The 72089-nt window shown below is 37.7% G+C and overlaps 2 protein-coding genes and 1 long non-coding RNA gene across 7 annotated transcripts; 2 read left to right on the forward strand and 1 right to left on the reverse strand.

Moving 5' to 3' along the window:
- Positions 1 to 26029: 26029 nt before the first annotated feature.
- Positions 26030 to 36578, reverse strand: LOC107810851 (uncharacterized). Of its 5 annotated transcripts, none has more exons than XR_012694147.1 (7): positions 36366 to 36576; positions 34989 to 35054; positions 28702 to 28911; positions 28449 to 28541; positions 27829 to 28370; positions 26359 to 26408; positions 26030 to 26269 (listed from the first exon to the last, which is right to left on the reverse strand). It is a non-coding gene; the product is annotated as an uncharacterized LOC107810851 (long non-coding RNA). The 5 variants fall into 5 exon arrangements; XR_001653755.2 differs by having other exon boundaries at positions 34975 to 35054; XR_012694148.1 differs by lacking the exon at positions 34989 to 35054 and having other exon boundaries at positions 27829 to 28184; positions 28272 to 28370; positions 36366 to 36575.
- Positions 36579 to 46920: 10342 nt separating this feature from the next.
- On the forward strand, positions 46921 to 47463 carry LOC142163223 (uncharacterized). The gene has a single exon (XM_075220485.1). The coding sequence runs from the start codon at positions 46921 to 46923 to the stop codon at positions 47461 to 47463; it is 543 nt and encodes a 180-aa protein (XP_075076586.1).
- Positions 47464 to 68493: 21030 nt separating this feature from the next.
- On the forward strand, positions 68494 to 69042 carry LOC142163224 (uncharacterized). Its single transcript, XM_075220487.1, has one exon. The coding sequence runs from the start codon at positions 68494 to 68496 to the stop codon at positions 69040 to 69042; it is 549 nt and encodes a 182-aa protein (XP_075076588.1).
- Positions 69043 to 72089: the final 3047 nt, after the last annotated feature.

A 72089-nucleotide genomic window follows, 5' to 3' on the forward strand; every position in this document is an offset into this window, starting at 1 on the left:
TTACTCTCTTGTGTCTTTTCTTCCATTCTTTCTATCTCCCTTTGTTCTGTCTGTTTCTTCATCTCCAATACCCTGCATTCAATCAATGAATGCCCGAGTTTTTTACAATGCGTACAGTACTTGGGAACTCCTTCGTACTCCACCATCTGTGTAAAGCCACTCAATGGAGAGTCTTCATCTTCTGATCCTACCCAGACACTGGTTGGCAGTGGCTTCAGTAGATCAACCTCCACTCTAACCTTCGCCATACTAGGACGGGTCCTTCAAGCATTCGCTATGTCCATCTCTAATGGGATTCCAACTTCACTCATTACCTATTTGACATAGTGCCAAGTGTCTATGTGAAATGGAAGTTGAGGTAATAGAATCTAAACTAGTACAATTGGGATGTCTTCTTCTGGTTTAAAATCTGACGTCCATTTTTGGAGCCACATTTGACGGCCTTCAGTTACGATAACCCTTCTGAACCATATTGTATTGACATCCTCACCGTTAGTAAAATCCAGGAACACATTGTGATTATCATAAACTCCAATCTTAAATGATCCCTTTAGGGCAAATTTCTCCGTACTTGATCTAATTTTCTCAATTTGTGGTCTGATTTTGATAAATCTTCCTACAATGGTTCTTCTACATTCCTCAGCCATAACTCCATAATAGTCCTTTACTTTGAAAATTACAGAAGGCATTCCGTTATAGGTTGTCTTTCTTGCAGTTACAGCTTCGCATCCACGGCGAGAGGATGATGCAGATGAGGTAGAAGCTGTGGTCACTCTAGTGGCATATGAGATCTTCCTTGTGTTTCCTTCCATAGGTTGAGTCGGCGCTTCTGGGGATTTTGTTTGGGCTACCGAACGTGCCGGATTTGCGCCGTCCGGTGGCTCCATGGGCAGGGGTGTGGATTTTTGGGCTGTTGATAGTGGTATCTTTGGTTGGGATTTTATCGGGCGCGTGAGGCGCGTTTTCAATACACCGGATAGTATGATGTACACTTTTAACTGATTTCTTTGCAAGATCATAGTTCGATTTCATTTTTTCCATCCCTAACTCATGAGAATGTTATGCAATATTTTTTATAATTTCCAAAAGAACACCTTTGATAAAATTTCTATTTATATATAGTTGATATACTGCAATAGAAAATCTATTGCAATGCATAAATAATAATTTAATTAATTAAGATCCACTTTGGGGCATGATTTAGTGAAAACCACAAAAACCAAAACAGTACTATTTCCTTTTAGAATTCAAAAACCACAACCATGTGTTACATTAGGTACAATCTGAAATTCTCTATTACCAAAGTTGAATGGAATTTTTTATTTTAATAAAAATTTTAAGACATGAGTCAGTGTTTAAGATGAGAAATTGCCCTTTTAAAAGAAAAAAATCCTTCTTTTTGGTATTAATGTGTGATGTTTTTTTTGTGGTCTTTTTTTCTTCTGAGTTCTATGTCTCATGTGGATGATAGCAGTAAAAAAATTCTTAACATGTTGAAAACATCAATGAAACGGTGGGGGCCAACTAATTAAATTAATCAACTATTGAAGGTCATAAACTAAAAAATAAATAAAATAATGAAGCAATTAGGCAGATGATGTAATGACGTAGCCTTCAAGAACAGTTTTTTTCGGCAACTTGCTTTGAAAATTAATCTAGTCATGTGGTTTTTCTTCTTTTAAACGTCTAATTCGTACAATTATTGTTCTCTAATAAGGAACTCATGATCTTGAATTGCCAATAACATTACCCATCCTATATTTAATGAATGCAGTTACCCTTAAATATATTATTAAATATAATAAATGCAAAAGTATTTGCTGCCAATCTTCCTTTGATGCCCTACGGCTACAGTGATGCAATGGTCATGCGCTCTGATAAATTTGCGTTCCCAAGCTTTAAAAATCTCCCTAGCACCACCTCGATTTGTGTGCGCAATCCGGCGCGTAGCCGGAGCTTAAATGTGATAATCTATGAAAAATGATAATTTTTTATTCTAAAATGAGATAATTTAACTTCGGTCAACGTTTTGGGTAAAAGGACCCGGACCCGTGATTTAACGGTCCCGGAGGGTCCATAGGAAAATATGAGACTTGGGCGTATTCCCGGAATCGAATTCCGAGGTCCCAAGCCCGAGGAATGAATTTTCAAAGAAAATGATGGTATCGTGCCCATATTTTGGTTCCGGCACCCGGTACAGGTCTTATATATGATTTAAAACATTTCTGTGAAATTTGGTGAAAAACAAATGTCATATGACGTGATTCGGACTTAAATCGCGAAATTTCTGTTTAAAGAAGTTTTGAGAAAATTTCATTGATCTCGAGACTTAAATTTGATGTTCATGATATTATTTTGATGATTTGATTACACGAGTAGGTTCATATGATGTTTTTGAATTAGTATGTGCACTTAGTTTGGAGTTTCGAGGGCTCACATGAGTTTCGGGTAGGTTCGGGATATTTTAAACTTAAAACCAGAAGTTGCAGGTCTCTGAACCCGCCAGTGCGGTCCGTACAAAATCGTGTGCGACCGCGGAAGGGGGCCAGCGCGGTCCGCGGTCGATTCATGCGGTGCGCGGTGGAGACCTATGCGGTCCGCGGTCGAATTCGTGCGGTGTGCGGTGGAGACCTGTGCGGCCGCGGTCCATTTCGTGCGGTCCGCAGAGGGCACTGGACCGCAGTACCTCAGGAAGGCCTGTGCGGCCGCAGTCCATTTTGTGCGGTCCGCATAGGGGGTTTGAGAGGGGTATAAATAGACGGGATTCTCAGTTATTTTTCACTTTTCAAAACCCTAAAACATAAGAGGCGATTTTTCAAACAACCTTTCTTCTCCAAATCAATTGTAAGTCATTTTTAACTAGTCTTCTTCAATCATTAACATCTTTTAACATGATTTCAACTTCAAATCAATTAATTTCATGGGGAAATTGGGTGGGTTTGGGTAGAACCTAGGTTTTTCAAAAATTGGGAATTTGGACCTCGATTTGAGGTCCGATTTCAAAATAAATTACATATTTGAGCTCGTGGGGGAATGGGTAATCGGGTTTTGGTTCGAACCTTAGGTTTTGACCATGTGGGCCTGGGGGCAATTTTTGACTTTTTGGGTAAAACTTTAGAAAACTCATTTTTCATGCATTCAAATTGATTTATTTAACATTTATTGATGTAATTAAGTAACTTGTGACTAGATACGAGTAAATTGGCGGTGGAATCGAGGGGTAAAGCTATAATTGAAACTTGAGTTGTGTTTGAGGCATCGAGGTAAGTGTTTGGTCTAATCTTAGCTTGAGGGATTAGGAGTTGTGTCATATTTGCTATTTGCTTCTTGTCGAGTACGACATATAGGCATGGTGATGAGTATCTATACGTTGGTGTCAAGCATGACCGTGGGTCTTATATTGTGGTTTTCATGATTTTGTTGTATTATTCATGCCTTGGTGAAGATTCCTAATTGTTGTATAAAGCTTGTTGAAAGAATTGTGACCTATGAACATTGAGGAGCGTTGGCTCAAGTTTTATAGTGAAATTGTGAAAGTATAAGTGACAATTGAACTTTTAGAGCATTGGCACGAGTTGTGAAATGAGTTGTGAAAGTATAAGTGATAATCGAACCTCTAGAGCATTGGCTCGAGTTGTGAAATGAGTTGTGAAAGTATAAGTGATAATCGATCCTCTAGAGCATTGGCTCGAATTGCGAAATGAATTGTGAAGTAAAATTGAGAAAGGGTTATTAAATTGTTCCCTTGCCAGGATATTGTTGCTTTGTTAATTATCTCCCTTGCCGGAATGTTGAGATTATTGATGTTGTTCCCTTGCCGGGATTTAATTGTTTAATTGTGTTCCCTTGCAGGGATTTCTATTATTATTTTGTTTATTCCCTTTCCCCTATGTCTGCGATTGTTGTTTGGGTGAGGAAGAGTGTTAAAGTACGAAGGATGATGTCGTGTATTGTTTGTTATTGTGAGGAAAGAGTGTAAAAGCACGAAGGGTGATGTCGTGCCACACGACGTACCATTCTGTGACAATTCTATTGATTATATGTTGAGAAAAGAGAGTAAAAGCACGAAGGGTGATGTCGTGCACATTTTTATTATATGATTGTTTTGGTGAGGACGAGAGTAAAAGCACGAAGGGTGATGTCGTGCACGTTTTTATTATATAACTGCTTTGGTGAGGCTGAGAGTAAAAGCACGAAGGGTGATGCCGTGCAATTGTTGATTTCTGCTTCTTTGTTGATATTCTAGTTATGTCATACTTTCCTTACTTGATGCCTATCTATTCGAAACTTTTGTCGCCCCCACTGCATGTTTCCCCCTCCCACATTGACTGGTTATTTCTGTATTTCTTTTCCGTTGTATATATATATATGAACTGCACTGATTTATTTGGTATTCTGGTCCTAGCCTCGTCACTACTTCGCCGAGGTTAGGCTAGACACTTACCAGCACATGTGGTCGGTTGTGCTGATACTACACTCTGCAGTGTGTGCAGATCCAGGAGCAGCTTTCGGACAGTAGTTGGAGGGCTTCCCTCTGTCCACTCGGAGACCCAAGGTAGACCTGTAGGCGTCTGCAGGCCCTGGCGTCTCCCTCTATCTCTATTTCCTGTTTTATTTCCTTTGTTCAGAAATAGTGTATTGTATTTCTTCAGATCTTGTATGTAGTAACTCTTAGATTGTCTATGACACTGTGACACCAGATTTTAGGGTATTTGAAGTTTTTATAAGTTGTAATAGATGTAGCCTTAAGATATATAATTGTTGACTTTCGCTTATTTATTTAAAATTCCGCTTTTATCATATTATCGGCTTGTATTTGTTAAAAGAAGCAAAAATAAAAGTGTAGCAAGTAGTTAAGGTTTGGCTTGCCTAGCTCCCATTAGTAGGCGCCATCACGCTCCCAAGGGTGGGAAATCCGGGTCGTGGCAAATTGGTATCAGAGCTCTAGGTTACATAGGTCTCACAGTTCACAGACAAGCTTAGTAGAGTCTGAGGTATCGGTACAGAGACGTTTGTATTTATCCCCCAGAGGCTACAGAGTTAGGAAAAACTTTACATTTATTCTTTCCTATCGTGTGGTTTTGTTTCTCAATGCTAATTGGACTTCTACTCTGTTCTTTCGCAGATGGCGAAAACACGCGTTTCCTCATCCTCCGCTCAGCAGCCCGAGCCCCCAGCAGCCGCTCCCACGAGGGGAAGAGGGCGAGGCCGAGGCCGTGCTAGAGGCCGAGGTAGGGGCAGATCTCAGCCCCGAGCAGCAGCCCTAGTGACGAGGAGGTTCTGGCTCCAACAGTTTTGGTGGGCCTAGCTCAGGTCCTAGAGGGGTTTATTGCTACCCCAGTTCTTCAGGATGCTCTAATCTGATTAGTGGGCCTCATGGAGAGTGTCACCCGGCAGGCTTGCTTCTTGTAGCACCAGCCGTCTCTTAGGCTGGAGGAGGGTCCCAGACTCCTTCTACTCGTACTCCGGAGCAGGTAGCTCATCAGATTCAGACTCCAGCGATTCATCTAGTTGGAGCAGTACAGCCGGGTGTGGTAGCTCAGACCGGTGATGGAGCGGCTATGTCCGCCGATGCTTTGTGGAGACTGGATAGGTTCACCAAGCTCTTCACTTCTACTTTCAGCGGTGCATCTACTGAGGATCCCCATGATTATCTAGACAGCTGCCACGAGGTTCTCAGGAACATGGGCATTGTTGAGACCAATGGGGTCGATTTTGCTACATTTCGCTTGTCTGGATCTGCCAAGACTTAGTGGAGGGATTATTGCTTAGCGAGACCAGCTGGATCGCCAGCCTTGACTTGGGAGCAGTTTATAGTGTTATTCTTGGAGAAGTTTCTCCCCATTACTCAGAGAGAGGCCTATCGGAGGCAGTTTGAGCGCCTCCAGCAGGGTTCCCTGATTCTTACCCAGTATGAGACCAGGTTCATCGACTTAGCTTGCCATTCTCTCATCATACTCCCCACCGAGAGAGAGAGGGTAAAGAGGTTTATTGACGGTCTTATTCAGCCGATTCATCTTCAGATGGTTAGAGAGGTTGGGAGTAAGATTACTTTTCAGGAGGCGGCTAATGTGGCCCGTATAGTGGAGATGGTTTTGTCACATTGAGGCGGTCATGGGTCAGACAAGAGGCCCCGTCATTCAGGCCGATTCAGTGTTACCTCATCCTGAGGTCGAGATTCATATGGTAGAGGCCATCCTCCTAGGCCCTTTCAGTTAGTGCTCCAGGTTTCTCACGGTACTTCAGGTGGTCGTGGTCCCCAGATGTAGTATCTCGATCAGCAATCCTACAGTGCACCACCTGCTCCTATCTGTGCACTACCGCTTCAGAGTTTTCGGGGTGGTCATTCAGGTCGTCAGGGCCAGCAGTCTCAGCAGCCGAGGGCTTTTTACACGTGTGGTGATCTGGATCACATTGCTAGGTTTTGACCTCGAGCACCGAGTAGCTCTCAGAATTAGGGTTCTCATGCTATGGTACAAGCACCAGGTGTTCCACAGCCCGCCCAGCCAGCTAGAGGTGGGGGTAAAGGTGCTAGAGGTGGAGGTAAAGGTACTAGAGGCGGAGGTCAGGCCGCTAGAGGTGGAGGCCAGCCAGTTGCAGGCCGTCCCAGAGATGTAGTTTAGGGTGGTGGGGCCCAGCCCCGATGTTACGCCCTTCCAGCCAGGCCCAAGGCTGAGGCTTCAGATGCAGTCATTACAGGTACTATTCTGGTTTGCGATAGAGATGCTTCAGTGTTATTTGATCCAGGGTCTACCTACTCGTATGTGTCCTCTTATTTTGCATTGTATCTAGTCATGCCTAGTGATTCATTGAGTATTCTTGTTTATGTGTCTACACCGGTGGGTGATTCTATTGTGGTAGATTGAGTCCATCGTTCTTGTATTGTGGTGATTGGGGGTCTTGAGACTCGTGTGGATCTGTTGCTTCTAGACATAGTCGATTTCGATGTTATATTAGGGATGGATTGGTTATCACCTTACCACACTATCTTGGACTGTCATGCCAAGACTGTGACCTTAGCCTTACCGGATTTCTGCTGTTTAGAGTGGAGACGGACTCCTGGTTATTCTACCTGCAATGTTATCTCGTATGTGAAGGCTCGGCGTATGGTCGAGAAGGGGTGTTTGGCCTATTTGGCATATGTTCGTGATTCTAGTGCTGAGGTCCCTTCTATTGATTCTGTGCCTGTTGTTCGAGAGTTTCTTGATGTTTTCCCTTCAGACCTACCAGGTATGCCACCCGACAGGGATATTGACTTTTGCATTGATTTGGCTCCGAGCACACAACCCATTTCTATCCCACCGTATCATATGGCCCCGCCAGAGTTGAAAGAGTTGAAGGAACAGTTGCAAAACTTGCTTGAGAAGGGTTTCGTTAGACCCAGTGTTTCGCCTTGGGGTGCGCCGGTGATGTTTGTTAAGAAGAAGGACGGATCGATGAGAATGTGTATTGATTACTGGCAGTTGAACAAGGTTACAATCAAGAATAAGTATCCATTGCAGAGGATTGATGATTTGTTTGATCAGCTTCAGGGTGACAAGGTGTTCTCAAACATTGATTTGAGATCTGGCTATCATCAGTTGAGGATTAGGGCATCCGATGTCCCTAAGACAGCTTTCCGCACTTGGTACGGGATTATGAGTTCCTGGTCATGTCATTTGGATTGACTAATGCCCCAGCAGCTTTTATGGATTTGATGAACCGAGTGTTCAGGCCTTATTTGGATTCGTTCGTGATAGTCTTCATTGATGATATTTTGATATATTCCCGCAGCCGGGAGGAGCACGAGCAACATCTTAGAGTGGTTCTTCAGACCTTGAGGGATAGCCAGTTATATGCTAAGTTCTCGAAGTGTGAGTTCTGGCTGAGTTCAGTTGCATTTCTGGGTCATGTTGTATCAGCAGAGGGTATTCAGGTTGATCCGAGGAAGATTGAGGCAGTCAAGAACTGGCCTAGGCCAGCATCAGCTACAGAGATTCGGAGCTTCTTGGGATTGGCAGGCTACTATCGTCAGTTCGTGGAAGGGTTTTCATCTATCGTATCCCCGATGACCAGGTTGACCCAGAAGGGTGCCCAGTTCAGATGTTCGGATGAGAGTGAGGTGAGCTTTCAGAAGCTCAATATAGCTCTAACTACGGCACCGGTGTTGGTTTTGTACACATGTTCAGGGCTTTATACAGTTTATTGTGATGCATCTCGTGTTGGGCTTGGTGCAGTATTGATGCAGGATGGCAAGGTTATTGCTTATGCTTTGCGGCAGTTAAAGATTCATGAGAATAACTACCGATTCATGACTTGGAGTTGGCAGCCATTATTCATGCATTGAAGATTTGGAGGCATTATCTGTATGGCGTGGCATGTGAGGTGTTCACGGATCACAAGAGTCTTCAGTATTTGTTCAAGCAAAAGGAGTTGAATTTGAGACAGAGGAGGTGGTTAGAGTTGTTGAAAGACTATGATATCACTATCTTGTATCATCCGGGAAAGGCCAATGTGGTGGCCGATGCGTTGAGTAGGAAGTCAGCCAGTATGGGCAGTCTTGCTTATATTCCAGTCGGTGAAAGACCGCTTGCTTTGGACATTCAGGCTTTGGCCAATCAGTTTGTGAGGTTGGATATTTCTTAGCCTAGTCGTGTATTGGCCTGCACGATCGCTCGTTCTCCTTTATTGGAATGTATCTGTGATCGGCAGTATGATGATCCCCATTTGTGTGTCCTTAGAGACACGGTACAGCACGGAGGTGCCAAGCAGGTTACCTTAGATGATGATGGAGTTTTGAAATTGCATGGTCAAGTTTGTGTGCCTAATGTGGATGGGCTCCGAGAGTTGATTTTAGAGGAGGCCCATAGCTCGCGGTACTCTATTCATCCTGGCGCCTTGAAGATGTATCAGGATTTGCGGCAGCATTATTGGTGGCATAGAATGAAAAAGGATATTGTTGCATATGTAGCTCGGTGTTTGAATTGTCAGCAGGTTAAGTACGAGCATCAGAGGCCTGGTCGTTTATTTTAAAGGATTGAGCTTCCCGAGTGGAAGTGGGAGCAGATCACTATGGATTTCGTTGTTGGACTCCCGCAGACTCGGAGGAAGTTTGACGTAGTATGGGTCATTATTGATAGGCTGACCAAGTCAGCGCATTTCATTCCTGTGGCAGTCTCCTATTCATCCGAGAGGTTAGCTAAGATCTATATCCGAGAAATTGTTCGTCTTCATGGTGTACATGTATCTATCATTTTGGATCGAGGTACGAAGTTTATCTCGCATTTCTAGAGAGTAGTTCAACGAGAGTTGGGCACCCAGGTAGAGTTGAGTATAGCATTTCATCCTCAGACGGACGGGCAGTCCGAGCGGACTATTCAGATTTTGGAGTATATGCTCCGAGCTTGTGTCATTGACTTTGGAGGCTCGTGGGATCAGTTTTTGCCCTTAGTAGAGTTTGCCTACAACAACAGTTACCAGTCAAGTATCTAGATGGCTCCTTATGAGGCTTTATATAGTAGGCGATGTCGATCTCCGGTTGGATGGTTTGAGCCGGGAGAGGCTCGATTATTGGGTATGGATCTGGTTCAGGAGGCTTTGGACAAGGTCAAGATTATTCAGGATAGGCTTTATACCGCTCAGTCCAGGCAAAAGAGTTATGTCGACCGCAAGGTTCGAGATTTGGCTTTCATGGTAGGTGAGCGGGTATTTCTTCGAGTGTCGCCTATGAAGGGCGTGATGAGACTTGGGGAGAAGGGCAAGCTTAGCCCTAGGTTCATTGGTCCATTTGAGATTCTTGATCGAGTGAGAGAGGTGGCTTATAGACTTGCATTTCCGCGGAGCTTATCAGCCGTGCATCCAGTGTTTCATGTGTCCTTGCTTCGGAAGTATCACAGCGATCCATCCCATGTGTTAGATTTCAGCACTGTCCAGTTGGACAAGGACTTGTCTTATGAGGAAGAGCCGGTAGCTATTCTAGACCGGCAGGTTCGTCAGTGGAGGTCGAATAGTTTTCCCTCTGTTCGTGTTCAATGGAGAGGTCAGCCTCCTGAGGCATCGACCTGGGAGTCTGAGTCCGATATACGGAGCCGTTATCCCCATCTTTTCCCCGACTCAGGTACTTCCTTCTTCTGTCTGTTCGAGGACGAACGGTTGTTTTAGAGGTGGAGAATGTGATAACCCAAAAGGTCATCACTTGTGTTTCAATGAAATTCTACGTTCCGAGGCCTTAAAAACCTCCCTTAGAACCACCTCGATTTACGTGCGTAATCCGGGCGCATAACCGAAAAGCTTAAATGTGATAATCTGTGAAAAATGATAAGTTTTGATTCTAAAATGAGATAATTTGACATTGGTCAACATTTTGGGTAAACGGACCCAGACCCGTGATTTGATGGTCCCGGAGGGTCCGTAGGAAAATATGGGACTTGGGCATATGCCCGGAATCGAACTCCGAGGTCCCAAGCCCGAGGAATGAATTTTCAAAGGAAATTATTTTCTGGAATTGTTTAAAGAAAATTAAAATGAAATTTGCTTAAAACATGATGGTATTGGCCGTATTTTGGTTCCGGTACAGGTCTTATATATGATTTAAGACATTTCTGTGAAATTTGGTGAAAAACGAATGTCATATGACGTGATTCAGACTTAAATCGCGAAATTTATGTTTAAAGAAGTTTTGAGAAAATTTCATTGATCTCGGGACTTAATTTGATGTTCATGATGTTATTTTGATGATTTGATTACACGAGTAGGTCCATATGATGTTTTTGAGTTAGTATGCACACTTGGTTTGGAGTTTTGAGGGCTCGGGTGAGTTTCGGGTAGGTTCAGAATTTTTAGACTTAAAACCAGAAGTTGCAGGTTGAACCCGCCAGTGCGGTCCGCACAAAATCTTGTGCGACCGCAGAAGAGGGCCAGTGTGGTCCGCGGTCGATTTCGTGCGGTGCGCGGTGGAGACTTGTGCGGTCCGCAGTCGAATTCGTAGGTGCGCGGTAGAGACCTGTGCGGCCGCGGTCCATTTCGTGCGGTCCGCACAGGGCACTGGACCGCAGTACCTCAGAAAAGACTGTGCGGCCGCAGTCCATTTTGTGCGGTGCACACCGGGGGTTTGAGAGGGGTATAAATAGACGGGATTTTCAGTTATTTTTCACTTTTCAAAACCCTAAAACATAAGAGGCGATTTTTCAAACAACCTTTCTTCTCCAAATCAATTGTAAGTTATTTTTAACTAGTTTTCTTCAATCATTAACATCTTTTCAACTTCAAATCAATTATTTTCATGGGGAAAATTGGGTGTTTTGGGTAATGCTGTATTCTGGGCTGGGTCCGGGCCTAAATGGGCCAAACAGGCCGGGCTTAACGGTCCTGGGCTCTAGCGGTCCCGGACCTCACGGTCCCGGGCTTCGTGGGCTCAATGGGTGGAACCAGCCCGTGACGGACCTAAGCCCATATGGTCCTTGGCTAAACAGGCCAGGCTCGTGGGCTTAGCAGGCCTAACGGGTTTTTTTTTCGGGCTTTTTTTTAAAAAAAAATTTTGTTTAAGGCAATTTCTTGTAAACCATATCATGGCTATATAAAAAATATATATATGTAGTATATATGTAGAAATCTAATTATTAAAGTGCTTGACGAAAAAGTAAAATAACAAAACAATAGTAAAACTAAATTGCCATGCATAATAAATTAATAAGAAAGTACAACATGAAGCATAAATACGTCTAATAATTTTAAAATAACACAAATTTTTGAAAAATCTTAAAGACGAATTTGCGGATAAATATCATCAACACAATACGTTATATGCCTCTTTAAAATGCCTGTGGTACACCCTGAACGAAAATTTAAGACTCTTCCATAGTTCTTGCACTTTAATATTTGGCCTTCTTCATTTTATTCAAGCACTTCATAGTAGTGCGAAACAAATAAGCGCACTCTTTCCGAACGAGGCATGATGTAACTTGAAAATTAAGATTGAGACTTGAAGTCTTGAAAATTGGAGATTGAGAGATTGAGAGAAATTTAGATTGAGAAATGAGTATTGAGTATTGAAATGAAGAAGAGGGAGGGAGGTATTTATAGTGTTAGAGAAGGTTAGTTTTGTAAATTAAAAAAAAACGGCTATTTGTGCAATATGACCGTTGGTGGTCATTGGGGGTGGGGCCCTCATTTTGAATTTTGAAAAATCTTGTTTTGTAGTATATATAGTATACTAGTATAGTATACTATATATAGTATGTTATGTATATATATTTCCAAATATAATTTCTTATAATGTTTTGTAGTATATATATATATATAGTATGTATGTTATGTATATATATTACCTTATATATTTTCTTGTAGTATATATTGTATGTTATGTATATATATTCCCTTATATATTTTCTTGTAGTATATATTGTATGTTATGTATATATATTTAATTGCAAGTTAAAGACAAAAAAATATTGCAAAAAGATATTCAAGAGCATGTCTTATAATTTTTATTACCAAAAATGGCATATCTTTCTTAGTCTTGCTCCCCCAATGGAATGAGCACAACAAGGTACTAATACCACCATTAAAAAGGAAAAAACTAAAAGAAGATGTGCCAAAGTACAAGTTACACCATAATCTACATTGTATCTCTAACAAATCTCATAAATCCTTCAAGGTTCGGAGGAGGTTGCGTTGGTGGTGGTGGAAAAGAAGCTTGTTCATCACCACTTCCGGGCGAAGAAGCATACTCCGCAAGTTCCGCCATCATTTCTTCATAAGCTTCATCTATCGCCGGTTATGATTCCGCAATTCCAAAGTTTCTTCTTTCCGAGCGGATCCAATCTCTGAACAGTATAGATTTTTCCAAGCTCTCCCTCATAGACGCTCTATGATCACCTATTTGAAGTCTTGCTTGACTGAAAGCGCTCTCTGATGCAACAGTTGAAGCTTGAATAGATTAAATATCCCGAGTCATCCTTGCAAGAACCGGGAAATGTTTTTCCCTTGCCTTCCACCATTCCAAAAGATCAAAAGTACCGTCTGGATTCTCCTTTTCAAGTCCCTGCGACAAATAAACTTGAAGCTCATTTAGATGTGAAGTTTCATCATAATTATCACCTTGAGAACCCCTGAACTCCGTGCAGGATTTAAGTGCTTTTAAGCCCGCAGCTCTTTTAGACGATTGTGAACTAGACGAAGTAGGGGTTGGAACATTTGGCCTAGCATGCTCTAAGGCAAGTTGATAATCATTATAAATTATTTGAGCATTAATTTTAATTGAGGCTTTTGCATCTGCAAGTGTAGCAAATTCCTCATTTGAAAGATCTAAAGCCTTATAAATATTTGAGTAACAAAAATGAGGACCTCCTAATTTCATTGTAGGATTTAACATTGCAGCAACACCATAAATAGGAGGGATAGGGAAAAAATATTTTTTAAACTTTTCTTTCATTTCATTTATAGCAAGTTGATAAATTTTCCCACCCTCCGAAAATTCAACAAACAAATCACATAGTGCTGCAATATAAACTAAACAGTTTGAAATAGTAGGATAATATTACCCAGAAAATGTATTTGTAGCAATTTGAAAATGTTCTAAAAAATCTATAAGAATTTTAACATTCGTCCAATCTTGAGTAGTAAGCATTTCATCATCATCCTCACCACCTACCCAAGCATTAAACGTTGCATTAATTAGGTTTCTAAATTCATATGCAACTACTAAACTTGCGTACATACAATTCCATCTAGTCGGGCAAGCTTTAGGAACCTTTCTTTCTCTAAGGCCATATTCATCACATTTTTTAAAATAATCTCTAAGTCCACTTCTACGGTTTGAATAAAAAAGCCAATTAAGATCCATTCTAACCTTTTCAATTTCTAAATTTAAAATTCGCATCCCATCACCGACAATTAAATGATAAATATGACAAATACATCTAACATGGAATATATTCCTAAATGCAGAATTTAGTGTTGTTGTAAGTATGCCTATAGCACTAGTGTTACTAGAAGCATTATCCATATAAATTGTCATTATTTTATCTCTAAAGTAAAAATATCTACAAATATCTGCAACAGTGTTAGCTATAAACTTACCTATGTGACGTGAATTAATTATTCTATACGCAATAATGCGTTTTTGCATTGTCCACTCCTCATCTATCCAATGACTTGTAACAGTTACATAATCACAATCATTACCACTTCTACCAATATCAGTAGTAATAGAAATCCGATTAGTTATATGAGTAAATAAATACCGCAAATATTGTTCATATTCATGTTTATATTTATAAATATCGCTCTTAAGTGTTGCGCGAGGCCAACCTTTATAAGTAGGATTAAAAACTCTTCTAATATAATGCACCCAATTAGGATTAGAAGCAAAAGAATAGGGTAAGCACATAACGGTAACCATCTTTGCTAATTCTTCACGATCTCTCTTTGGATCGTAATATAAAATACCTCCGGTCACAGTGTTAATTCCTGGTTGAACTAGATTTGAACATGTACTAGGGCTATCCGCAGAATCTGCACGTGTCCCCTCTAGCTGCGCTTTCATTTGTAAATATCTAACTTTATCTCTAGGGTGTGTTTTTATGTGCCTAGTCAAACTACCCGTGCCGCTACGGTCTCCAGTATATTTATGTGTCAGTAACTTCCCACATGTTTTACACTTAGCCTTATTTTGTTCTCTTACTTGAGTAAAAAAATTCCAAACTAATGATGTTTCTAGGAGTTTAGGAGGTTGTCTATTAAAACTAGGGGTTTCTACAGGTGGGTCGGGCGGTACATCAGTAGGGTTATTAAAAGGACTAGTAGGTGTATCATCTAAATCCGGTTGGGTTTCATCTTCATCCTTATTTTCCTCATCATTTTCAAAGATAGTTTGATTAGGATAAAGAGCATTCATAGTTTCATCATCTAAATTTTCACCTGGTGCAACATTATGGCAAAATTGACTATCGGAAAATTGAAAACAGGGGTTATCACTATCAAGAATAATAGGAGCAGCAGGACGTCTACCAGGTCTGGGTCGGGGAGCCGGGGGAAGGGTAGTAGGTTGGCCACTACTTTTACCAGTTTTAGCTTTTCCCTTACCACCAAACATTTTTATCAAAGATGTCATATTAATTACAATTATGCAAACTAAAACACACAAAAATATATTCTTAAAACTTAAGAGTTGAAACGAGTTTACCGAATTTCCGAACAACTTCTTGAAAATTGAAAATCGTTGAAGACTTGAATACTTCAATTCACCAACTTCACAATTTTTCACGAAATTTCAACAATAAAATAAGCAATTATAGTAGAGATATTGAGAGAGATTGATGAATTGGTGAGTAAAAATAAAAGAATGAGGGGGTATTTATAATTGAGAATTGGGAAAAAGTATAATTATATAAAGTTTGGGGTTAAAATAAAGTTTGGGGGCCAAATGGCTATTTTTGAAAGTTCCAAACGGTCAAAATTACAGCCCAACGGCTACTTTTTTAAGTTTTGACCGTTGCTATTTTTAAAAAAAAAATTAAAAGTAGCCGTTAGAGGCCCGCCAGCCGGTCTAGGGCTTAGCGGTCCCGGCCTCGTGGGCTATTTTATATGACCCGGCCCGCCTCGGGCTTTTTGCACCATTAAGGTCCGACACACCAGGACCGGCCCACGCAGGCCCGTTTAGCCCGTTAGGACTGCGGGCCCGGTCCGGTCCCAGCCCAGCTCACCATACAGCATTAGTTTTGGGTAGAACCTAGGTTTTTCAAAAATTGGGGATTTGAACCTCGATTTGAGGTCCAATTTCAAAAGAAATTACATATTTGAGTTCGTGGGGGAATGGGTAATCGGGTTTTGGTTCGAACCTCGGGTTTGACCATGTGGGCCCGGGGGCAATTTTTGACTTTTTGGGTAAAACTTTAGAAAACTCATTTTCATGCATTCAAATTGATTCATTTAACATTTATTGATGTAATTAAGTAAATTGTGACTAGATACGAGCGAATTGGCGGTGGAATCGAGGGGTAAAGCTATAATTGAAACTTGAGTTCTGTTCGAGGCATCGAGGTAAGTGTTTGGTCTAACCTTAGCTTGAGGGATTAGGATTTGTATCCTATTTGCTATTTGCTTCTTGTCGAGTACGATGTATAGGCATGGTGACGAGTATCTATACGTTGGCGTCAAGCATGACCATAGGTCTTATATTGTGGTTTTCACGATTTCGTTGTATTATTCATGCCTTGGTGAAGATTCCTAATTGTTGTATAAAGCTTGTGGAAAGAATTGTGACCTATGAACATTGAGGAGCGTTAGCTCAAGTTGTATAGTGAAATTGTGAAAGTATAAGTGACAATTGAACTTTTAGAGCATTGGCACGAGTTATGAAATGAGTTGTGAAAGTATAAGTGATAATCGAACCTCTAGAGCATTGGCTCGAGTTGTGAAATGAGTTGTGAAAGTATAAGTGATAATCGAACCACTAGAGCATTGGCTCGAGTTGCGAAGTGAATTGTGAAGTAAAATTGAGAAAGATTTATTAAATTGTTCCCTTGCCGGGATATTGTTGCTTTGTTAATTATCTCCCTTGCCGAAATGTTGAGATTATTGATGTTGTTCCCTTGCCGGTATTTAATTGTTTAATTGTGTTTCCTTGCCGGGATTTCTATTATAATTTTGTTTATTCCCTTTCCCCTTTATTTGTGATTGTTGTTTGGGTGAGGACGAGTGTTAAAGCACAAAGGGTGATGCCGTGCATTATTTGTTATTATGAGGAAAGAGTGTAAAAGCACGAAGGGTGATGTCGTGCCGCATGACGTACCATTCCGTGCCGATTCTATTGATTATATATTGAGAAAAGAGAGTAAAACACGAAGGGTGATGTCGTGCACATTTTGATTATATGATTATTTTGGTGAGGACGAGAGTAAAAGCACGAAGGGTGATGTCGTGCACGTTTTTATTATATAACTGATTTGGTGAGGCTGAGAGTAAAACCACGAAGGGTGATGCCGTGCAATTGTTGATTTCTGCTTCTTTGTTGATATTCTAGTTATGTCGTTCTTTCCTTACTTGATGCCTATCTATTCAGAACTATTGTCGCCCCCACAGCATGTTTCCCCCTCCCACATTGACTGGTTATTTTTGTATTTCTTTTTCGCTGTATATATATATATGAACTGCACAGGTTTATTTGGTAGTCTGGTCCTAGCCTCGTCACTACTTCGCTGAGGTTAGGCTAGACACTTACCAGCACATGAGGTCGGTTGTGCTGATACTACACTCTACACTGTGTGCATATCCAAAAGCAGCTTTCGGGCAGTAGTTGGAGGGCTACCCTCAGTCCACTCGGAGACCCAAGGTAGACCTGCATGCGTCCGCAGGCCCTGGTGTCTCCCTCTATCTCTATTTCCTGTTTCATTTCCTTTGTTCAGAAACAGTGTTTTGTATTTCTTCAGACCTTGTATGTAGTAACTCTTAGACAGTCTGTGACACTGTGACACCAGGTTTTGGGGTATTTGAGGTTTTTAAAAGTTGTAATAGACGTAGCCTTAAGATATATAATTGTTGACTTCCGCTTATTTATTTAAAATTTCGCTTTTATCATATTATCGGCTTGTGTTTGTTAAAAGAAGCAAAAATGAAAGTGTAGCAAGTAGTTAAGGTTTGGCTTGCCTAGCTCCCATTAGTAGGCGTCATCACGACTCCCGAGGATGGAAAATTCGGGTCGTGACAGAGGAAAATCTAGGATTTAATGTTTATGGGTTCCTGCAACGACTTTGAGTAAATTTCCAATAGTACCTGGGTTCATATTTAAATATTTGTAGATATTTAATGAATTTTTAGAACACTTTTACACTCTTTGGACAAAAGCTACTGGGTTCACGGGAACCCGTATATGACATGCTAGATCCGCCCCTGCCTACAGTGATGCAATGATCATGCGCTCAGATAAATTTGGTGAGTGCTAGTGAAAGCTTATTTTGAAATATTTCTTATAAAGTAAGCATTATTATGAGGAGGGATGAATTCAAGACTAAAAAGGTCGTTGGGTGAATAAGTATACGTATAATGATGCACAAAGTGGCCAAATTACAACCTGTCTCTACTATCTAGCTTGATGTGTTTATAGTGAAGAGATTGAAACATTAATACTAAGAAAAAGTAAATATTACGCAGAACTGCCCAATTGATAACGGAGTAGAACACCAGGAAAGGACAAAGATTGGAAGTCAAAATCACTCGAAGGCAAGGTTAATTAAAGGTTTGTGTATAGTCTAAGCAAAACTTTACCTTTTCAGAAGAAACAAAAAAAAAATATGTTTACGTGTCTTCTCCTTTCTCTATGAACTAACAGGGGCAAATCTTCACGATCCCACGTATATATATATATATATATATACTAAATTCTCTACACATGTGTTACACGTATAAACCGAATCATGTAATACACGATTTTATAAAATAATATTAATATTATTGAAAGAAATATTTGATTAAATAATTATACATAAAATAGTGAAGTACAAGTTGATGTAAATGACCGATGTGGATCATAGTGTGTTGACTTATTTGTCGAGGTTAAGATGATTGGATATTATTAAAACTTATACAAATAAAAATTAAATTTTAAATTATGATATTTTTACTCACAATTTAATTTCATGAGGTGCACACATGTAATGAAGCATACCTCACTTAATAACAATATTCGTGGAGTATGTTTCTTTCATCCATTTTTGTTGCTCTATCATGAATAGGTCTCTTGTTGTAGACATTGATATCCCTTGGAATGTAAATAGGGCAGGGTAGGGCGGGGCAGGGCAACCCTTGACCCGTTAAAACTTTGACCCACTCTGCCCTGCTCCATTTAGCCTTTTGTCAAAATTTTGCCCTGCCCCGCCCTATTAAGCCATGTCCCGCTCTACCCCATTGAGACTCTCTTTTGTTTTTTTCTTTATTTTTTATTTTTGCAATATGCTTAATTTCTTTTATCTTTTCAACTTTCTATTGAAACATTTAATTATTGTTTAGTTTTTAATGAATATTGATTGAATAAAATATAATTTTTATCAATATTATATAATTTACCAAAGACTAAATTTCCCTTATATTAATGTTACACTCCAAGAACAAATACAAAAGCAACGATAGTCGTTAGTGGTTGTGACGACCCGGTCAGTCGTCTCTTGAGTTACCGCTCTGTTTTCTCCATTTCTGCTTCTTATGCTTCGTTATCCGTGTTATGTGGTCTCGGGTTGGTCGGATCGAATCCGGAATGATTTTGGTAAGGTTTGAGACACTTAGCCTCTTTTAAGGAAGTTTAAGTTGGAAAAGTCAACCGAATGTTGACTTATATGTTAGAGGGCTCGGATGTGAGTTCCGATGGTTCGGTTAGCTTCGGGAGGTTATTTATGGCTTAGGAGCGTGATCGGAATGAGTTTTGGAGGTTCGGAGTAGAATTAGGCTTGAATTGGCGAAGTTGATATTTTGGCGATTTCCGGTTGGTAGGCGAGATTTTAAAATAGGGGCCAGAATGGAATTCCAAGAGTTGCAGTAGCTTCTTTGGGTCATTTGGGATGTGTATGCAAATTTTTAGGTCATTCGGACGTGGTTTGGTTGGGTTTTTGATCAAAAGCGAAATTCAGAAGATTTTAAAAACTTAGGCTTGAATCCGAGGTGTTTTGGTTAATTTGGTGTTGTTTGAAGTGTTTTGATGATTGGAACAAGTTTGTATAAGGTATTAGGATATGTTTGTACTTTTGGTTGAGGTCCCGGGGGCCTCGGGATGATTTCGGATGGTTAACGGAGAAGTCGAGATGTTATTGCAGCTGCTGAAATTTGCTGCTTCTGGTGTTTTCGCACCTGCGGTTTGGGGACCGCAGGTGCGGCGTCGCACGTGCAGAAAGGGAGCCATAGAAGCGGATTTGGGAGGGAGTGTTAGGAACCGCAGATGCGGTAGTTTGACCGCACCTACGGAGTCGTAGGTGCGGAGAGCTGACCGCAGATGCGGATTGGCCCATTAAGTGATTTCCGCAGAAGCGGAGGAAAGACTGCATATGCAGTACTACAGAAGCGGCTATTGTGACGCAGATGCGGAACAACTGGGCAGAACATATAAGTTATTTCATTTCGCGATTTTGAGTTATTTCACCATTTTTTACTTCGGCTTGGGAGCTTTTTGGGCGATTTGAGAGAGGGATTTCAAGAGAACTTCATTGAGGTAAGGAATTTGGACCTAAAACCCGCTCCTATGCTATTATTTCATGGATTAGAGTTAGAAATTATGGAAATCGAAGGTTAAAATTGGGAAAACTAGGGCTTGGAAACTTAGGCCTTTAATTGAGGATTTTGAAGGACCATTTGGAGTCGGATTTGAGAACTTTTGATATGTATGAACTCGTGGGGAGATAAGGAACCTATTGATATAAAAATTATCGAATTTCGAGACACGGGCCCAGGGGTCGGGTTTTGGTAATTTCGGGATTTGTGTAGTATTTTGATTGTTTTCGCTTGGGCTTCGTTCCCTTAGCATATTTTGACGCCCTCGTTCTGATTTTGGATAGATTCGACGCGCGTGGAGGCTGATTCGAGGGGCAAAGGTATCGCGAGCTAGAGATTTAGCTTGTTCGAGGTGAGTAATGATTGTAAATGATGTTCTGAGGGTTTGAAACCCCGGATTTGCACATCGTAATGCTATATTGAGGTGAGACACACGCTTGATGACGGGCGAGGGGCCGTACGCTTTTGTAGATTGTGACTTGGTCCATCCCGATTGATGATTTTACCGCGTATTTGACTGGAAACTAATTGCTATCATCATTATTTGGGCTGAATGCCATATTTGGGGCATGTGCCAACTATTTGAACCCTTCGGGGGTTTTTACTAGTATTTCCTCACAGTTTTGACTTTATACTTGAACTCAGTTATGTTATATTTCACTGTTTTCGTACTCAACTATGTTTATTCTGTTTTAATGCTTAAATGATCTTTTAAATGATATCTTTGTGCTGAGAAACATGTTTTACTACTGCCTGAATGGCTTGTGAGAATTTTTGACTGAGTGAGGCCGATTGTCTATGTTGTGAGAAAACATTTGATACTGATTATGAGGCCGAGGGCCTGAGGTATGTACGCCACGAGGTGGCTTGTTTGATGTGAGGTCGAGGGCCTAGTGATGATGCCACGAGGTGGCTTGATATTGCATTTGGGCCGTAAGGGGCCCCTCCAGGAGTCTGCACACCCCCATTGAGCGCGGGTACCCATTGTGATGTGAGATTGAGCCCGAGGGGCTTGTATTGTTCTATGTGATTGCCCGAGAGGTTGGTACTGTTCTGAGATGTTGCCCGAGGGACGGATTTGTTGATATTGTGCCTGAGGGGCGATTCGTTATGTGTTTACTTTTTATAATTGACTGCCAATTACCTACTTAATTATTGAAAAAAGGCTTTTCATGAAACTATATTTGAGTTAAAGGATTTTTCCTACCTTTCACTGATTTACTGATTCTAAATGGTTTTAATGCTTCTTTATAGAATGTTTTGTGCCTTACGTGTTTTCTTATTTTCAGTCGTTTTTTACATTTGTTACTCACTGAGTTGGAGTACTCACTTTACTCCCTGCACCCCTATGTTCAGATTCGGGCGTTGCTGATCCTGCCAGTGCGAGTTGAGAGCTCCCGGCGGACATTCGGAGTACACGAGGTAGCTGCTTGACGTCCGTAGACCCTTGCCTCTACTCCTTTATCACTTCTATCTCTTTTCGGACAGTTGTACTAGTTTATTGACTTAGCGGATTTGTATTATGACATATAGATGCTCATGACTAGTGACACCCCGGTTAGGGCTGTGTTGGGTTGAACTTCCGCATTTTTATGATATTACCTGCTACTTAATATTATTAAATCATGTTTTATACTGCTTTCTTGTTGTTTAACTGTTTAAAAAGTGAACTGGGTTAGTCAACTGGCCTTGTCTTCACGAGAGGCGCCATCACGACCGGGTTCGAGTTTAGGATCGTGACAGTGGTCCAGAAATATTTCGTCTTTAAAAATAAATAACATCTCTACTACTCTAGATTGATTTTCTCTTCAGTGGGTAATACTTATTATTCTAAGATACGTTTATCAAAAGCAAGATTTTGTCACTGTTCACTAATTAGAATACGATAATGCACATTCGTTTTAAAATGCAGACATTTGTAGATAATTGAATTGGGCAGCATATCTCATTGCCTAGAAAGAAGACCGTGAATAGTTCAAATACTGAAATCAACCAGATAGTCTATACTCCATAGTTTGCCCCGCCTCGCCTTATTAAAAATTTTCAAAAATAACATTTTGTCGTGTCCTTCCCCGTCCCGCACCATTTAAAGTTTGACCTGCCTAACCCAGCCCCATTTAAGGTTTGCCCTGCTCCGCCCTGCCCCAATTGCCATCTCAAGATATCCCTCTTGAATGTGCAATGTAAAGTTCGTTATATGACAAAACATGAGAAAATTATATTGTACATATAAGGTAAAATTTATTTTGTATGTCTATATCTTATAGTTTTAATCCTCTTGGCACAACCCAAAAGCATAACTGAGTGGTGAAGGGGGTTCAAACCTTTGTAAGGTCATTGGTTCAATTCCCATTGATCACATTTTCTTTTATTTTAAACCCCTTAACGTTAATCCTACATCAGCCGATGGTTGGGGAATGTGGGACCTTATTAAATTGGTCACATTTTCTCTCTTGTTTAATGGGTTAATTTCATAAGAGATTACTCAATGTGTAGTACAATTTAAAATGCATAGTAGCTTTATGTTAACGGCAGTAAGTTTCTCAACTTTTTCACATGTCGAAGTTTATGAATAAAAATTAGATAAGTCGTTATTTCCATTAGCGTTAATACTATTCGGTTATATTTGTATCAGTTTTGTAACTTGTTTAACATTTATACTATTCAGGCTATGGAGTAAGATTATTATGTTATGGTATAAATATTTAGTTTCAATACTTATCATTTTTTATTTTTCCTCACTAATTGATTAGGATGCTAAGTCGATAGGATTAATATCCACGATAAAAAGAATAATTCAAATCAGAAAACATTTTCTCTTTTTATGTATTCAGATTTTATTTTACTCTATTGTAGTTGGAGGTTAAGGAGATTTCTATCGCTTTCATGGCAATCTAATTTAACTATATATAGTATTTTGTAAGCATGTGACGATCCGACCGGTCGTCTTAAGAATTAATGTCCCGATCCCTTATTAACTGCTTTCCCCAAGTTTATTTCTGCTATTTTGATTTGCCGGGATGTTCGGTTTTGAGTTTCGGAGAGTTTTGGGATACTTAGTCCCTAAATGAGAGCTTAAGTGTTGGAAAGTTAACTGTAGTCGGAGCAATGTGAAGACGGCCTCGGAATAGAAATCTGATGGCTCTGTTAGCTCCGTTAGGCGATTTCGAGCTTAGGGGCGTGATCGGATTGTGTTTTGGAGGTCCGTAGCTAATTTAGGTTTGGAATGCCGAAAGTTGAATTTTTGAAGTTTCCGGTCCGATAGTGAGATTTTGATACGGGGGTCGGAATGGAATTCTGAAAGTTGGAGTAGCTCCGTAGTTCGTACCATGGCCGCCAAGTTCGTACTCGTACGAGGCCATGGTGATATCCATGGGCGGTCGAACTTGGCGGGTAAGATATTAAATATCAACCCCGAACAGCTATCAAGTCCCAAATCTTGGCTGACTTCGTGGATGATTTTACGCTGACCCTCATACCCGAAGTAGAAAAAGAACTTTTGTTGGGATCGGGTACATCATCGAGGGTATAGATCCTTTTCATGGATGGTGCCTCGAATATGAAAGGGTCCGGGCTCGGCATCGTATTGAAGCCACCAACAGGTAGTAATATTAGACAATCTATCAAAACTTCAAGATTGACTAACAATGAGGCCGAGTACGAGGCCATGATTGCAGGTCTCGAGCTAGTTAAGCGCATGGGGGCAGAGGTCATTGAGGCCAAATGTGACTCTCTATTGGTGGTGAACTAAGTAAACAAGAGTTTCGAGGTTCGAGAAGATAGAATGCAGAGGTACTTAGACAAATTACAGGTGACGTTGCACCACTTCAAGGAATGGACTCTGGATCTTATGCCTCGAGAGCAAAATAGTGAGGCCGATGCGCTTGCAAATCTGGGATCGTCGGTCGAAGAAGACGACATTGTCTCGGGGACTGTCATTCAGCTATCGAGATCCGTGGTCGAGGAAGGTCATGCCAAAATAAATTCCACGAGCTTGACTTGGGATTGGAGAAATAAGTATATCGATTATTTGAAAAATGGAAAGCTCCCATCGAACTCTATTTTTTACTAATACAATACCCCCAGGTAATCTAGGGAAAGTTTATAAAAAAAAAAAGGGTTTGAGTAATTTCAAGAACTAGAATAAAGTCTAAATCGTTTTTAATTAAAACTATACTCTCGGACTAAAGGAATTTTATTGTATGTTGGTTTCTGATGTTGTAACTTCTAATTTATTGGGGGAAAAAAGCATGAAGCTTTATTCTTTACCTCTGTCTTTGTGTTACCATTTACCAGATTTAATGTGAAATAATAAAATAAATATGGAGAGATGCGGATAAATATATTGCTTACAAAATACTATATATAGTTAAATTAGATTGTCATGAAAGCGATAGAAATCTCCTTAACCTCCAACTACAATAGAGTAAAACAAAATCTGAATACATAAAAAGAGAAAATGTTTTCTGATTTGAAGTTTTCTTTTTATCGTGGATATTAATCCTATCGACTTAGCATCCTAATCAATTAGTAAGTGAGGAAAAATAAAAAATGAGAAGTATTGAAACTAAATATTTATACCATAACATAATAATCTTACTCCATATCATGAATAGTATAAATGTTAAACAAGTTACAAAACTAATACAAATATAACCGAATAGTATTAACGCTAATGGAAATAACGTCTTATCTAATTTTTATTCATAAACTTCGACATATGAAAAAGTTGAGAAACTTACTGCCGTTAACATAAAGCTATCGTGCATTTTAAATTATACTACACATTGAGTAATCTCTTATGAAATTAACCCATTAAACAAGAGAGAAAATGTGACCAATTTAATAAGGTCCCACATTCCCCAACTATCGGCGGAGGCAGGATTAACGTTAAGGGGTTTAAAATAAAAGAAAATGTGATCAATGGGAATTGAACCAATGACCTTACAAAGGTTTTGAACCCCCTTCACCACTCATCTATGCTTTTGGGTTGTGCCAAGAGGATTAAAAATATAAGATATAGACATACAAAATAAATTTTACCTTATATGTACAGTATAATTTTCTCATGTTTTGTCATATAACGAACTTTACATTGCACATTCAAGAGGGATATCTAGAGATGGCAATTGGGACAGGGCAGGGCAAACCTTAAATGGGGCAGGGCAGGTCAAACCTTAAATGGGGCGGGACGGGGAAGATTTTAATGGGGCGGGGCGGGGAAGGACACGACAAAATGTTATTTTTGAAAAATTTTAATAAGGCGAGGCGGGGAAAACTATGGAGTATAGACTATCTGCACTATAAGAAAAATGGCCCTTAAGGAAGGGAAATATGATCCCTAAAGATCAAAATTTGATCCTAATAGAACAATTGCGACGGGAAAAAGCCGGTCGCCACCCGTCGTAATAGCTTCAGCCGCTAAAGCTCAATAGTGACGGGTTCAGAAACCTAGTCGTTAAATGTTTTTAGAGACGGAAGAAAAATCTAGTCGTTAAATACTTTTAGAGACCACATCTCTCGTCCCTGTAGATAATTAATATATTGTAAAAAATATATATTTGCCCGTCGTTAAACAGTTTTAGCGACCAGCCTTCTCCTCCCTAATAGACAATAAATATATTATGGAAAATATATATTTTTCAGTCGTTAACCAATTTTAGCGACCAACCTTTAACTGGTCGTAGATTATCTTTTAGAGACGAGTAGCACTGGTCCCTATTTAAAATAATTGTAGTAACTATAACGACCATATTTCTGGTCTCTTATTAACCACAAGTAGTCTTAAAGCTCGATGTCACAAAACATTAATTTTTATCAATAAATATCAAATTGCTATATAAAAAGTTATTAATTACAATGGTGACATCCCATGATTTTAGTTTCAATATTTGCTCAACACCTTAGCAAAAAAACATAGCTAACATCCTAAGCTAGACTATGATATCATGTTTTACATAATATTCCTAGAAAAATAATAATGAGCTTGTGTTTCTTCTAAACTTGTATCTTGACTTGTAGCTTCAATCTTCAAAACCTATAAGTACAAAATTTTGAAACGACGATGAATAACTATTGATAAAATAATATATGTAAATTTACACTAGAAATGGTTAAATCGTTTACCCCAAAAGCAGTCTAAATTCATCAGGTGTTATCCAGCAACATGAACAAGGCTACAAGAATATAAGAAAATTAATTATAAAAGTATTGGAACGGTAAATTAAACTTCGATTCCATATTAAAAGAAGAGGAGAAGGTTTATTTTGTTATTTTGTATAAGTCCAGCTACTTTCACCAGAACATATCATGTGTCGCGGCAAGTGCAACTAACTGAATATATTCTCCTTCTTCCTTCTTATTTTGCTATGTATGTTTTTTTTGCCTTTTCCAAAGTTAAAGTCTACATTCTTCATCAAAATTTGCTGGAATTGGCAATTTAGGCTCTTCGAGTAACAAGTCACACATGAATCTTGAAACAAGAAACAACTAATTATTTGTACATATTACTACTCAAGGACTTAAAATCAATGGCAGAAGCAAAAAAGGCAGACAAAGTAATTGCACTTCAAAAATATTTTATTGATAATATTACTGCTATAGACACTTGTAGGGAAGAATTCCGAGCATGATGTGTCTTAGTTTTTCTCTAGATATCTTATGGTGGCAAACATTCTAAATAACTCCATCTTTGCCTCTTAAGATAGTGGAACCAGAACAATTCTCCTCTCAGTCAACCTCGAGTTACTTCGAGTCAACCAGAACTTCGAGTTACTAGAAGGATATGAAAGGAACAGCAAAATCCAGTCAACCTCTTTTAGTTTTCATAACTATTACTCCTTTGTAAAAGAAGTTGCAATTCATGAACACTTGATCAACTTACAAAAACTATAAGAGCAAGACCTCTGGCATTTGCCGGAAAGTTTTGTGCCGGTTACTTTGCTGCAAGGAATTGCAAATTTGCTTTGAACTTTACGAGATTATTCATCTTTTCCCCTCTTGTCTTACTTATCTTTATGTAAAAAGGTGAAGAGCTCCCCCACTCCAAATTCTTTTAGAATAGTATTTTCAACATAGCTGGTCTAGTTAATACTACTACAAACAAGAATTAGTCTCAGAGTCACAAAACATGGCAAAGTTAATTCAGAAATATCCTTAAGCACAGTACAATTTACTTTGTCTAAGCATATATAGTACCACAGAATACAGGTTCTTTCGTCCTTCTCTCTTTTTACTTGTTTAAAATTTCTTTAGAATAGTATTAATTCTGCATCAACTTACATATGAGTTAATATTCTTCCTAAGTTCCTAAGAGCATCTGCTACAAAAAAGGAACCATTATTGGGGAGTTTGAAGGGAATTTTCCTCCACCAAACATGACAGATAAACAGGAGTATAAAACTCGTAGTTTACTCGCTAGCATCATTACTCAGTGGACGAGCCTTTCTATTTGTACCAGTTGAGTTGAGTGCGTCTGCCCATAGTTTTTAATTTGAAGGAATATAAATTCATGGATGCAACAGAGATAGCAATAAGACAGAAATGACTATAAAAATCAACAAAAAAAAATTAAAAACAAGGTCTATGGTTACTAACTTGATCAGTAGACAAATAAAGTGATCATTCAGTTGAAACGAGCGATGTCGTAGGCGAGACATGTGATTGTTGAGCAGCAAAGAATTCCTTTATTTTCTTCATTTCTTTCATCTCATCTTCTATGGTAGACAAGTGATCATGTAAGGATTTGTTTTCCTCACTCAAAGATTTATTTTCCTCTCTAGTAGAACGCAGAGCGGACAGTAATTCAACCTTTGAAGAAGTGCCACCTTTCATGTCTTTCGCCGTTACTCCACCCCCAAAGCCAATACATGGCTACGAGTTTGAGGTCCATAATATTTTTCTACTATCTCTATGCTAGGTAGAGATGGATCCTATTGAACTATTTCTTCAATCTGAGCTTACAAAACATACGAAGAAATATTTTATACCAGAATCCATATCATTGTAATTAATTTACATATTTAATTTTCCGAACATACATATTTTTCAATTGCTTTAGGTTCAACAAGCTTGTTATTTTTCTTACGAGTCTCAAAGATAATTATTGCCAAATCTGATGGATTGCAGTTTTTTCCGCCCTTCACATCAAAGGCAAACATGTCAAAAGACAACTCGTAAATATTTTCTTTAAAAAAATAGAGATTTTATGATAATACCTTTTAATAAATTATCTCTCGAATAGGTTTGCTACCAATATGATGAAGCACTTTCAACTTAGATCGGTTTGCTGCATTCTTGATGCTTCTCGCCTTTGTGAAACAATAAGCTTAAATATAATTATTATAATAAACTTAAATAGTATACTTAGGTTTGATTCTAGGTATAGCAGAAAAAAGATATATGGTGCTAGGGAGGGGAATCAAACTACAGATGCTTTGGCAAAATAGAATATTAAATTACTGGGCATACCTGAAAATTTTCTGAAGAAAAATGTTCCTTTACTAACCACTCTCATTCTTTCTTGTCTACTCCCTTTAGAAGATTCTTAAGAGCCTGATAGATTAGCTTATCCTTCACATATTTGACATGTAAGTGTCCTCTCCATTTGTTCCATAACTCTTTCATCTATCCCAATATATGATCATGATGATCAATCATGTCAACACTCTCAAATTTATCCTACAATAATCAAAATATCCATTGAGTTAATGCATTACTGTGGAGTCCATACCTACTACATTGAATAAAAGAAAAAGAAAGAGGAGTGATTGACTCACCTACTACATTGAATAAAAGGAAGAGGAGTGATGGATGGAAGAAAAAAACTTCAGATTTTTCAATATTGGGCTGCTAGAATTTGCACATTGATTAACCAATCAAATTGGTTTGGTTGGTGAAAATGTGTCTATAAATAGCAGGCTTTATTTCTCCTTTAAACACACCAAAATAAGAGAGAAACAATAAAAGTTAGAGAGAGTAATCCACAGATTATTGTCTGTGAGATAACTAGTGAGTAGTAGTATTATTGTAGTGAGGTGTTTTATATAAAGAGTGTTATTTCTTTCAAAGTTGTAGTAGTCTCTTGACACTACTAAGTTGTAATATTATAGTGGTAATATTGCTACACTCGGATATTGTATTTTATCCCGCTAAAATATTTAGTGTCATTGTTACTCTCTTGTGTTATTATTATTTGTTGTGGATATTATTCCTGGGCGGGATTATTTATTTTATCCCAACAACGTGGTATCAGAGCCATGGCAAATAATGGTCTGCTATCTTTTCAATACCCCCGTCTAACAAAAGATAATTATGAGAAATGGTGTCTACGTATGAAAGTCATCATTGGCTCTCAGGATGTATGGGAAATCGTAGACAGAGGGTATGCAAAACCCGATAATGAGGAAGCTCTGCCCCAAAATGAAAAAGAGGTCTTGGCAAAGACAAGGAAGAAGGATCAACAAGTCCTCACGCTCATCCACCAATGTTTGGATGATGCCATGTTTGAGAAGGTGGCAGATGCTACCACCTCAAAGGAAGCTTGGGAGATTTTACAAAATTCTCTTCAAGGAGTTGACAAGGTGAAAAAGGTAAAACTTCAAACTCTAAGGGCTGATTTTGAAGTTTTAAAAATGAAAGAATCCGAATGCATCTCGGATTATTTTTCAAAAATGAAGGCTGTTGTAAATCAACTAAGAAGATACGGGGAGGACATAGAAGATGTCCGTGTGGTAGAAAAGATCCTTCGCACTTTAACACCTAAATTTGATTTTGTGGTGTGTGCTATTGAGGAGTCTAAAGATTTAGACTCTATGATGGTGGAGCAATTGGAAGGTTCTTTACAAGCTCACGAAGAAAAGATCAAAAGGAGACAAGAAGTGCCATTGGAGCAACTTCTTAAAACTCAGGCATCCTTCAAGGATTAAGGAGGTGAAACAAGCTATCGAGGAAACGGACAAGGACGAGGCCGAGATCGAGGAGGTCATGGAAAAGGAAGAAGTAATGGTAACAACTTCAACAATGAAGTTAAAATCCACCAAACATTCAGAGGTCGTGGTCGTGGACAAAGAGGAGGAAGAGGACGTGGATACTACCAAGAAAATAATGGACAAAGGTATGACAAATCAAAAATTGAATGTTATAATTGTCATAAATTTGGCGATTACTCTTGGGAATGTCGTAGCAATGTTGAAGAAAAGGCTAACCTTGTTGACGACAAGAACGAAGAAAATGAGTCAACGTTGTTGATGGCACTCAAGGAAGAAGACAGAGATGATTGCAGCTCGTGATATTTGGACAATGGAGCAAGCAATCATATGTGTGGATGCAAAGAGAAGTTTGTGGAGATCAATAAAACAGTGAGAGGTAATGTGTCCTTTGGAGATACCTCAAAGGTTCAAATCGAAGGGATCGGTACGATTCTGATCTTCTGTAAAGTTGGTAGTCACAAGTTAATTCAAGATGTTTATTATGTGCCAAAATTAAAAAGTAATATTTTAAGTTTGGGCCAACTTCTTGAAAAGGAATATGACATCCACATGAAAAATATGCATCTTTGTCTTAGAGATTCAAGTGGAATTCTAATTGCTAAAGTGCATATGGCAAAGAATAGATTGTTTTCTCTGAATCTTAAAACAATTGATGCAAAATGTTTGAAGGCTAATGTGCAAGATGAATCATGGTGTTGGCACATGCGATTTGGGCACTTAAATTTTGAAGCACTCAAATCAATGGGAGAAAAGAACATGGTGCATGGGATACCATCAATTAACCATCCCAATCAATTGTGTGAAGCTTGTCTTCTTGGAAAACATGCAAGGAAGAGTTTTCCAAAGGAGGCCATGTCAAGATCAACCAAGCCGCTCCAGCTTGTCCACACTGATGTGTGTGGACCAATCAATCCACCTTCTTTTGGTAAAAGAAAATACTTTCTGCTTTTCATTGATGACTTCAACAGAAAGACTTGGGTTTATTTCTTGAACCAAAAATCTGAAACTTTTGCTGTTTTTAAAAATTTCAAAGTACTTGTGGAGAAAGAAAGTGGCTATGAAATTAAAGCTCTAAGGTCCGATAAAGGAGGCGAATTCACCTCAAACGAATTTAATGACTTCTATCAACTTCATGGAATTTGTCGCCCTCTAACGGTACCTTATTCACCTCAACAAAATGGTGTTGCAGAGAGAAAGAATCGAACGATTCTTAATATGGCTAGATGTATGTTGAAAGCTAAAAGTATGCCTAAGGAATTTTGGGCCGAAGCTGTTTCTTGTGCAGTTTATTTGAATAACAGGTCTCCAACAAGAAATGTTAGAGATCAAACCCCTCAAGAAGCATGGAGTGGAAGAAAGCCAAGTGTCAAGCACTTAAGAATCTTTGGGAGCATAGCCTATGCTCATGTGCCACATCAAGGGAGAGCAAAGCTTGACGATCGAAGTGTCAAGCATGTGTTTGTTGGCTATGATACGAGTTCAAAAGGCTACAAGCTATACAACCCAAGCAGCGGTAAAGGTAGTGGTAAGTCGTGATGTTGAATTTGATGAAGAACTGGCATGGAATTGGGAAGCTGAGGAAGAAACTTCATATGATTTTCTTCCATACTTTGGTGATGAAGAAGAACCGGAGACCGTGGAACCTGTGCAGGACACAACTCCACCTTCTTCTCCAACAAATGTTGCATCTCCCTCTTCTCAAGAAAGTTCAAATGACCAGCCGCAAAGGACAAAGAGCATTCAAGAGCTCTATGAAGACACAGAAGAAGTTACTAATTTTGATTTTTTATGTTGTCTCTTTGCTGACAGTGAACCAATGAACTTTGATGAAGCTGTTACAAACAAAAGGTGGAGACAAGCCATGGAGGAGGAGATCAAGTCAATAGAGAAGAACAACACTTGGGAGTTAACAACTCTTCCCAAGGGTCATCGAGCAATTGGAGTGAAAATGGGTATACAAAATAAAGAAGAATGCTGATGGAGATGTGGAGAAATACAAGGCACGACTTGTGGCTAAAGGCTACAAGCAAAGGCAAGGCATTGACTATGAAGAAGTCTATGCACCTGTTGCCCGCATGGAGATGATTCGTTTGCTGATCTCTTTGGCGGCGCAAATGAAGTGGAAGATTCATCAACTAGATGTCAAGTCAACCTTCTTGAATGGCTATCTTGAAGAAGAAGTCTATGTTGAACAACCATTGGGCTTCGTGGTCAAAAACCATGAAGATAAAGTGTTACGGTTGAAGAAAGCTTTATATGGATTAAAGCAAGCCCCACGAGCATGGAATAGTTGCATCGACAAGTATTTTCAGGACAATGGGTTTACTCGTTGTCTCCACGAATATGCTCTTTACCTTAAAGTTCATACTAATGGAGATATCTTACTTGTTTGTCTTTATGTTGATCTTATTTTTACGGGTAATAACCCAAGTTTGTTTGAAGCTTTCAAGAAAGATATGTCCCATGAGTTCGAGATGACAGATGTAGGGCTCATGTCATACTACTTGGGCCTAGAAGTGAAGCAGATGGAGGATGGAATTTTTATCTCTCAAGAAAGTTATACAAAGGAGATATTGAAGAAGTTCAACATGCTCGATTGCAACCCCGTGAACACACCGATGGAAAGTGGGACAAAATTGTCCAAGTTTGATGAAGGAGAAAAAGTGGATCCCATATTTTTCAAAAGTCTTGTGGGAAGTTTGAGGTAGTTGACTTGTACCAGGCCAGATATACTCTTTGCAGTTGGAGTAGTTAGCCGGTTCACGGAGGCTCCTACCTCTACTCACTTGAAGGTCACTAGAAGAATTCTTCGTTACCTAAAAGGTACGATCGATTTTGGGTTATTTTATTCTTTCTTCTAATGATTTCAACCTTATGGGATTTTGTGATAGTGATTATGCGGGAGATATTGATGATAAAAAAAGTACAACTGGTTTTGTATTTTTCTTGGGTGATTCTGTTATTTCTTGGAGTTCAAAGAAACAGTCCATTGTTACTCTCTCGACTTGTGAAGCCGAATATATAGCAGCAACATCATGTACCTGTCATGCTATTTGGCTAAGAAGATTATTGAAGGAGCTCAATTTGCCACAAATGGAAGCTACAGAGATTTGTATTGATAACAAATCAGTGCAGGCACTCGCGAAGAATCCAGTGTATCATGATCGAAGCAAGCATATAGATACAAGGTATCATTTCATCAGAGAGTGCATTGCCAAAAAGGAAGTCAAGCTCAAATATGTGAAGTCTCATGATCAAGTTGCAGATATCTTCACAAAGGCTCTCAAGTTTGAAGATTTTCAAAGATTGAGATCAAGACTTGGAATGAAGAAGAAAAATCAAAATTAAGGGAGAGATTTGTGGGGTCCATACCTACTACATTGAATAAAAGAAAAAGAAAGAGGAGTGATTGACTCACTTGCTACATTGAATAAAAGGAAGAGGAGTGATGGATGGAAGAAAAAAACTTCAGATTTTTCAAGATTGGGCTGCTAGAATTTGCACATTGATTAACCAATCAAATTGGTTTGGTTGGTGAAAATGTGCCTATAAATAGCAGGCTTCATTTCTCCTTTAAACACACCAAAATAAAAGAGAAACAATAAAAGTTAGAGAGAGTAATCCACAGATTGTTGTCTGTGAGATAACTAGTGAATGGTAGTAATATTGCAGTGAGGTGTTTTATATAAAGAGTGTTATTTCTTTCAAAGTTGTAGTAGTCTCTTGACACTACTGAGTTGTAATATTATAGTGGTAATATTGCTACACTCGGATATTGTATTTTATCCCGCTAAAATATTTGGTGTCATTGTTACTCTCTTGTGTTATTATTATTTGCTGTGGATATTATTCCTGGGCGGGATTATTTATTTTATCCCAACAATTACAAGATAAATAATGCACCATTCAAATATGATCATGATGATCATAGAAATTTTCTGGTGTGAAAAAATAATGCACTGTTCAAACTAATATGCAAGCACTAAATTTGATAAGCTGCTCCATATTGTTAGTTATTGTTGCATGAAAGTACAACTAGAGAGCAGACGATGCAAAACTCCATTTGATAAAATCTTCAAAATACATATTATTTGGGATCTTTCATAACATAAATGGCAAATCTTCTGGAACATGATGAATATAACATAAATAACAAAACAATATCTTTAGGACTACACATTCAGATGGACTTGAATAATAGTGATAGTACAAAAAATGATACAAACCTAAACCTTCATACATATTGTAAGCAAGTATTTCATTGAACAAGAGAAAGACCAAGCATAGAGATGTTGTAGTATCTGTTTATTGGTTGCATATTCCTTTTGCAAATGTTCTGAGTCAAACAAGCTTCAAAAAAAAGTGCAGATGAAACAATCTACTTTTGTAGGCAGCTCTATTTTTAATACTAATTTCCTTGGCAGTTCAATTTCAGATTCAGTCTTTTATCTTTTTCAGCTTGTGTAAGATAGACGTCTGCTCTACTACTAACAGTTCATCCAGTGCTTTGCTTATTTTTGCATCAACCTTGCCAAATACCTCTTTCTATTGCTAGCAGTAATGTTCTTTCTGAGACTCCCTAGCTTTCGCATAAGTAAGAAGTATGGACATCCCTCACTAAGTAACTTTGCAAAACCACATCTTTTTGAATTTGAAATTAGAAGGATTGACTTACCAGTTTGGAGGTGCTATCTTTTCTAGAAAAAAACATTTATGTTTTCATATGTTGATTTTAATTCAACTACTAACATACAAGGTTTGCCGCACCATTGAGTAGGCTTCATCGAGTCGATTATCAATAAGTTGCATCCATTGCTTACTAGGTGTCATAACCTTGGAGAGTAGATAAAAATTAGATTAAAAAAAGATAAAGGATAAGAAAAATACTAAGATACGCAATACTTATTACGATCAAATGCACATAACCGTGTGTTGAACTCTAAGGTCGCACTAGGAGATTAGGCTCCTTTATTTTCCGGCTAATGCATTGCAATGTACAATCAGTTGGCACTAAGATAAATAAAAGATTATAAATTAACTTGTAATTAAGATGCTAATTCCTAAAACATGTATACATGGTTCCTTCTGGCCCGCCCCGAGATCGAAGTAAGTACTTACATTCAAAAAAAGTGCAAACAATATAGTTTAAATCATCCAAAATATCGCTAGCAACTAAAAAGACTGCTTGTTAGTAAATTTCCCTGAGTTCTTAACATGTATCATAATCATGTTCCCTGCTATTTCGTTCTTCTTATAGACAAACACTCATATTTCCCTAGATTAGTTATATGAAAGAAATATATTTGTGAATACACTATTAAAATGTCTTACGATATAAATGCATTTACTTTAAATCTTTTCAGAGGTAAAATAAAATTTTCAATAGGAGTAACAATACTTTTTCTAAAAAGCAAATCTGGATATTTTTCATTTTAAGAAATTGTTCAAAGACAAAACAAACTCACATTAACTACTACTATTAGACAATAATAACAATATTTCCTGTTGATATCTTCAATAACAGAGACAAAACCTCAATTTTAAAGTAAAAATCAAGAGATTAGAACCTAAGCTTAGTAAAAAACCAATGATATTTTCCGGTCTTAAACCTTTCCTCAAGCCGAGCTATAGCTTTCTTAGCAGCAGTAACCTTCTTATCACGAAACTGAAGAACATCTACACTAACAACATCCTTCAGATCTACATCAAGTGTATAACGAGTCGGCATAATATGATTGCAATTAACGAGCTTAATAAAAGCCTTAACTCGTGATTTCTTTCTTTTTTTGGCTGAATCTTATCGAATTACTTTTTTGGGGTATTTGCTTATACTTGTAAGTAAACAATGGCCGTATGGTCTGTCTGTTGTTCCTTCATCGAATACACGAAAACTAAATCTCAACACTCATAACATAAAACTAAATCTGTCATTCATGAAATAATTTGCTTTTTCGATATTCACTTTGTATGAAACATAATATTCAGACACATGCTACAAACTTGAATACACTTCAGAGAAATCAAATTTAATGTTAGAGAAGAAGAACAAGAACAAGAGGAAGAAGAAGAAGTTGAATAAAACGAAGCAATAAAGCGAATTCCAACTTATAAAAGAAACAGAGCAACTCAGAAGAGGAGGCATACCTGGGATTCGCAAACGAGCGAGGTTGAAAACTAGGTATACCTGCGATTCACAAACTAACAAATTCACAACCTTTACTTTGAGAAAACACAGGTCTTGAGTTGTGAATAGAGATCTAGGCAGACGACATATGTGTGGATGTTTAGAAACTAGGGTAGAGCTGGGAGTTTTCTTTTGGGAAAACAGAGAGTTTCTTTTAATATTTTGGAATTTTTAATTTTAGGATATTAGTTTTGGCGCCTATTTTTTAGAAAATAATAATTTTTTAATATTTTAATATTATATTTGGCGGTACTTCTCCCGCCAATCGCCCCTGTTGGCACTATTAATATCATTTGGGACCAGTTACTAATTTATTTAGGGAACAGATTTAGTACCTTCGCTATAGAATACAAAATTAAGGACCACAATATAATGTCGTCCCAATACATATACTTTTAAAGACGGGATTATTAACTCGTCCCAAAATGTTGGTCGCAGATAAGGCTTTTTCTTGTAGTGCTGGTTGATTTCAGTATTTGAACTGTTCACGGTCTTCTTTCTAGGCAATGAGATATGCTGCCCAATTCAATTAACTACAAATGTCTGCATTTTAAAACGAATGTGCATTATCGTATTCTAATTAGTGAACAGTGACAAGATCATGCTTTTGATAAACGTATCTTAGAATAGTAAGTATTACCCACTGAAGAGAAATCGATCTAGAGTAGTAGAGATGTTATTCATTTTTAAAGACGAAATATTTCTGGACCATTAACGACCATCAGTGCTTTTGTATTTGTTCTTGAAGTGAAACATTAATATAAGAAAAATTTTGATAAATTATATAATATTGATAAAAATTATATTTTATTCAATCAATATGCATAAACAACTAAACTGTATATTAAATGTTTCAATCGAAAGTTGAAAAGATAAAAGAAATTAAGAATATTGCAAAATAAAAAATAAAGAAAAAAATAAAAGAGAGTCTCAACGGGGCAGAGCGGGACGTGGCTTAATAGGGCGGGGCGGGGCAAAATTTTGACAAAAGGCTAAATGGAGTATGGCAGAGTGGGTCAAAATTTTAACGGGTCAAGGGTTGCCCTGCCCCGTCCTACCCTGCCCTATTTACATTCCAAGGGCTATCAATGTCTACAACAAGAGTCCTAATCATGATAGAGCAACAAAAATAGATGAAAGAAACATACTCCACGAATATTGTTATTAAGTGTGGTATGCTTCATTACATATGTGCACGCCTCATGAAATTAAATTGTGAGTAAGAATATCACAATTTAAAATTTAATTTTTCTTTGTATAATTTTTAATAATATCCAATCATCTTGATCTCGACAAATAAGTCAACACATTATGATCCACATCGGTCATTTACATCAACTTGTACTTCACTATTTTATGTGTAATTATTTAATCAAATATGTCTTTTAATAATATTAATATTATTTTATAAAATAGTGTATTACATGATTCGGTATACACGTGTAAGGCATGTGTAGAGAATCTAGTATATATATATTACTACTATTAATAAAGTGTAATCGAGAGGAGCTTCCCGTCAAAGCGAAATGACCGAAAAACCCTGGTATTTTAATTTATTCCATAACACGCGTCATTCACATCACTGAACCATTAGGTCCCACTTGACTTTTCCAGACACGTACAGTCGCATGCTTTATGGCTATTTTACTATCTCACCACGTGGGCCCTCCTTATCAGAGTAACTTTTAGCATTGTTGACTCAACTTTTCGTGTGCACTATCTTTACAAATTCATATTGCACCCATAAATAGTTAAGAGAACAAATATATAGTCAGCAAAATGAATCTCAAACGAGAATGCATTTGATTTTGTTAGGAAATTTAGTGATATTAATTACTAAGACTGTAGAGCTCTATTTGGTTTTAATATATCTGATAGTATATCCTTACAAGTTTGCCATGAAATTAGAAAAGGAAATTCTCTACTTTGACGCTAAGTAGGTTACAGTGGTACTTAATAGTTTTATCCACATTAAATGTATTCACCCAAAATAAATGTCCTATTTTACTGATTCCATTTTTACGTTATAATTAGTTATTATAGATGAGTACGTAGAAATGTTAATTTCTTTTATCCAATGTCTTGAAAATTGACATTTATAAATTTATAATTTAAACTAATAATCTCACTAATATTATCTTCAATCCCATAAAGGTTCTTTTTTGTTTGATAAAATATAATTCCTGTCATTTATCTCTATTTAGTTAATTGATTTTGATAGTAGGATTAGAAACGAATCAACGATTGACAAATAAATAAAATTACAGTAGTTACACAATTTTACTAGATTAAATAAAAATATATTGGCCCTATTGCTAATATTAATAAGACTGTATAATTAGGGCTAACAAACCATCAATATCATTTTTATTTTACCTGAAAGGAAGCTCATAGAGGCAAGGAAAAAAAGAAGAAGAAGCAAAGCAAGAAAAAAGTAAATAGAAACTGGAATTCATAATAGGAGCCAAAGAACACTGCTACCATAACAAGGATAAGAAACTGCAAACAAGACGACACATACAAAAAAAAAGAATGGAAAAATAAACGGCATAAGATCAGAGAAATAGTACTTTTCAGATTGGTATTGGGCTGATGAGATAAGAAGAGAGAGAACGAATATAATATGGAGAGAATAGAATGCATAACATAAATTATAGGTGTGACGTGTTCTTGCTGCTTCTCAAGAACTTCATTTTTGTCCTACTGTTTGGTATGTACTATATCTTTTTACTAGAGTTTCTCTACTATGCTAAGGATAGTAAACAATCTATATACAATAAAAATGTTCTCAAGTATCAATGTATTATAGTCCTATCTTGACTTTTATTAGAGAACTCAGAGGTATGTACGTCAACAACATAGTGGATTTTTTAGGTTTTCTTAGAGTTTTGATAATTGGGTTTCTACCAATACTATTTTTAGCTATTGGTCCTATCTCCTATGAGATTCTGCTACTTTGTTGTTCATTCGCTTCTTTTTTTTACAACAAGTAAAAATTCTAGGAGCTATACTATATTATTTTTTGCTCTACTAAGTCTTCTCTGTTTAATGTAGGTATTTGACATAAAAAGAGCAAAGTAGGCAATTATTCCTGCTCGGAAGTACTAACATGGATAATCATGCAGGCGAAAATAGTTTTACAAGAGACCTTTTATAATATGATAAATAAACATGCAACGTAATAGCTATTGAAAATCAATTCCTATTAAAAAGGCACAACCAATACAGACAATAACATAAAAATATGTTTCATCACTTATTCTCATACTACATACACAGAAGTAAGACATCTCGTGTAGAGATTGATCATATATGCAATTTGATTAAAAACTTGTAAGATTCACGCTAGATTGAATTTTTTGCTAACATTAAGCAGTATCAACATTCTACAACAGCCATTACTTTATTTTCCTGACTATGAGCGAAAAAGACAATGAAAGTATATCAGGTTCTGAAACAAATTTAATAACATTAAAATATTTACTTTCAATATATATAATACTGTAGAATAAATCTTTGAGTGCTTATAAGTTTACAAGCCAATATTATGTTGGGCCCGGGCAAAGCCCGGGCTATCCCTCCGCTGTATATATACACGTGGGATCGTGAAGATTTGCCCCTGTTAGCTCATAGAGAAAGAAGAAGACACGTAAACATATTTTTTTTGTTTCTTCTGAAAAGGTAAAGTTTTGCTTAGACTATACACAAACCTTTAATTAACCTTGCCTTTGAGTGATTTTGACTTCCAATCTTTGTCCTTTCCTGGGTTATCAATTGGGCAGTTCTGCGTAATGTTTACTTTTTCGTAGTATTAATGTTTCAATCTCTTCACTATAAACACATTAAGCTAGAGAGTAGAGACAGGTTGTAATTTGGCCACTTTGTGCATCATTATACTTATACATAGGGATGTACAAAAGAATCCGACAAACCACACCAACCCGACAATCCGAATCAAACCGAGGAAAATAATTTGATTATGGTTTGGTATTGAAAAATAAAATCCGACCATTATTGGTTTGGTTTGGTTTTAACTAAAGAAAGTCAAATCGAAACCAAACCAACCCGACATTACATATATAGAAATTTTAGATATATTTAATATATAAATATATTTATTGTGATGTAATTTATAAATATTTCTTAAAAACTTTCATAATTTTATCTTGTAAGGTATTATTTCAAAGTTGGACTTAGAACTTTTGAATGCTCCAATAAGTTTTATAGCCATTAATATTAGTAAATTAAATAATGCTAACAAAAGCCCAAACCAAAATCAAATCAATACTAATGCTAACAAAAGACATTCAAATAAATACTACGAAAGAGAATGTATTGAATATCTATTTTTTTGTTTTGCAATAATTTAGATAAAAATGCATAATATATTTTTATTTTTTCTTTAGCATTCATTAAATACAGGATGGGTAACGTTACTGGCAATTCAAGATCATGAATTCCTTATTAGAGAACAATAATTGTACGTACTAGACGTTTAAAAGAAGAAAAACCACATGACTAGATTAAGTTTCAAAGCAAGTTGTTGAAAAAAACCGTTCTTGAAGGCTACGTCATAATATCATCTGCCTAATTACTTCATTATTTTATTTATTTTTTAGTCATAACATCATCTGCCTAATTGCTTCATTATTTTATTTATTTTTTAGTTTATGACCTTCAATAGTTGATTAATTAATTAGTTGGCCCCCACCGTTTCATTGATGTTTTCAACATGTTAAGAATTTTTTTACTGCTATCATCCACATGAGACATCTTTCTGAAGAAAAAAAGACCACAAAAAAAATCACACATTAATACCGTAAAGAAGGATTTTTTTTTTCTTTTAAAAGGGCAATTTCTCGTCTTAAACACTGACTCATGTCTTAAAATTTTTATTAAAATAAAAAACTCAATTCAACTTTGGTAATAGAGAATTTCAGATTGTACCTAATATAACACATGGTTGTGGTTTTTGAATTCTAAAAGGAAATAGTACTGTTTTGGTTTTTGTGGTTTCACTAAAACATATCCCCAAAGTGGATCTTAATTAATTAAATTCTTATTTATGCATTGCAATAGATTTTCTATTGCAGTATATCAACTATATATAAATAGAAATTTTACCAAAGGTGTTCTTTTGGAAATTATAAAAAATATTGCATAACATTCTCATGAGTTGGGGATGGAAAAAATAAAACCGAACTATGATCTTGCAAAGAAATCAGTTAAAAGTGTACATCATACTATTCGGTGTATTGAAAACGCGCCCGATAACGGAATGCCTGCTAGAGTGACCTATGGAAGGAAACACAGGGAAGATCTCATATGCCACTAGAGTGACCACAGCTTCTCCCGCATCTGCGTCATCCTCTCCCCGTGGATGCGAAGCTGTAATTGCAAGAAAGGCAACCCATAACGGAATGCCTGCTGTAATTTTCAAAGCAAATGACTACTATGGAGTTATGGTTAAGGAATGTAGAAGAACCATTGTAGGAAGATTTATCAAAATCAGACCACAAATTGAGAAAATTAGATCGAGTGTGGAGAAATTTGCCCTATAGGGATCAATTAAGATTGGAGTTTATGATAATCACAATGTGTTCCTGGATTTTACTAACGGTGAGGATGTCAATACAATATGGTTCAAAAGGGTTATCGAAACTGAAGGCCGTCAAATGTGGCTCCAAAAATGGACGTCAAATTTTAAACCAGAAGAAGACATACCAATTGTCCCAGTTTGGATTCTATTACCTCAACTTCCATTTCACAGAGACACTTGGCACTATGTCAAACAGGTAACGAGTGAAGTTGGAATCCCATTAGAGATGGACATAGCGAATGCCTGAAGGACCCATCCTAGTATGGTGAAGGTTAGAGTGGAGTTTGATCTATTGAAGCCACTGCCAACCAGTATCTGGGTAGGATCAGAAGATTAAGACTCTCCATTGAGTGGCTTTACACAGATGGTGGAGTATGAAGGAGTTCTCAAGTATTGTACGCATTATAAAAAACTTGGGCATTCATTGATTGAATACAGGGTATTGGAGAAGAAGAAACAGAAAGAACAAATGGAGATAGAAAGAATGGAAGAAAAGACACAAGAGGGTAATGAAGAGGCAGGCAAGATAACCGATGAAATCAAAAAGAAGGGTAAACCACAACAAGCTATTCACCAGATAATTAATCCCAGTGATGAGGCAAGTAGCAGAGGAGCGGTCGGAGTAGAAAAGAGGAAAGAACAGGGAGGGGTGAAAGTTAATGAAACCAAGGAAAAACAAGATAACAAAAATGAATACCAGCCTGAGAATTCAGAAAGAGATGAAACTTTCAAATTGGAAAATACAAGGAAGGAAGAAGTACCCATCACAGAAAAGATAGATAGCATAGAAGAAGACAACATAATGAGGAAGAGAACAAGAAGGAAGAAGAAAAGGAATGGAAGTTCAAAGAAAGATCCTAAAAAGAACCAAATGTGACTTTCAAACCGGGGACATGCAAGAAGATAGAGAACAGAAATAGGGCAAAGCAAAGGATCATAGAGAACCTCATCGAGGGGGGAACACGCCAGTCAAGAAGAGGACCAAATGGCAGGGACAACTCACAGAATGGAGACCTCTAATAATATAGACAATGTGGAGAAGAAGACAAATGAAATACCACAAATTAGCTCAGAAGTCCAAGGAAAAGCAAAGCAGGTTTATACTGAAAAATCTGGCAACAACATTTAGAGAGTAGAGGATTCTATAACGGAGTCATCAATCCTAGGATCAAAAATTAAGAACCAACTGGGTATACAGCTGGTGGTGGATCTGGGGAAGCATCAAATGACTCATCTACAAACAAGATGGCTCTACAAACAACAAACAATGACTGTTTAAAGCAGGTTGAGGAGGAGACTCCTAATAGCTCGGAAGATGAACAAGTAGACAGCCTATTGATGAGCAAGAAGATAGCTACCAACAACATCTATAACAAGTGATGGATAATGAAGGATTGTCCCCTAGAGGAAGAAGCAGAGGCAGAAGCAGAAGTAGATGCAAGAAAAGTGAAAAGGAATGAAACTAAAATCCAAACCTCACTCTGAGGGGAGAATACAAAGACACCAATCCTAACTGATTGATGATCAATGCAATATTCTAGAATATTAGGGGAATAAGGTCTCAAAAAGTCGATCATAGGCTTAAAAACTTAGTAAAGAAGAATAAGGTTCAGTTTGCTGCAATATTTGAACCATTTGTTCACAAACAAAAAATAGAGGTATATAAAAGGTTCCTGGAATTTGAACATTGTATATGTAATGATATTGGAAAAATATTGTGCTTTTGGTCAGAATATGTGAATGCTACTGTGATAAGCATGGATGATCAACAAATGACTCTACGATTTGAATCAAATAATGATGATGTTGGGATCTTCATAACTGCGGTTTATGCTAAGTGTACTGCTGGGGAAAGGAAAGACATTTGGTAAAGCTTGGTGAATACAGAATCGCAAGTTGATGGTGCATGGTGTATAGGTGGTGACTTCAATGTTATTTTAGAACCTTGTGAAAAGTTGGGAGGCAGGCCACATAGAGCTTCAAAAAGTTATGATTTTGCAGAATGTCTTGATCTTTGTGAGGTTTCAGATGCAGGGTATGTTGGATAGATATATACTTGGTGTAATAATTGGTGTTCCAAGAAAAAAGTCTGGAAAAGGCTTGATCGAGTCCTCACTAATGATTCATGGATCCACAAATTCCAGAATACAGTAGTGAGGCATCTTAGTAGATTAGGATCAGACCATAGACCCTTACTAGTGAAACATAAAGAGGATCAAGTTAACCATATTAAGTACTTCAAATTCTTAGACTTCTGGGTCGATCAACCAGGATTCTATGAATTAGTTCAAGAGGTGTGGGATAGATATGTGGATGGGAATCCTATGTGGAGACTTCAGTAGAAACTAAAAGCACTGGGCAGGAGACTTAGAAAATGGTCTAGAGAAGTCATCAGAGATGTGTATAAAAAGGTTGACGAATAGGAAAGAGTGGTACAAAGAATGGAATAACTGGACCAAAGCAACAATTCAGACAGTCAAGAATAGATTTGAACAAAGCTCAAGCAGAGTATGTTCGATGGATGACAATACAAGAATCTATGCTCAAGTAAAAATCCCAAATAAAATGGTTCGAGGAAGGAGACTGCAATACTAGATACTTTCACAATGCTATCAAGGATAGAAGAATAAGATTACAACCCCACAGAGTGAAGAATCATAGAGGAAGATGGATTCAAGGGGATTAAAAGATATCCAAGGCTGCAGTTCGACATTTTAAGTCCATGTTCAATATGAATTCTTCTATTGTAAATAGGGATGTAATTAGTTGCATTACATAATGCATAACCCACGAAGATAATGACTTCTGATCACAAATAATGAGTGGAGATGAGGTCAGAGAAGCGATCCTAGATATGAGTCCAACAAGTTCAGCAGGCTCAGATGGATTTAATGGCACCTTTTACCATAAGTGTTGGTTTATTATTGCTAGAGATGTCATAGAATTTGTAAATAGCTTCTTCAATGGCAACAAACTTACAAGGTTCTACTCACATACATGCTTAATTTTAATACCAAAAGTTGAATCTCTAGCCATATTTGATGATTTTAAACCAATAAGTCTGAGCAACTTCTCCGCTAAGATCATTTCTAAAATATTGGCCAGAAGACTGAATCCATTGCTGCCTAAGATAATCTCAGAGAATTAAAGTGGATTCGTGAAGGTCCGGCTAATCACTGATAATGTGCTTCTTGATCAAGAAATAATCCAAAGGGAAATATGGTGATAAAGCTGGATACGGAGAAGGCATATGACAAAGTATCTTGGGAGTTCCTATTATCTGTCCTAAGAAAATTTGGCTTCTCTAGCTGGTGGACTGAGATTATTGGTAGGTTGATTTTAGAGGTATGGTACTTGATAATTGTTAATGGCACTAGGAGGGATTTCTTCACCTCTTCTCAAGGCTTGAAACAATGGGACCCTCTATTCCTAACTCTATTCATCTTAGGAGCTGAGATCTTCTCTAGATTATTAAATAGATTGTATGATGATCAGAGGTTTATTCCATTCTTTGTGAACAATAGAGGGCCTAGAATCAATCACCTGGCCTATGCAAATGATATGGTTATCTTTTGCGGAGGGAAGAGTAAATCGATAAGGCTTGTGATGAAGTAGATTAAGCTCTTTGAGAAGAGTTCTGGATAGAAAGTTAACGAAGACAAAAGTTTCTTTTGCACATCTCCAAAGGTATCTATAGGGCTAACAGGATGATAGACAAGGCCAGTTACAAGCATAAGCAGTTTCCTTTCAATTATTTGGGCTACCCCTTATATATATGAGGGAAAAAGTTAAGTTACTTTGACGATCTCCTCACCAAGATTATTAAAAAGATCTCTGGCTGGAAATGCAAGCTAATATCTAGTGGAGGAAAGGTCATACTAATCAAACATGTACTCCAATCACTTCCAACATATACCCTAGCAAAATGGAAAAACCTGTGCTACCCAAAAGAGGAAGGAGGAATTGGAATTAAGAGAATGAAAGCAATACGCGACTCATTTGCTTATAAAAAGGTGGTGGAAATTCAAAACTGAAGATTCTCTATGTGCATCATTCTTGAAAGCAAAAATATTGTTCAAGAGTTCATCCATTTGCCAAGGCTAGCAGCTCAAAAAAATCCCATTCATGGGGAAAGATGATGCAGATCAAGAGGAAAGTAGAACAAAACCAGACTTGAAAAATTCAAATGGGCAACAACAATTTGTGGTGGGATAACTGGATAGGAAAAGGGGCACTGGCTGAGGTAATCCCATGTCAGCAAAGTTTGCTAAAGAAAAGGCGGAAGATTACATTCAAGGAGGCACATGGAATGTTATGAAGCTAGCAGAGATCATACCTGAGCAATTTATTAGCCAAATATCCAAAATAAAGATTGGAGATCCAAATGCAAAAGACTATGCTGTTTGGGACCCTTCAGCAGATGGGCAATTCTTAACCAAGTCGACTCATCTCCTCTCTAACACCCCAAGGCAGAATGATCCATCCAAGCATAAGGTATGGCATCCAAAGCTTCCTTTTAAATTATGATTCTTGGCTTGGAGATTGATACAAAGTTAGCTGCCCTTTGATGATACTATGGGAGTTTTTTGAAGCAATGTTGTATCTAAGTGTGTCTTGTTGCAATGATCCAAAGAGGGAAACTCTTCAACATGTATTTCTGAATGGGGAAGCTACTAACAGAATTGGAGGAAGTTTGGTGAACCTTTAGGTAGTGATGATCGGCCCATATCCATTAACAACATGCTAAAGAAATGGTGCGAGACTAAACCGAAGAATGGGTACATAAAATGGTCTTACACATCTCATCAATTGTGATTGTGTGGGAAATTAGGAAGTATGAATGCGCATATAGGTACGGGGAGCAGAAGAAAATGTGGAAGGGAACCATGGAACACTAGTCTTGGTGGATAATCAAAATGATGATGGGAAGAACCTTTAAAAACTATAACTTTGGAAATTCATGGTTGGAACTATGTGAACTAGTTGAAGGACTCAAACCAACTCCTAGGTGGAAGATTGTTAAGTGGTTGAGACAACTTGAAAACAGAGTCAAGATCAACAGTGATAGTAGCTTCGCAGAAGGAAAAGTAGGAATAGGCGGGGTTGTTAGATATCATACAGGTGGTATGATTATGGCATACTCAATTCCAATTGTATGCTCTAGTAACAATCTGGCAGAAGCCCAAGCAGCCCTCTTTGGTGTTCAATGGTGTATGCATCATGGCTATATAAATTGCGACTTGGCAATGGATTCTCTAGTAGTGGTTGAAATGCTAAATCACTCTACTAACTTGAAAGTGAAGGAGTCAATTGATGCATTAAGACAGATCATGATCCAGCTTAATTGTATAGTGTCTCATTGTTTCAAAGAAGCGAACCAGACTGTTGATAGCTTGGCAAAGTTTGTTGCTAACTTAGTTGATCCTTGTATGTATTTTGATTGGCAGAGCTTGCCTTGATGTGTAGTATGACCGTATCAATTAGATAGAATGTAGTTACCTAGTATTAGGCTAAGGTACGACAAAGCGAATTTTTTTGTAAGCTAAGAACTCTGTTATAGTTGATACAGGTTAAGGTGGAATGTACCTTGGCCTCTTTTGAAGTGTTGGCAGATGCAACACTTTTTTTGGAGATAATATATGAACACTCATGGTCATTTGGGGGGGTTGGGTTAAAAAAACTCTGATCTTGCAATTCAAAATTTTAATCCACAAAAAGATGAAAAATAAGCGGTTGTCGTCCTTAGGCGTTGGTGGCACGTATATGCAGATTAATTTACAGAAATAGGAGAAAAAGGAGCAAAACATACCCCTATGCAGATTAACATATACAATATACATTGCATGTATGTATAGTAGATGTTGAATCCCTCTGTTTTTTTGTGTGTTTAGTACATTTCTATATACTAGTTCTTAAACACGTGTAACGCACGTGTGTCCTATGCAAGTAGTACTAAATGAAATAACTTATCCATCATATTAAAATTGAAGTGTAATGAGTAATAAAAAATTTAAGGGATAAAAGAACAAACTTAAATTTATGAGCAGTCACCTTATTCGAATGACATCTTTGTTGAATGACATATGATTAGATGGTAAACTAGGAGGCCGATGCGCTTGCAAATCTGGGATCGTCGGTCGAAGAAGACGACATTGTCCCGGGGACTGTCATTCAGCTATCGAGATCCGTAGTCGAGGAAGGTCATGCCAAAATAAATTCCACGAGCTTGACTTGAGATTGGAGAAATAAGTATATCGATTATTTGAAAAATGGAAAGCTCCCATCGAACTCTATTTTTTACTAATACAATACCCCCAGGTAAAGAACTCACACACCCAGAAGATGAAAGTAGCAGAGATGAGGATGTTGAGGTGGATGTGCGGGCATACAAGAATGGATAAGATTAGGAATGCAGATATTCGAGAGAAGGTGGGTGTGGCCCCCATGGAGGACAAGATGCGGGAAGTAAGACTCAGATGGTTTGGGCACATTCAGAGGAGGAGCACTGATGCACCGGTGAGGAGGTGTGAGCGACTGGCTGTAGTGGGCACGCGGAGAGGTAGAGGGAGACCTAAGAAGTATTGGGGAGAGGTGATCAGACAGGACATGACGCGACTTAGGATTACTGAGGACATGGCCCTTGATAGGGAATTATGGAGGTCGAGCATTAAAGTTGTAGGTTAGGGGAGAGGGTGAATATTTCTACAGCACAACTGAGAGAGACTATCTAGTTAGGAGTTAGACTAGGAATGTCAGTGGTCGTCTATTGATGCAGGGCTTTACCTTCTAGTTGTACTATACCAGCCATCTATTTCGTATTTCGTATTTCGTATCCTATATTTCATATTTCGTATCTCTTATATATTGTTGTTATTTTATTACGCATTTTTATGGTACTAATATATTATCTCCTATTGATTTTTTTGAGCCGAGGGTCTCCTGGAAACAGCCTCTCTACCCTTCGGGGTAGGGGTAAGGTCTGCGTACATATTACCCTCCCCAGACCCCACTTGTGGGATTATACTGGGTCGTTGTTGTTGTTGTTGTAATATCCCCAGGTAATCTAGGGAAAGTTTATAAAAAAAAGTTTGAGTAATTTCAAGAACTAGAATAAAGTCTAAATCGTTTTTAATTAAAACTATACTCTTAGACTAATGGAATTTTATTGTATTTTGGTTTCTGATGTTGTAACTTCTAATTTATTGGGGAAAAAAGCATGAAGCTTTATTCTTTACCTCTAGCTTTGTGTTACCATTTTCCAGATTTAATGTGAAATAATAAAATAAATATGGAGAGATGCAGATAAATATACTGTTTTGTCACGATCTCGGTTCGCCCTCCGTGATCCATCGTGACGACACCTAGTCTCTATGACTAGGTAAGCCTAATTTGCGGAAGAAAATCAAAACTTTGCAGAAGTAAAACAATTTAAAACGGAAATAAAGTAGTAACAATGTTTAAATGTGCCGCTTGGCTTACACCATGTTTAACTCTCAATACCAGTACATAAATCCAACACCCGAAACCCATGAATCACAAGCTAAGATCAATACTACATAGCTCTAACTCCGGAATGTCTAATAAGAATAGAAAAATATAGAAGGGCTAAATACTAAAAGCAGGAAAAGAAAGGGACTTCTCGGTCTGTGGACGCGGCAGATGTACCTCGAAGTCTCTAGAGTAGTTGCCTCCTCAAAGATGATAGGCCTGAGTAGCGGTACCTGGATCTGCACATGAAAAACATGTACAGAAGAGGCATGAGTACACCACAGCGGTACTCAGTAAGTGCCAAGTCTAACCTCGGTTGAGTAGTGACGAGGAAGGTCAGGGCCCTACTAAGATTAAATAAATAATAAGATGACAGGATAAGATAAGCAGTACAATTGAGAATCTACAGAAGAATCTACACAAGATAGCAAGGAGTACAATAACGGAAACAGAAATAAAGGCAAACACCAGGAAGTACCACTCATAACAAGGATGATAGTCGGGGATCTCTTGGTATCCTCAATATATGTTAGGGATCTCTTGGTACCCCGAGGATCTCTTGGTATCCTCAATTATATGCTATGGATCTTTTGGTATCCCGAGGATCTCTTGGTATCCTCAACTATATGCTAGGGATCTCTTGGTATCCTGAGGATCTCTTCATATCCTTAATTATATTCTAGGGATCTCTTGGTATTCCGAGGATCTCTTGGTATCCTCAATTATATGCTATGGATCTCTTGGTATCCCGCACCTTAGTTCTGATCATAAATACGTGCAGGGGATCTCCCGGGATGTCGTCCTGTAGTCCCAAAGTAAAAACACACAGTAGCAATACAAGAATACCCAATTAAGCTAAATTTCGTAGCAAGTAAACAGTTAATTCTAGCCTAACATACTTCACGTAATGCAATTAAGGCAGTTTAAGCAAATAGGCAATTAAGTCCACTAAACATACTTTTCTAAACTAGCAACAGGCTAAATTCGCAAGTAGAATAAAATAGGAAAAGGAACTCAATTGAAATACTTAAGGAAAACCGGATTTTTAACAATTAGCTCAAGTACACACTCGTCACCTCACGTATAAGGCATTTCAATTATCAAATATATCATATCCTAAGGGGAAGGTCCCCCACACAACATTAGACAAGCCACTTACCTCGAACCGACTCAATAATCAATTCGAAACCACGCTCTTGCCACGAGTACTCGACTCCAAATGGCCCAAATCTATTCAATTAAATTTTATAAGGTAAATAACACTTCAAGTAACTGATTCTATAAAGAAATTCTAAGCTAATACGCTAAATTATGTAAAATAACCAAAATGCCCCTCGGGCTCACATCTCGGAATCGGGTGAAATTTATATTTTTAGAATCCTCACACTCTCACGAGTTCATGCATACCAAAAGTACCAAAATCGGACCTCAAATGGCCCCTCAAATCATCGCTCAAAGGTCTCCAACACTAAGACCTAGTTTTTCCCCAAATTTTCACCCTCAATTTCAATGATTTCTAGTCCTAATCCGTGAAATAATAGCATAGGAACGAATTTTAGGTCCAAATTCCTTACCTCAATGAAGTTCCCTTGAAATCTCTCCTTCAACTCACCCCAAAAGCTCCCAAGACATGATAAAATTGGTGAAATAAACCCCAAAGTCACGGAACCCCTTTTAAAATAAACTGCCCAGCAGTTTCCGCATCTACGGCCTTTGGACCTCTTCTGCGGTCCCGCATATGCGGAACAAGGGGTCGTATCTGCGACTTACACTTAAGGTCCAATTCTCGCACCTGCGATTACCCGTCCGCAGGTGCGGTACCGCTTCTGCGGTTAACTACCAGCATCTGCAGAACCTGCTGCTTCTCCACAAATCCGCTCTTGCGATCGCTGAGCCGCATCTGCGGCACCGCACCTGCAGAACCCAAACCGCAGTTGCGGTTATGACAGCACCAACAGCTGAAGTTGCAACTTAACTCCAAAATTTCCTCCGTCAACCATCTGAATTCATCCCAAGGCCCTCGGGACCCCAACCAAAGGCACCAACAAGTCACAAAATACTACCCAAACTTGTACCAATCCTTGAAACACCTAAAATAACATTGAAACTTGGAATTGACCATGGATTTAAGCCTAAGAACTCCAAAATTCTCAAAATTCGCTTTCGATCAAAAAGTCTATCAAACCTCGTCTGAATGACCTGAAATTTTGTACACACGTCACATTCAACACTACGGAGCTACTCCAACTTTCAGAATTCCATTCCGACCCCCGTATCAAAATCTCACTATCGGACCGGAAACTTCAAAAATTCAACTTTCGGCATTCCAAACCTAAATTAGCTATGGACCTCCAAAACACAATCCGATCACGCCCCTAAGCTCGAAATCGCCCAACGGAGCTAACAGAGCCATCGTATTTCCATTCCGAGACCGTCTTCACATTGCTCCGACTACAGTTAACTTTCCAACACTTAAGCTCTCATTTAGGGACTAAGTATCCCAAAACTCTCCGAAACTCAAAACCGAACATCCCGGCAAATCAAAATAGCAGAAATAAACTTGGGGAAAGCTGTTAATAAGGGATCGGGACATTAATTCTTAAGACGACCGGTCGGGTCGTCACATGCTTACAAAATACTATATATAGTTAAATTAGATTGTCATGAAAGCGATAGAAATCTCCTTAACCTCCAACTACAATAGAGTAAAATAAAATCTGAATACATAAAAAAGAGAAAATGTTTTCTGATTTGAAGTATTCTTTTTATCGTGGATATTAATCCTATCGATTTAGCATCCTAATCAATTAGTGAGGAAAAATAAAAAATGAGAAGTATTGAAACTAAATATTTATACCATAACATAATAATCTACTCCATAGCATGAATAGTATAAACGTTAAACAAGTTACAAAACTGATACAAATATAACCGAATAGTATTAACGCTAATGGAAATAGCGACTTATCTAATTTTTATTCATAAACTTCGACATATGAAAAAGTTGAGAAACTTACTGCCGTTAACATAAAGCTATTGTGCATTTTAAATTATGCTACACATTGAGTAATCTCTTATGAAATTAACCCATTAAACAAGAGAGAAAATGTGACCAATTTAATAAGGTCCCACATTCCCCAACTATCGCCGGAGGCAGGATTAACGTTAAGGGGTCTAAAATAAAAGAAAATGTGATCAATGAGAATTGAACCAATGACCTTACAAAGGTTTTGAACCCCCTTCACCACTCAGCTATGCTTTTGGGTTGTGCCAAGAGGATTAAAAATATAAGATATAGACATACAAAATAAATTTTACCTTATATGTACAGTATAATTTTCTCATGTTTTGTCATATAACGAACTTTACATTGCACATTCAACAGGGATATTTAGAGATGGCAATTGGGGAAGGACGGGGCAAACCTTAAATGGGGCAGGGCTGGGCAGGTCAAACCTTAAATGGGGCGGGACGGGGAAGATTTTATTGGGGCGGGACGGGGCGGGGAAGGACATGGCAAAATGTTATTTATGAAAAATTTTAATAAGGCGAGGTGGGGCAAACTATGGAGTATAGACTATTTGGTTGATTTCAGTATTTGAACTGTTCACGGTCTTCTTTCTAGGCAATGAGATATGCTGCCCAATTCTTTTTTATATATAAAGTTACCTAGACAGCCGTCTAGGTTGTGTTGTATTCAAAAAACGCAAGAGGGGGGCTAGACCTGACCCCACAAAATACAACAACGGTGATGTAATCACCCCAAAAGAAGGACAGGAGATTCACATATATACACCCTCCTTCCTAAGACCTATGAGCAAAATTAACTAACAAAGAAATTAAATTTTTCATACTTTGTCCTTATACTAGGAAGATGCCATTTATCAAGGAGAAAGAGCCCTTTTGCATTGCTAGGCATCTTGGAGTGAATGATACACCCTTCTCTGATTTGTGGTTGTAGCCAATTTAGCAAGACAATTCGCTACCCGATTCCCCTCTTTGAAACAGTGCCTGACCGTAGCTCTAGTTTGTTTAATAATGAGGGAGGCTCTATCTATAACCTTTTTAATCTTCATGTTGTTAGGATTTCTATCCATGAGCATATCCACTATGATCTTTGAGTCCAGTTCGATAGAGAAATTAGTGTACCCATTCTGACTACACCATTTTCCTCCAAACTCTGCTGCTTTAGCCTCTGCCATGATATTATCATCTCAACTGATAGGAATAGAAAAGGCCGTAATAAAATCCCCTTGATTGTTCCTGACCACTCCTCCAATGCCCGCCTTACCACTTTCTCTGCAAAAGCTTCCATCTGTATTAATTTTTACAGTGCCGGATAGAGGAGACTCCCATGTAACTTGAATCCATTTTTGAGATGGTCTGAGTCTCTCGACCTTATCACATAATAGGGGCCATTCCATCTGAGTGTAGTCACCTGGTACCATGTTGGAGATAGCCGCTTTCAATGTCTATGTGATTTGGTGTCTCATCGAGTTCAGCTGATACTTCTTCTGTTTTCCATATCTGCATGCATTTCTTTGTTTCCACAGTTCCCAGCATATGATTGTGGGAGCTATCTGAAGCATTTGATTGTGCACTTTATTGTTGGTCGTTGTCTCCCACCATCTTTTGAAGGTAGCAATAATAGGCTCCTGCTGATGTTTGATTCCAAATGCATTCCCTATGTTGTTCCATATGAAGATGGCAGCTTCACTACTATTAAAGACATGTTGAACTGTTTCTACATGTGCAGAAGAGCAACAAGAACATCTAGAAATAATGTTAGTACCAAATCTACAAATAACATCATCAAAAGGCAATCTATTTTTGAAAATTCTCCAAGAGATAAAGGACATTTTAAAGGGGAGAGAATTATGCCAGATTTTGTTTATGAAGATATTTTTCTGTTTCTTGAATCTAATAGAATGCCATGCTGAGTTAGAAGAAAATCTCCCATCCTTAGAAGTAGTCCAAACAGGGAAATCATCCTCATTTGGGTCTCATATATCCAGTTGAGCAATACTATCCATAATATGCATGGGGAGAACATCGTTGAGTTTGACAATATTCCATTCTCCATTAATAATGAAGTCTTTCAGCTGAACTTTAGAATATCTCTCACTACCTTGTAAGATTTTGACCAATGCACCTTTACCTGTCCAGTTATCCCACCAAAAGCTACAATTACCTTTCTATATTTTCCATATAATATTTTCCTTGGCTTTGTCTCTGATTTTGAGCATGTTTCTCCAAATATGAGAATCAGTGGGATTTACCATTTTGTTCACTGGATGGGCTCTTTTGCAATATTTATTCTTGAGAAAGTTGGCCCATAGGGAAGGATGAGTTCTGAATCTCCACCATCTTTTAATGCTAAGAGTATCTATGATATCCTCCATTTTTCTGACATCAGCTCCTCCCTCATCTTTGGGGAGACAAAGATTATGCCATGAAGACCAATGATATTTGTTTTTACCTTCATTTGTTCCCTAGAAGAAGTTTGCAAAATGTTTCTCCATGAGCTTAGTAATTCCTTTAGGAGGGTTCATAGTGAATAGGATGTATGTGGGGAGGGATTGTAAGATATGTTTAATCAAAATCATTCTCCCTCCAGAGGACATCATATTGGTTTGCCATCCACTAAATTTCTTGACCACTTTAGAGAGCATACCGTCAAAAAGATTGCTAGTCTTCCTCCCAAAATAAATGGGGCATCCCAAATAAGAGAAAGGAAAAGACTTATCCATATAGCCTGTAGCATTCCTAATTCTATTGATTCTTGCAACACCGGTGTGAGGGGCTGTAATGAAGAAGCTCTTATCATTGTTAACTTTTTGCCCATAAGCCTTTTCATACCTGACAATAGCCTTTTTAATTAACTTGAGAGTCATGTTGTTTCCACCACAGAATATAACAATATCATCGGCGTATGCTAAATGATTGGTCATCGGACCTCTCGGATCCATGCTAAAAGGAGTGAAGCCAATAAAGTCATTTAGATCATTTAGAGATCTAGAGAACCTCAGCTCCAATAATAAACAGAGAAGGGGATAAGGGACCTGTTTGAGGCCTTGAGTAGATGTGAAAAAACCTGTTCTAACCCCATTGATAATGATAGAGTACCATATATCTTGTAGAAGTCCCCAGATCATGTCAATCCAATTTTCAGAGAAACCAAATTTCCTCATAACAGCTATCAGAAAGGTCCAGGAAATTCTATCATAAGCTTTTGCCATGTCAAGTTTTATAATAACATTGCCTCCTCTGTTCTTCTTGTTCACGCCCTGAGCAATCTCCTGAGCTAAAAGGATATTTTCAGTGATCAATCTTCCTTTCACAAAGCCACTTTGATTCTCTGATATAAGCTTCCCAAGAATAGGATTCAGCCTTCTGGAAAGGATCTTGGAGATAATCTTGGCTGTAAAGTTACTCAAACTAATAGGTCTCAAGTCCTAGAAACTACTAGGAGAGTCAACTTTAGGAATAAGAAATAAACAAGTATGAGAAAAAAATTTAGTGAGCCTCCTGCCATTGAAAACAGCTTGAACAAAATCAGTGATATCCTCCTTAATGATATTCCAACAGGATTGAAAGAATTTTCCATTATATCCATCTGGCCCTGCTGCACTGTCAGGACTCATGTTGAAGACAACATCTCTAACCTCCTCTGTGTCAGAATGGCAGTGAGACTTTCATTTTCTGCATCTGTTACACATTGAGGAATACAGTTGATGATGTCATGATCATTGTAGTGATGATTGATGTTAAATAACTGTTGAAAGTGATGGACATCTACCTTGCCAATATTAGCATCCCCCTCAATCCAGTGGCCTCTATGATCTTTGATTTTAAGAATTTGCAGCCTTCTCCTTCTCCCTCTGATGGTGCTATGGAAATATTTAGTGTTATCATCTCCTTCTTCAAACCAGTTCATCCTAGCTTTCTGTCTGAGGATGTCATCATGCATCCCCATCCATCTAATGTACTCAGCTTGTCCTTTGTTCAGTTCAGTTCTAGTTGTATCATTGTTGTTCATAAGATCCATATGTTCAAGGTCTTTCATTTTATCTTCCCAGTATTGAAATTGGTTGAAAACATTGCCAATGTCTGGACCATTAAGTTAGTCTTCTGCTCAACATTTTAAGCTTTTGTTGAAGTCTCCACAGAGGATTTTCATTGACATGATTTCTCCAAACTTCTTCAACTACCTGCAAAAAAGTTGGTTGATTAGTCCAAAAATTTAAAAACTTGAAGTATTTAGGCCCCTGCTGGTTAGTGTCCTTGCATTGAATTAGAATAGGTCTATGGTTAGAGCCAATTCTAGCCAAGTGGTTGACAATATTATTTTGAAAGATTTGGGACCAATCATCATTGATAAAAACTTTATCCAATCTCTTCCATATTCTTCTTCTTGGCTCCCAATTGTTACACCATGTGTATTTTGGACCAACAAAACCCAAGTCCATCATACCACAGTTATCCATACAATTGTTGAATTCTAGACTTTTGTTCATTCTGTGAGGTCTGCCGCCTTTTTTCTCATCGGGATCCAGAATGACATTGAAATCACCTCCAATGCACCATGGACCGTTCACATGAAGATTGGTTAACTCAAGACTATTCCATAGCTCTCTCCTTTCTTCAAAGTACATTTAGCATATACTGCTGTGATGTAGAGATCACTGTTGGCAGCCCCATAATACAATTTGATAGTAAGTTGTTGATCATGGTTGCTCAGTATAGTAGTCATGTTGTTTCCTGACCACATGATCCAAATCTGACCATTTGAATTAGAAATACAGTGTTGATAACCAAGGAACCTCCTGCACATTTCTATTTGATTAGTACTAACAAAAGGTTCCAAAATAGCAACTAGTTCAACTTTATAGATAGAGATCAATTTTTTAGCCTTGGTAAGGCTTTTTTGGTATTCACACCCCTAATGTTCCAAAAAAATGGCATTTAGCATGGAAATAGTTCAGGCTAGCATGAGTGTCCCCCTTTAGGAGGTGTAGTATCTTTGCTTTTGTTCTTTTTTCCTATTTTCTTTTTCTTTTCTTGGAGCATATGATATGGAAAGACTCATCCTTTGAATCAGTTTGTATTTGGTCTTCAGGAACCATTACTATCACCCTATTAGGAGATGTCACATCTATTTGTTGACTAGTCACATATCTTTCTTGTTTTGATTTGGATTCCATATTGAGATCAACCACCATCTCTATTCCAGGAAGATTTCGAATTTCAGAAGGCACACTAGAAGATGCATTGACATAATCACTTATGTTTAATGCACTTTTTTGCATTTTTTTGTTTTCAGTATCCCTCTTCACATTCTGACTAACATTTTCTCGGATAGACTCTTGCATATCTACTTTTGTAACTCTATTCTCAGTATCCTCCTGTATATCCCTGTGTAGCTTAGTTCTCGAAGATAACTGCTCACTGTTTGGTCGTTAACAACCTTAGCATGATCATTGGATGCCTTAGCTTGATCTCTCTTCTCATCTTCCTTAAGCTGCCCTTTAACATTCATAGCATTTTCAATGGTACTGTTCTGTTCTAGGTTTTGAAGGGCCAAACTTAACTCTTTGTTATGATTCTTCCTCCTGCTAGGATCATCAGATATGTAGAGCATTGGTTTGAAAAAGACTTTGGCCTTTTTCTTAGGAAGTTTTCCCTGTTTTCTTTTTTTGGGTTTTTTCATGGATCTCTCCCTTATGTTGCTTGATGGCTGTTGGAGGTGATTATCAGAATCAAATTTACTCTTCTACCTTGGAGTGGTTCTATTTTCAGTCTGCCCAGTGTTCACAGCAGTAGCAGATTCAGCAGGTTCATTCCCTCTTTTTTGATCAATTTGTTTAGCAGCTTTCTATTGAAGGCAGATTCGACAGATTCGGTCCCTTTGTTTTGATCAATTTGTGTAGTAGCAACTATAGTAATTCCTCTATTTGACAACTTCATGTTTTGATCAGTATGTTTAACAGCAACAGTAACCATTCCTCTATTTAACAGTTTCATGTTTTGATCAATTTGTGTAGCCTCATTCTGATTTTCAGCATGTTCACTCTGTTTACCAGCATGTTCAGTCCCATTTTCCATATTTCGATCAGCAATTTCCCTGTTAAGAGCAATATCAGCTTCCAAATTTCGATCAACAATTCCCCTGTTATCCTCATTCTGATTTTCAGTAGTCTTTAGGGTCTATAAGTCCCTATTTTCACCAGTTTTTTTCCTCTATAAAGCTCTACAATTAATCAAATTATGTCCCAATTTTCGATAGAACTTACAATATTTAGGTACACCCTCATATTCTATTTTTTGCACAAAGCCTTTTTGAGGTGCATTATCATATATTTGACCAACATAGATAGAGTTTGGTTGGTCTTTCATCAAGTCGATTTCAACTCTTACTTTGGCCATACTAGGCCTTGTTCTTTCCTTAGTCGCTAAGTCCATTTCAAGGGGAGTGCTAATTGCACACACCACTTGTTTAACATAATTCCAAGTGTGCATATGAAAAGGAAGTCCGGGGAGGAGGACCCATACCGGAGCAATCGGTAAATCTTCCTCCGGCTTGAAATCCGGCGACCACTTTTGGAGCCACATTTGCTGACCTTCAATCTCAATAACTCTTCTAAACCAGACGAAATTAAAATCACCTTCATTAGTGAAATCTAGGAACACATTATACATATCATAGACCCCAATCTTGACAGTGCCCTTAATCGATATTAATTCCTTGAATTTTGACCTAATTTTGTCAATTTGGGGCCTTGGCTTGAGGAATCTCCCTACAATTGTGAGTTTGCACTCCTCAACCAAAACACCATAATAATTCGTTGCTTTAAATAGAACTGACGGCATGCCGTTGTGCGTTGTGAGAGTCACAACTACAGCCTCCCTGCCATGGCAGTTTGAAGGATTCGGGGCAATCGATGAAGAAATGACTTTGGTTGCATAAGCTAATTTTGTGTCAATTGGACCTGAGGGTTGGATCGCCGTGTTAGAAGGAGTCGGTTGACCACCTAGACACGCCGGAGCGGCGCCGTCTGGCGATTCCATCTGGTGGGGCATGAGAGGGACGGAATTTTAAGAAATAGCCGTTGTGTTATGTTGTCCCCGTTACTAGTAGTAATTTTTCCTGCACAATTCAATTATCTACAAATGTCTGCATTTTAAAACGAATGTGCATTATCGTATTCTAATTAGTGAACAGTGACAAAATCCTGCTTTTGATAAATGTATCTTAGAATAGTAAGTATTACCCACCGAAGAGAAATCGATCTAGAGTAGTAGAGATGTTATTCATTTTTAAAGACGAAATATTTCTAGACCACTAACGACCATCGATGCTTTTATATTTGTTCTTGGAGTGGTTCTTGGAGTGTAACATTAATATAAGGAAAATTTTGTCTTTGATAAATTATATAATATTGATAAAAATTATATTTTATTCAATCAATATGCATAAACAACTAAACAATATTTAAATGTTTCAATAGAAAGTTGAAAAGATAAAAGAAATTAAGCATATTGCAAAATAAAAAATAAAGAAAAAAATAAAAGAGAGTCTCAATGGGGCAGAAGGGCAGAGTGGGTCAAATTTTAATGGGTCAAGGGTTGCCCTGCCCCGCCCTACCCTGCCCTATTTACATTCCAAGGCTTATCAATGTCTACAACAAGAGTCCTAATCATGATAGAGCAACAAAAATGGATGAAAGAAACATACTCCACAAATATTGTTATTAAGTGAGGTATGCTTCATTACATGTGTGCACCTCATGAAATTAAATTATGAGTAAAAATATCACAATTTAAAATTTAATTTTTATTTGTATAAATTTTAATAATATCCAATCATCTTGACCTCGACAAATAAGTCAACACACTATGATCCACATCGATCATTTACATCAACTTGTACTTCACTATTTTATGTATAATTATTTAATCAAATATTTCTTTCAATAATATTAGTATTATTTTATAAAATCGTATATTATATGATTCGGTATACACGTATAACGCATGTGTAGAGAATTTAGTATATGTATATATATATATACACGTGGGATCGTGAAGATTTGCCCCTGTTAGTTCACAAGAGAAAGAAGAAGACACGTAAACATATTTTTTTTGTTTCTTCTGAAAAGGTAAAGTTTTGCTTAGACTATACACAAACCTTTAATTAACCTTGCCTTCGAGTGATTTTGACTTCCAATCTTTGTCCTTTCCTGGGTTATCAATTGGGCAGTTTTGCGTAATGTTTACTTTTTCGTAGTATTAATGTTTCAATCTCTTCACCATAAACACATCAAGCTAGAGAGTAGAGACAGGTTGTAATTTGTCCACTTTGTGCATCATTATAATTATACTTAGGGGTGTACAGAGGAAACCGACAAATCGCGCCAACCCGATAATCCGAATCAAACCGAGGAAAATAATCTGATTATGACTTGGTGTTGAAAAATAAATCCGACCATTATTGGTTTGGTTTGGTTTTAACTAAAGAAAGTCAAACCGAAACCAAACCAACCCGGCATTACATATATAGAAATTTTAGATATATTTAATATATAAATATACTTATTGTGATGTAATTTATAAATATTTCTTAAAAACTTTCATAATTTTATCTTTTATGGTATTATTTCAAAGTTGGACTTAGAACTTTTGAGTGTTCCAATAAGTTTTATAGCCATTAATATTAGTAAATTAAATAATGCTAACAAAAGCCCAAACCAAAATCAAATCAACACTAATGCTAACAAAAGACATTCAATTAAATACTTCGAAAGGGAATGTATTGAATATCTATTTTTTTTGTTTTGCAATAATTTAGATAAAAATGCATAATATATTTTTATTTTTTCTTTAGCATTTAGTCATGTAATTAATAATCCCTTAACTAGTCTATTTATTTTAGCATGGTTTAGTACTTTTAGATTATGTTTATTTTATTATAAATTTTTAATTATCAATATTTATATTTCATAATTTTATTGTCTTTATTGTTGAATATTTTAAGATAATGCCATGACACATTTCATATTTTGTATTATTTTCTTGTAAAATGATTTATATAGTTGTATTTTACTAGGATTAAAGAAATATTTTGAGCACAATTTAAATGTTTTGTTCTACGAAGATTTTACTGGAAAAAAACCCCGAAAAAATTCGAATAACCCAAAAATCTGAGAAAACCCGAGAGTGAAAAATCCGAGTTTTATTGGTTTGGTTTGGTCTTTAGATTTAATAATCTAACATAATTAATTTGATTTGGTAATTACAAAATTTGAACTAACCCGACCTATGTACACCCCTAATACTCATTCACCCAACGACCTTTTTAGTCTTGAATTCATCCCTCCTCATAATAATGCTTACTTTATAAGAAATATTTCAAAATAAGCTTTCAGTAGCACTCACCAAATTTATCAGAGCGCATGACCATTGCATCACTGTAGCCGTAGGGCATCAAAGGAAGATTGGCAGCAAATACTTTTGCATTTATTATATTTAATAATATATTTAAGGATAGGAAAGTTTCCTCAAACGTCATCATGAGCTTGTGGTTTCTTCAAACCAGGGCAACTGCATTCATTAAATACAGGATGGGTAACGTTATTGGCAATTCAAGATCATGAGTTCCTTAGTGGAGAACAATAATTGTACGTACTAGACGTTTAAAACAAGAAAAACCACATGAGTACTAGATTAAGTTTCAAAGCAGGTTGCTGAAAAAAACTGTTCTTGAAGGCTAGGTCAGAACATCATCTGCCTAATTGCTTCATTATTTTATTTATTTTTCAGTTTATGACCTGATAGCTCATAAGGAACATAAACCGCTTCCTAAACAACAACAACAACCCAGTATAATCCCACTTAATGGGGTTTGGGATTGATAGTGTGTACGCAGACCTTACCCCTACCCTAGGGTAGAGAGGTTGTTTCCAAATAGACCCTCGACATCCTTCCCTCCAAGAATTTCCTAAAGGCTTTCTATTTCTGGGCTACAAACTTTAAATCTCTCATTAATTGAGAATAAAAAAATCTCAACCAACCATCCCACAATATAATGTCCTTCAATAGTTGATTAATTTAATTAGTTGGCCCCCACCATTTCATTGATGTTTTCAACATGTTAAGAACTTTTTTGCTGCTATTATCCACTTTTTTGTACCTAATATAACACATGATTATGGTTTTTGAATTCTAAAAGGAAATAGTAATGTTTTGGTTTTTGTGGTTTCCACTAAATCATGTCTCCAAAGTGGATCTTAATTAATTAAATTCTTATTTATGCATTGCAATAGATTTTCTATTGCAGTATATCAACTATATATAAAAAGAAATTTTACCAAAGGTGTTCTTTTGGAAATTATAAAAAATATTGCATAACATTCTCATGAGTTGGGGATGGAAAAAATGAAATCAAACTATGAACTTAAAAAGAAATCAGTTAAAAGTGTACATCATACTATCCGGTGTATTGAAAACGCGCCTCACGCGCCCGATAAAATCCCAGCCAAAGATACCACCATCAGCCCAAAATTCCACGACCCCCATGGAGCAACCGGACGGCGCAAATCCGACACGTTCGGCAGCCCAAAAGAAACCCTAAGAAGTGCCGATTCAACCTACGGAAGGAAACACAAGGAAGATCTCATATGCCACTAGAGTGACCACAGCTTCTCCCGCATCAGTGTCATCCTCTCGCCGTGGATGTGAAGCTGTAACTGCAAGAAAGACAACCCATAATGGAATGCCTGCTGTAATTTCAAAGCAAAAGACTACTATGGAGTTATGGCTGAGGAATGTAGAAGAACCATTATAGGAAGATTTATCAAAATCAGACCACAAATTGAGAAAATCAGATCGAGTACGGAGAAATTTACCCTAAAGGGATCAGTTAAGATTGGAGTTTATGATAATCACAATGTGTTTCTGGATTTTACTAACGGTGAGGATGTCAATACAATATGGTTCAAAAGGGTTATCGAAACTGAAGGTCATCAAATGTGGCTCCAAAAATGGACGTTAGATTTTAAACTACAAGAAGGCATCCCAATTGTCCCAGTTTGGATTCTATTACCTCAACTTCCATTTCACATAGACACTTGGCACTAAGTCAAGCAGGTAACGAGTGAAGTTGAATCCCATTAGATATGGGCATAACGAATGCCTGAAGGACCCGTCCTAGTATGGCAAAGGTTAGAGTGGAGGTTGATCTAATGAAGCCACTGCCAACCAGTGTCTGGGTAGGATTAGAAGATGAAGACTCTCCATTGAGTGGCTTTACACAAATGGTGGAGTATGAAGGAGTTCCCAAGTACTGTATTACACAAATGGTGGAGTATGAAGGAGTTCCCAAGTACTGTAGGCATTGTAAAAAACTCGGGCATTCATTGATCGAATGTAGGGTATTAGAGAAGAAGAAAAAGACAGAACAAAGGGAGATAGAAAGAATGGAAGAAAAAACACAAGAGGGTAATGGAGCGACAAACCAGATGACTGATGAAATCAAAGAGAAGGGTAAACCACAACAAGCTATTCAACAAATAATTAATCCCAACGATGAGGCAAGTAGCAGAGGAACAGTCAGAGTAGAAAAGAGGAAAGAACAGGGAGGGGTGAAAGTTAATGAAACCAAGGAAAAACAAGATGATAAAAATTAATACCAGCCTGAGAATGCAGAAAGAGATAAAACTTCCAAATTGAAAAATACAAGGAAAGAAGAAGTACCCATCGCAGAAAAGATAGATAACACAGAAGAAGACAACACAATGAGGAAGAGAACAAGAAGGAAGAAGAAGAGGAATGGAAGTGCAAAGAAAGCTACTAAAAAGAAACCAAATATGACTTTCAAACCGGGGACAAGCAAGAAGATAGAGAACAGAAATAGGGCAAAGCAAAGGATCATAGAGAACCTCATCGAGGGGGGAACAGGCAAGTCAAGAAGAGGACCAAATGGCAGGGACAACTCAAATAATTGGAGACCTCTAATAATATATACAATGTGGAGAAGAAGACAAATTAAATACCACAAATTAGCTCAGAAGTCCAAGGAAAAGCAAAGCAGGTCTATACTGAAAAATCTGGCAACAACATTTAGAGAGTAGAGAAGTCTATAATGGAGTTGTCAATCCTAGGATCAGAAATTAAGAACCAACCGGGTATACAGCTGGTGGTGGATCTGGGGAAGCATCAGATGACTCTCAAAACTACAAACAAGATGGCTCTACAAACAACAAACAATGACTGTTTAAAGCAGCTTGAGGAGGAGGCTCCTAATAGCTCGGAAGATGAACAAGTAGATAGCCTGATTGATGTGCAAGAAGATAGCTACCAACAACATCTAAAACAAGTGATGAATAATGAAGGGTTGTCATCTCGAGGAAGAAGCAAAGGCAGAAGCAGAAGTAGATTCAAGAAAAGTGGAAAGGAATGAACCTAAAATCCAGACCTCACTCTGAGGGGAGGATACAAAGCCAACAATCGTAACTAATTGATGATCAATGCAATATTCTGGAATATTAGGGGAATAAGGTCTCAAAAAACCGATCATTGGCTTAAAAATTTAGTAAAGAAGAATAAGGTTTAGTTTGCTGCAATATTTGAACTATTTGTTTATAAACAAAAAATAGAGGTATACAAAAGGTTCCTGGAATTTGAACACTGTATGTCTAATGATATTGGACAAATATGGTGCTTTTGGTCAGAATATGTGAATGCTACTTTGATAAGCATAGATGATGAACAAATAACTCTACGATTTGAATCAAATAATGATGATGTTGGGATCTTCATAACTGCGGTTTATGCAAAGTGTACTGTTGGGGAAAGGAAAGACCTTTGGGAAGGCTTGGTGAATATAGAATCGCAAGTTGATGGTGCATGGTGTATAGGTGGTGACTTCAAGGTTATTTTAGAACCTTGTGAAAAACTCGGAGGGAGGCCACATAGAGCTTCAAGAAGCTATGATTTTGTAGAATATCTTGATCTTTGCAGGGTTTCAGATGCAGCGTATGTTGGATAGATATATACTTGGTGTAATAATTGGTGTCCCAGGAAAAGAGTCTAGAAAAGGCTCGATCGAGTCCTCACTAATGATTCATAGATTTACAAATTCCAGAATACAGTAATGAGGCATCTTAGTAGATCAGGATCAGACCATAGACCCTTACTAGTGAAACATAAAGAGGATCAAGTTGACCATATTAAGTACTTCAAATTCTTAGACTTCTGGGTCGATCAACTAGGATTCTATGAATTAGTTCAAGAGGTGTGGGATACACAGGTGAATGGGAATCCTATATGGAGACTTCAATAGAAACTAAAAGCACTGGGCAGGAGACTTAGAAAATGGTCTAGAGAAGTCATCAAAGATGTGTATAAAAAGGTTGATGAATAAGAAAGAGTAGTACAAAGAATGGAAGAACTGGACCAAAGAAACAATTCAGAACAATCAAGAACAGATTTGAACAAAGCTCAAGCAGAGTATGTTCGATGGATGGCAATGCAAGAATCTATGCTCAAGAAAAAATCCCAAATAAAATGGTTCGAGGAAGGAGACTGCAATAGTAGATACTTTCACAATGCTATCAAGGATAGAGGAAGAAGATTACAACTCCGAAGAGTGAAGAATCATAGAGGAAGATGGATTCAAGGGGATGGAAAGATATCCAAGGCTGCAGTTCGACATTTTAAGTCTATGTTCAATCTGAATTCTACTATTGTAAATATGGATGTAATTAGTTGCATTACAGAATGCATAACCATGGAAGATAATGACTTCCTATCATAAATGATGAGTGGAGATGAGGTCAGAGAAGCGATCCTAGATATGAGTCCAACAAGTTCAGCAGGCCCAGATGGATTTAATGGCACCTTTTACCATAAGTGCTGGTCTATTATTGCTAGAGATGTCATAGAATTTGTAAAGAGCTTCTTCAATGGCAACAAGCTTACAAGGTTCTACTCACATACATTCTTGGTTTTAATAGCAAAAGTTTATATTTGATGATTTCAAACCAATAAGTCTGAGCAACTTCTCTGCTAAGATCATTTCTAAAATATTGGCCAGAATACAGAATCCATTGCTGCCTAAGCTAATCTCAGAGAATCAAAGTGGATTCGTGAAGGGCCGGCTAATCACTGATAATGTGCTTCTTTCTCAAGAAATAATCCAAGGAATATCATAACCTAATACATGGGGAAATATGGTGATAAAGCTGGATATGGAGAAGGCGTATGACAGAGTATCTTGGGAGTTCCTATTATATGTCCTAAGAAAATTTGGCTTCTCTAGCTGGTGGACTGAGATTATTGATAGGTTGATTTCAGAGGTATGGTACTCGATAATTGTTAATGGCACTAGGAGGGATTTCTTCACCTCTTCTCAAGGCTTGAAACAAGGGGACCCTCTATCCCCAACTCTATTCATCTTAGGAGCTGAGGTCTTCTCTAGATTATTAAATAGACTTTATGATTATTAGAGGTTTATTCCATTCTCTATGAACAATAGATGGCCTAGAATCAATCACCTGGCCTACACAGATGATATGGTTATCTTTTGCGGAGAGAAGAGTAAGTCGATAAAGCTTGTGATAAAGCAGATTAGGCTCTTTGAGAAGAGTTCTGGACAGAAAGTTAACGAAGAAAAAAGTTTCTTTTGCACATCTCCAAAGGTATCTATAGGGCTAAAAGGATGATAGACAAGACCGGTTACAAGCATAAGTAGTTTCCTTTTAATTATTTGGGCTAACCCCTATATATAGGAAAGAAAAAGTTAAGTTACTTTGGCGAGCTCCTCACCAAGATTATTAAAAGGATCTCCGGCTGGAAATGCAAACTACCATCCAGTGAAGGAAAGGCCATACTAATCAAACATGTACTCCAATCACTTCCAACATATACCCTAGCAAAATGGAAAAACCTAAAGTTAATGGAAAGGCACTTAGCGAGATTCTTTTGGGGTACAAGCAATGAAAAGAAAAGGTATCATTGGTCTGCTTGGGAAAACCTGTACTACCCAAAAGAGGAAGGAGGAATTGGAATTAAGAGAATGGAAGCAATAAGCGGCCCATTTGCTTATAAGAAGTTGGCGGAAATTCAAAACTGAAGATTCTCTATGTGCATCATTCTTGAAAGCAAAATATTATTCAAGAGTTCATCCAATTGCTAAGGCTAGCAGCTCATGGGGAAAGATGATGCAGATCAAGAAGAAAGCAGAACAAAACCGGACTTGGAAAATTCAAATGGGAAATAGTAATTTGTGGTGGGATAATTGGACAGGAAAAGGGGCACTGGCTTAGCTAATCCTATGTCAGCAAAGTTTGCTAAAGACAAGGTGGAAGATCACATTCAAGGAGGCACATGGAATGTTATGAAGCTAGCAGAGATCATACCTAAGCAATTTATTAGCCAAATATCCAAAATTAAGATTGGAGATCCAAATGCAAAAGACACTCTGTTTGGGACCCTTCAGCAGATGGGAAATTCTCAACCAAGTCGACTCGTCTCCTCTCTAACACCCTAAGACAGAAGGATCCATTCAGGCATAAGGTATGGCATCCAAAGCTTCCTTTTAAATTATCATTCTTAGCTTGGATATTGGTACAAAGGAAGTTGCCCTTTGATGATACTATGGGAGTTTTTGGAAGCAATGTCGTATCCGAGTGTGTCTGTTGCAATGATCCAAAGAGGGAAACTCTTAAACATGTATTTCTGAATGGGGAAGCGGCTAACAGAATTGGAGGAAGTTTGGTGAACCTTTGGGTATTGATGATCGGGCCATATCCATTAACATCATGCTAAAGAAATAGTGGGAGACTAAACCGAAGAATGGGGTACATAAAATGGTCATACACATCACACCAATTGTGATTGTGTGGGAAATTTGGAAGCACAAATGCGCGTATAGGTACGGGGAGCAGAAGAAAATGTGGCAGGGAACTATAGAACACTAGTCTTTGTGGATAATCAAAATGATAATGGGAAGAACCTTTAAAAACTATAACTTTGGAAATTCATGGTTGGAACTATGTGAAGTAGTTGAAAGACTCAAACCAACTCCTAGGTGGAAAATTGTTAAGTGGTTGAGACCACTTGAAAACAGAGTCAAGATCAATAGTGATAGTAGCTTTGCGGAAGGAAAAGTAAGAATAGGTGGGGTTGTTAGATATCATACAGGTGATATGATTATGGCATACTCAATTCCAACTATATGCTCTAGTAACAATCTGGCAGAAGCCCAAGCAACCCTCTTTGGTGTTCAATGGTGTATGCATCTTGGCTATATAAATTGCGACTTAGAAATGGATTCTCTAGTAGTGGCTGAAATGCTAAATCACTCTATTAACTTGAAAATGAAGGAGTCAATTGATGCATTAAGTCAGATCATGCTCCAGCTTAATTGTATTGTGTCTCATTGTTTCAAAGAAGCGAACCGAACTGCTGATAGCTTGGTGAAGTTTGTTGCTATCTTAGTTGATCCTTGTATGTATTTTGATTGGCAAAGCTTGCCTAGATGTGTAGTATGACCGAATCAATTAGATAGAATGTAGTTACCTAGCATTAGGCGAAGGTACGACAAATCAATTTTTTTTTGTAAGCTAAGAACTCTGTTATAGCTGATACAGGTTAAGGTGGAATGTACCTTGGCCTCTTTTGAAGTGTTGGCAGATGCAACACTTTTTTTGGAGATAATATATGAACACTCATGGTCATTAGGGGGGGTTGATCGCTGCCTACTCCGCACCACCAAAAAGTAGCGAGAGAGGGTCGCAATAGCTTTTGCCCGATTTTGGGTCGGGATCGATTTTCATAGAGAGCTAAAAAGGGAGTTGAGTATCTATTTAGGTTGGGATTGGGTATTGGTTCCAAATTGCACTTCTATTCAATTTTGAATTTTTTTTTATAATTCTACTATTATCAAACTACAAATTATAATTGCAACTAGATTAATCTAAGAGTAAAATGCTACAAGTTGTTCAAATATTCTAAAAGGCACTAGGGTAGTGACTTTCACCTAGGTGGCCAATTGATGGGTAATTGCGTCTAAGACACGATTGACATGATTGGGGAATATGTTATAACCGTTGCTAGATATTACCCACTCTAACACCTCTCGACAGAAAGAATGATTTTGCCCAATTGACTTTCTCAAGACCAATTGGGTATGCATATTTGCTCAAGCAACTAGGGTTCAAGTCGGGTATTACACTCTCGAGGTTTAACCCTTTAATTGGGACTATCAATTCTCTTGAGTTCATCCCAATTCCTTGTTGGATCAATTTCGGAGACTTAGGCTCTCTTTCTCAAGAAGAGCCCAAGTCAACTTAGCACAAACTAGTGTTTACAACCACTAATTCAGTAATTAAACCATGAATTTAACCCAAATAGCAAACACCCATAGTCAATCTAGCCCTAAATTGCAACACCCATCAATTACCCATACTACAGTTGAGCCACAACCCTAGCTAATGGGTCTAGCTACTCATACTTGAAGAGAAAAATAGAGAAATAGATGAAGATGAGCACATATTAATTAATTGCTAAGCTAAATACAAAGATTCATTAATAAAAAGTAAGTTAAAATGCCCAAAATGGATACAAGATACGTTCCCACGAGCGTAGCAGCTATTCTAAAATATCTGATGCCCTAAAAATGAAAAAAGATTTTATTTATATTAAGCTGGAAAAACTGGACAAAAATGCCCCTGTGGGGTCAGTACGGACCGCACAAAATGGTGTGCGGTCGCACTAGGCTCTTGAACTTGAAAATTTGGCTCTTTGAACTCAGGCTCTGTGGACCGCACAGAATGGACCGCGGTCGCGGAGGCTTCTAGTGCGGTCCGCACAAACTGGACCGCGGACCGCACAGGCTTGAAAGCTCCAACTTCACCCTTTTTGAACCTTGGCTCTGCTGATCGCATATAATGGTAGTGCGGCTGCATTTCCTTCAGTGCGGACCGCACAAAACCTTCTACAGCCGCACTGCCTTAATGCCTGAAGTACCAGCTCTGTGAACCTCCCTAGTGCGGCCGCACTAGGCTTGGTTTTCCTGAGTTTGTCTTGTCTTTGGTACTTGTGCAAGTTTTACTCCTTTTGAGCTTCTCTTTGACATCTTGTCACTTTATTGATCAAACCTGCAATCAAGCATAACTTAATAGCCTTTTGGGACTATTTTGTATGAATTTATAATCAAAGCGTAAGCAAGAAGGAGTATAAAATGCGTCAAAATCCCAGTTATCAACTCCCCCAAACTTAAGATTTTGCTTTTCCTCAAGCAAACAAAATAAGACCCACCCCTTAAGGGAAAATCCAAGAAATTTTCAGTTGTCCTAAAGCAACCTCACTAGCATCAATTGAGACTAACAATTTCCTTCAATAAAAATGAGTCATTAACAACATTTAACCTTTGAAAAACCATGGATCAAGTGCAACACAAGAGCTTCAAGAGTTGACTCAACACATCAAAGAACTCTCTCAATTACGTTGGTCATTGTGGAACCCAAACTCACACATCCTCAACTCTCCCTAAGCAAACCTCACCTTTAAAATATTGGCACGTAAAACAAGGCTGATGAAATTCACTCATCTCTCTCAAGAAAAAGTCACAAGTCCGGCTCTTGGTACCATATGCTTGCCCCTTATGTGAGTATCCACTAATGTAAGCTTCATTCAACTCAAAATCATATAGGGCTTTTGTGGAGGTATTGTGAAGGCTTTTGGTTCAGGGTAGGACATGTTTTGGTCTAAATAAGTTTCATCTTCCCTTAAGCACTTCTTTTGATTCATTTGGCACACATTCTCTTGACTCTTTGAGTCACTCACTTCTTTCTAAGGGGTTAGAGAGACATACTGTCACTCTATCTTATGCATTTCAAACCTTTTTCTCCTTTCTCAACTTTCCACACCTTTCATTCTTTGCTTTTTCTTGAATCCCTTTTTATTCTTTTTCACTTTGAACATTCTTTTTTTTTTGTCTGTTTGCTTTTCTTTCTTTTTCATTGTCTTTTTTTTTTATTTTTTTTAATTTTGTGCCCTTTTACCACTTTGTTGCAATCCTCATCTCTCCTCCCAAACTTATACTTTTGCCATGTGTTAAAGGAAAGATCGGGTGCCAAGAGAGGATATCTTTTAGAACGGGTATAGGCTTGTATCATGGTTCTTGAAAGAAAAAGGCTTAAGGCTCAAAAGGGTTAACTAGGGATCATATCATTGGTAGACTATGGAATTGTTCAAACTATCATTTGGACCAAGGAAAGCCTATAATCATGCTTCAAGTCCAAATTCACTTATGATTTCGCCTCAACAAACATTCAGGGCAAGTTCTAGACCAATAGCTCGAGACTTGGACTTGCAATTCAATTACTCACCACACAATCTAAGGGATTGCTAAATACATAGAGTCGGGGGCCCACAATGACCTTAGATATGATTTGAGCATACAATGGTCCCGAAAAACCACTTGATGATTATCGGTCAACACAAGAGTCTCAAGGTCACGACGCTCACCATCCTAAACACAACAATTTGTTTTTGACCATGAGATCAAAGGCAAATGTGCTAGGTCCAAGTGAAG

Source organism: Nicotiana tabacum, chromosome 8 (assembly GCF_000715075.1).
Source record: "Nicotiana tabacum cultivar K326 chromosome 8, ASM71507v2, whole genome shotgun sequence".
NCBI lineage: Eukaryota > Viridiplantae > Streptophyta > Magnoliopsida > Solanales > Solanaceae > Nicotiana > Nicotiana tabacum.

Bases quoted from the DNA above. Each gene is read 5' to 3' on its own strand.
- LOC142163223 (XM_075220485.1), top strand. From the start codon at position 46,921: ATGATGATGGGAAGAACCTTTAAAAACTATAACTTTGGAAATTCATGG.
- LOC142163224 (XM_075220487.1), top strand. From the start codon at position 68,494: ATGGGAAGAACCTTTAAAAACTATAACTTTGGAAATTCATGGTTGGAA.